This window comes from Falco rusticolus, chromosome 1 (assembly GCF_015220075.1).
Source record: "Falco rusticolus isolate bFalRus1 chromosome 1, bFalRus1.pri, whole genome shotgun sequence".
Taxonomy (NCBI): Eukaryota; Metazoa; Chordata; class Aves; order Falconiformes; family Falconidae; genus Falco; species Falco rusticolus.
Genome location: NC_051187.1, coordinates 98,298,393 through 98,370,481, shown reverse-complemented (window position 1 = coordinate 98,370,481; position 72,089 = coordinate 98,298,393).

Below are 72,089 nucleotides of genomic sequence, written 5' to 3'. Positions count from 1 at the left end.
AAAAACAGGGAAACAAAGCAGAGGGGGATATTTGCATGGAGAGAGGACTACTAGTTAGGAATTACTTAGCTGATATAGTAAACAAAATTCAGGAATCAGAGGAACTTGTGACTAGCTGAAGAAAGAAAAGACGATAAGGAATTTAAAACTTTCTGATAATGAAGCACCCAAGGCTGCTTAGTGATTTTCAGCAGTTGTTAACATACACTGTGCAATTTATTGTATTGTGTTACCTGCTCATGAAAGATATGGACTCTTGTTTTACATATACATGCTGTTGCATGTGGTGCCTTAGGGCAGAGAGACTGAACCAGCAGAAAAATCCATCTGTAAATGCATATTCGAGTGATCCGTTAGTAATGAACCTGTTCCACTCAATAATTTTAAGCAATAAATGTCTGTAATACTTTTTCTTTAATCATGACATATCTCATGGAGATGCCACAGGGTATTCTATTGTCTGAATATAGGCCAAGGTTCTAAGCCAGGCTTCACCAGTGTCTGTTAAAGATTCAGTTCATTAATGAATTAACAATACTTCAATACAAATATTAACAAGGGTTTCAACCATAGGAAATATATTTTCTGATTTTATAGCTTTCTACAATAACAAAGTCTAAACATCAGATAATTTTTTACATGTATACAATTAATACTGACATTTTTCACCAGACTTCGTAGTCCACTGAGTTTTATATTTTCTCAGACCTAAATGTTCTATTTTATAAAGGTCTTAACTTTCCAGATAGTTTCTTTAAGAGGTGCCTTTAACTCTTTGATGATATTTTTTTATCATTCCAAACCTTTGTTTAAGTTAAAATGCACCCATGCTTTTCAGAGGTAGGTAATAAAGACACTTTGTTTCACTAGTCATTCTACATCTTTAATTTCTAAACAATATTATTAGTAATAATAACTCATATTGCAGGGAATCATTTCCTGAGTTACTAAGTTATGTCTTTCCTTTTTCTACTTCTTTCATGACCACCACCAAATCCGTCCTACTGTTTTGTCCCAGGTATTGCACCATTTGTAACAGCAGGATGTAAACTGTTTAGGCTGGTTCCCTCTGCAGATTCTCATACAGGATTTTCTAAAGCACTCTGCATTGCCCTACATCTGTTTCTGTTAATATTAATAGTGAAAGTTTCATTGACTTTAGAGGAACAGTATTAGGTCAAAAACTTCTTAAATTCACAATGAATGCAAATTTAGCATTGACCTGGCACATTGTTTGGGATAGGTAAAACATTAATGATGAAAAATATATAGTGACTTTCAATTTACAGTTAATTCTTCTGCATATATAAAAGGATAATGCCTTCTCATATGCCTTGCCCTTAGTTCTAGAAATAGTGGGCCATCAATTTGTTCATTTGTACAACCTGAAGCTGTGTTTATTGCATCCTATAAATAGAAGACACAGAATACATGATACATGAAGTATACATACCCCAAACACAGGGCATCATTCTATGACCATCTGCACCGGTCAAAGCCACTCATCCTACCTGATCCACAATGCAGAACAGTGGCACTTGCCTGAAAGCAAAGGCTGCAGCTCCAGCTGGGGAATCTGCACCATCCAACCTTGGCAGTAGCTGCTGCCTCAACCCAGATGGACCTGCTGAAGGCAGAGGCTGCAGTGCAGACCTCAGGCTGCAGAAAGTGCCTAAACCTTTCTCCTGGGGCAGAGACAGGCAGCAGCCCTGCCTGCAGAAGGTGTGCCCAGGTGGAGGATGTCCTCCAACAGGTGGCTAAGCTGTATGAGGTGGTGGGTGAGAAAGCTGTGTAATATCAGGGAGGCTGAGAAGGAGTTACATGGCTGGTTCCAAGGGCAGCCCATTCTAATCCACCTATCTCCCATTTCCCTGCTTCAAAACACATGTTCAGGCAGCAAAGATGACTATTTTTCACTTTGAATAATTATCATAAGTACAAACAGAGAGGTGGTGTAACTAGATGAAGTATTTATTACAAACCTAAATAGATGAGACTCGTACCAACAACGACGAGTCTTACAAAATTTGATGCTTTTTAATCAGCTGCAGGGATTGATCAAAAATTCTTACAGTACTAAGGACTAATTATGTTGATAGTACTTACATTATCACTGACCACATCTTTTTGATGCATTCTGATAAAACTTACTATTGTGTTTCAACAAAGTTTACTAATGCCTATAAAATTTATTTTAACCTGTGTCCTGTATTGGTTATTTCTGTGATGAGGGAAATCTTAGTTTTTATTTTGCAATTAAAAAAAAAAATCTTTCCACATGGACAAAGTCAAATTAGCAGAATTGCAAGAGAAGATGGTAATATATGATGAATCTCATGGATGTAAAATAATACCCTGAGAACTGGATGCTGTACTGGCATTTATGACAGAGTTCTTGTATGATGCTTAGCAAATCACAGATGACAATAACTTCACAGGTTGGCATTAAATGTATATCCTCCTTTTTCTGAACACTGCAACTTGACAACCCGTGTGACTTGATTTGTAGAATTGTTGAGTACTTACTAATGGCTTTGCTGGGAGATAAGAGCTTACTTCACAGTAGTCTCATAAAGATAAATCAAGTAATATTTGCAAAACACTAATGTATTGGAAGAATAGCATAGAAAAGCCAAAATGACATAAATCATTCTCCAAACAGCTCAGGATTTTGATGGGAATGTAATTAGTAAAGCCCAAGATCACATGTGGAAAGACAAGAATAATAATAGAACCTCCCAGAGCATGTTTGGAGCACTAAGGCAGATGTTCTAAAGAGATCTAATAGAGGAAACAAAAACTGAATCAGAACACATATATTGAGGCACACTGTGGAAGAGTTGAATGAGATTTAAAAAATATGGAGATAATTTTGATCAGAGGTATTTTTTGTTATTCCTTACTGTTAATAAATTATTTTTTTTATGTTGCAAGTTTATCAATTGATTTACAGAACCCCACCTGCATAAAAATAAGCTCAGTTTTGCCCTTAGGCTATAAATAGTGTTCAGCAGTTATATTTCGGTTAAGAATGTAATATTTTAAATGTAGCCATTGCAAATGGTATTACAGAAATTATAAGAAATTTCCTGGCATTGCTGTGTTGAAAACTGTTCCTTTTTGAAGTAAACATGATTTTTTAAATAATGTGAGTAAAATCAGTACTGAAAAACTACATATTCAAGGTAAAATATTTAATAAAAATAATTCAGAATATTCTTGCCATCCTCATTCACTTCATAGATTATTTTTGTTCTAAAAGTACTTCTTTTGCTATAGTTCTTCTCAAAATTTTCTCAGTAACTTAGCAGTATCTTTCTCACTGGCCCTTTGCTGTCCACTGGAATATTTGCAGAATGTTCAATATGTTGTAAAAGTGAATTACTATAAAACAGGAAAGTGAAATTTATAATTTTTGGAATACTGAAGAAAAGTTTGGAAGCCTGGTTTCACTGTCAACTGGAGTACCTTAAAATATGAAGTGTCTGAATATCAATTTCATAGCTATATTTAGAATTACTTAATGTTGTGACACCTGGGGGAAAAAAAGAAACAATAAAAAAATCCAAATGGGTTACTTTAACTTGCTTTTAAACCTCAGGAGTTTAGATGTCATTCACAGAGGTGTCCAGGATATGCAGGATATATTTTGGGATATATATACATGTATCTCAAAGCAGGGTATTTTAGATACCCTTCTTATCGCAGCATTTGAGCTTTCAAACAGCATCGGCCACACTTTGAAAACAGTCAGGTCCAGGGCTTTCTCTATTTCTTAACAGCCCAATAATTGAAATATTTTCTAGATTAAGTGATACTAAGACTGAAATCTGTCTTCTGTTAAAGGCAAATTAAATTGTGTTTTGCATTCCTTGAGAATTTTACAGCTGTTGGACTATAGCCTGTTTTAAGGTGTGGTAATTTTGCTGTTCTGAAACTATGCAGAAAAAAGTCATGATTGTGAGAGAAGCCTGACTCTACTAACAAATGATTAGGTCACTCACTAGCAACTGATAAATTTTGTCTTCCCTGCTCCTCCCCCCCTCCCAAAAAAGTTATTTTGTACATTGTTTAACAGACAAGAACAGTTACAAGGGTGTATAATGTTCTAATCCCTTGGGCTGAACTTCAAAACTGAATTTGTATGTACCACATCCTGGAAGAATTAAAGCAATAGACACACACATAAACTAATATTTTTGGGGAAAAGTTTAGGGCAGAGCTGTGGCACTAGTATTATCATTATGTGTAGTTTGAAATAAGCAGTAGATGTTAGTCTGTTTTGCACAGAGGTCAGTTCAGGCTCTCAGGAGTATCAGATATGCGTGTATTTACTGGTACCCAGCAGTCCTTAGGAGTAAAAATAGCTAGTCAGCATAAAGTATCCTTTCAACCTTGTTATGACTGAAGCCTGCAACACATGCCACAGAATTTTATTTACCTAGAGTATTTTAAGATTAAAACATGAGAAACTTGCAATGTTTGGGCCTTTCCAGGTTTAAACATCAGCTGAAAGGACACTTTCAAGTTGTCAGTCTTACATTTCTGTGGTTGTCATATCTAACTTTATTCTTCTTACATGTATTAAATGTGCTACATCCTGTTATTTTCAAACATGTAAATACTATATAGTGGAATTATACATAGTGCTTTTCACAGTGAATTAATAGGTGGTCTCAATCTAAAGTGGAGCATTAATTTAGTGGCTGTTGAAATTATAAAAATATTAATGATCCTGCAATCTGCTGCCAGAGGCAGTTATCTCTCAATAGCCAGAGGATCAAACACAATTATGTGAAGTAGTGGTTGTGTGGTAGTCTGTTTTAAATCAGTTTTCAAGTTTCAATGCTCAAGATGTAACTGAAAACTAACATATTTCTAATATAATGACTGAATTCTGGTTCTCATTAATGAAAATCAGCTAAAACAATCTAGTTATAGATTTTCTTATGTGTTTGAACTTTTATGTTGATTTTAGAAGTGGTCTTAAACAGGTGTATCTCTGTTTTTCTCTGTCAATACTATCTGTGAAAAACAATGAAACTAATACCAAAAAATTGCTCAATTTTAAGAGAAAAAAGTAAAGCAGCAAATATCAGGTTGAAAATGACCGATAACCACAAATCAATCTGCCTTACCTACCACATATACAGAAATAGAAAATTAGTATAAAGATTATCCACACAACAAAGGTTGAAGACTTCAATTCTGTTTCCTCATACTATGAGCAATTTATAAAATTAGCTTGTATTACCTTTGATATTCTTCATTGTAATCAGATCTAGTAGAGCTACTAAGCCTTTTTAATGTGCCACTATACAGAAACAATTGTCAGTAGAACACCATATCCTGATAATTAAACTAATCTATTGTTGGTATCTGAATGTAACATTAAAATAAACATGCCATAGCACGTTTTAGCACTCTCTGAATGTTAATCAATTGTTATCATCACCCCTTCACCGATTGCTTGAATTGGTAAACCATTTTATTCCAAATATACACATCTGGATCAAAACAGACATGAGTAGGAATCAGGGTACATACCTTTTTTTTTTTTTTTTTTTTTTTTTCCTCAGGGTGAGATCACCGTAAACTCTCCACCTTATCAATATGAACATGAAAAGTATTAAGGTGAGTGGAGATAAATGGTGGCTGTCTTCTGAGTTCACAGCAGGTCTTGTTTTCTAGATGTGTGCTGTCACAGTAAGTATGATTGTGAAAAGAGAATAAATGATTTGTGAGTTATTTCACACATGGAACTTAAAGAAAAAAGCCCATGATACAACAAAGGCCATGGTGTGAAGAGCCTGAAAACTGATGGTGAGCAGTTGTACGTGTATTCATGAGTTGATATACCTTCCTTTCAACAAGAGCAATGTGACTAAATGTGTTGAGAACAGGTTCTTATGCCTCTTGAAGTGTAAGGGTTGCCTGGGCCCCGGATGCTGGGAGCTGTGGGGACACCCCAGCAGGGTGGCAGGTCAGGGGCTGGGGCCTGTCCTACCACCCCAGCCAGGAGCAGAGCCAGCAGAGGGCAGCCACAGCCTGGGCACCTTCCTGGGGATGGGAATGGGCTGGGGTTGGGCCATGGCTCAGCAGGCCCCATGCCTGAGCAGGGCAGGGTGGTGGGGAGCTGGAGACCAGCCCTGCCGCAGTGTCGCTGGAGCAGGGCCTGATAGACTGAAATGGGGTCCTGGGCCCTGGGCAGGGCAGCAGAGCCATGGTGGGAACCAGGCAGGGTATATGGGTGTCCTCAGAGCCCTCATAAAAAGAACCTTGAAAAAGGTGGATAAACATAATGAAACATGGTAATTCCTCACCAGCAAAGGACCGGGACACAATACAAAAGCACCTGTAGAGAAACTGTTCCTCTCTACACATTTCTTGCAATGATTGTACTATAGTCTGTTATCTTTTTCATTCTTAACATCTTTTTTCTAATCTGATTTTTTTTTTTTCCATGTCTTTAGACCAACAAAATGTATTTGATTCACCCAAGATTTATCAGGCTTTGGATTTATTTTGGTTTATTTATAACAAGGTTAGGTCCTCGTGGAGTAGAGCCAAACCTTTACAACAAAGATCAAGAAGGGTTCAGAACAAAGACAGGTCACCTTTGTTCTGGATTTGTTTCATTTTCCAGTCATTATATTTATTTTCCGAAGTGTCTTCTGGTTTTCCTACTATTATAGGATCATAATCTGTTGTATGGTCAAATGTCTTAGGTCTCACAGGTCTGATTAGATGATTCTATCTTGTGACAAATGTATTTTGCTACATGACCAAATTAAAACCATTATCATTGTTTTACAAGATGTAAAAGTGGTTGCAAGTACACTTCCCACCCATATACTGAGACCTGAGTTTGAGGCTGAGGAAGCAAACACTCAGGTCTGACATTTTCACAAGAGCTTTGTACCCCAAACTGCCATGTTAAAAAATGATTCATGCTACAGATCAGACATGGATAGGGTTTTTTTTGTTGTGGCAAAAATTGTTTGAGATGCCACGACAATTAGTGATTGCCATAGAATAATTGCAGCAATAAAAGTTTATGAAAGTAAATTTAGAGAAACTCAAGAATAAAATAATAATTAGCGCTCTAATAGGAAATTCTTTTTTAAATGGGTATTGGTACTTTGGGAACTATAAAATATTTTGTCACAATGGTGTTTTGGAAATTAGATACTTTTGTGTGTTGTGTACTTGACTATGTAAAGTCAGATAAAAATTAGTTTCAATACAACATAGACACTAAAAAAGATTCAAGAATGAATTTTATTCTCACATGTATTGTTCATAATGCCAGGAAAACTACTAGAGCATAAGCATCCATCAAAACACCCCTATACTGAATTCTGGTAGACATAGAGACAAACTGCATGGTAAATTAACTTCTGGTTGTGGGTATTCCAACTTTAAATGAAATTGTTTGGATTGCTTATATTGTATTCTGCCTTGAATTTTATTTAAGCATAGATTTCCACATTCAGCTATTGAAAAGAGCTTATTGTTCGTCTCTATATGATTAAGATTTCCCCAGAATATTATATTTCTGGAGTTCCAGCAAGAAGTGAGAACCTGAAAGTATATTGAGTTATTTTTTATTTAATACACAGTAAATATGTAGTGTTTTGTGTTTTAATAGTAATTCAGCCCTATAGTTTAGAATTTTTCATCACTAAAAGACAACCGATAAAAGTAATGTGTAATAAATGGAATTTCTGACTATCAATAGAAAACCTTTCATATTAAAAGAATACATAAAAAAACCCTACTGCCTTACCTAGCTCAGTTAGACATTCTAGTATAACCAAGGTATTTTTCTTCCTTAATTAACAGGCAATAGTCTGTCACTCAGTACAAAGACCTAGTGAAGAAATTGAGAAGAAATCTCCTTTCCTCCTTGGGCTTTGAGTCAAACCTTATATTCATATCTTGACAATGGAAAAAGTTGAAAACCTTGACTTACTAGCGATCAATCACCTAGTGAATATATCACACATTTCCAGATATTCTATGGAATAGAAAAACTTGTGTTTATAAACTAACATTTGTTTATCAAGTATGTTTATGATCCAGTCTGCAAGGTTTATTTGTAGTGTATTTTAAAAGCTGTTTTCGGAAAGATCCATAAGTTTCATGATTTTTTTCTCCATTTCTGAGATTCAGATGGTTACTGTGCTTTATTTGTGACATAATCTGTAGAGTCAAATCACATAAGGATGGCAATAATTGGATGGCTAAGAAAGAAAACCTTTTATATATAAATATACATACAGTGACAGAAATGTATTACGAGGTAACCATTTGTAATGCCTCAGTTGTTTCTGGAGTGTTAGCAGTTATATTTCATCTGACAGTGTAAACGTGAAACCCAAGTCTTAAAATCTGAATTATACATGCCTTTACTGTTTCTGTTTGTCTATTTATTAGTTTTCTGGGCTTATATAGAGTAATTGAAGGGAAAACTGAGCTGAGATAATATAATTTCTAATTCTTCCAATGTTTATCAATGTAACAGTGAAAGTACCTACAGGTTAGGTTTTATTGACTTTACTCAGTTTTAAAGGAATTCTTCTTTTTGTTTGTTTGAGAAGGGCATATCTCTCTTTTCAATTTATCTCAAAGCACTAATTTCTAGCATTGATACCTGAATTACAATGTTTTATCTTTATTCTGAATTCATTTCTTATCTGTTAGCCTTTTTTCCCCATTAGCTGATGAAAACTGAAGGATGTAGTATATCCTGGCATCACTGCTGTATTATTTTTGTGAATACAGCTGTACAAAATGGAGATGGGAATGCTGATAAAATTCCCTTAATAAAATGTTTTCACAGCTTATATGCAAATCTAATGTGACTACTCTAGCATCCCTAATTGTGTAGTAGAAAGTTGGGTTGAATGAGAACGTGTCCTGGTTTCACCAGGATAGCGTCAATTTTCTTCCTGGTAGCTGGTGCAGTGCTGTTCTTTGGATTTAGTATAGAACAATGTTGATAACATGCTGATGTTGTCGCTAAGTAGTGCTTACCACTAAGTCAAGGACTTCTCAGTTTCCCATGCTCTACCAGTGAGGAGGTACAAAAGAATCTGGAAAGGTGCATATCCGGGAAAGCTGACCTGAACTAGCTGAAGGGATGTTCCATGCTATAGAACATCACACTCAGTATATAAATGGAGGGGGGAGTTGGCTGGGGAATGCCAGTCGCTGCTTGGGGATGGTCAGCAGGTGGTGAGCAATTGCATTGTGCATCACTTGTTTTTCTTGAGTTTAATTTCTCTCTCTCTTTTTCCTTTTAAAAATAATAATAATTATTATTATTATTACTATTACTACTACTATTACTTTTACTAGTATTACTGTATTTGTCCTGGGTTCAGCTGGGGTAGAATTAATTTTCTTTTTGGTAGCTGGTGCAGTGCTGTGTTTTGGATTTCGTGCGAGAAAAATGTTGATAACATACTGATGGTTTTAGTTGTTACTAAGTAATGCTTACTCTAAAGCAAGGACTTTTCAGTGTCTTGGGCCCTGCCAGCAAGAAGGCTGGAGGGGCACGGGAAATTAGGAGGGGACACAGCCAGGACAGCTGGCCGAAAGTAGCCAAAGGGATATTCCATACCATATAAAGTTATGCTGAGTATATAAGCTGGAGAAGAAGAAAGGCGGGGAGGTTCAGAATTAGAGGATGTTTGTCTTCCCAAATAACTGTCACACACAATGAAGCCCTGCTCTCCTGGGGATGGCTGAGCACCTGCCTGCTGATGGGAAGCAGTGAATGAATTGCTTGTTTTGCTTTGCTTGTGTGCACAGCTTTTGCTTTACCTATTAAAATGTCTTCATCACAGCCCATGAATTTTCTCGCTTTTACTCTTCTGATACTCTCCTCCTTTCCCACATGAGGGGACTGAGCGAGTGGCTGAGTGGTATTTAGTTACCAACTGGGGTTAAACCACAAGATATTTTACTTTATTTCAGTTATTAAGTTATTGTTAGCTCAACCCATGAGTTTTCCAATTCTCCTCCCCATTCCACTGAGGGAGGTGGGGGGAGTGAGCGAGAGGCTGTGTGGTAATTCGTTGCTGGCTGGGGTTAAACCACAACATGATGGGAGGTCAAACTTAAAGAACTAACCTATGGTGATGAGAATAATAACATTGAAAATCACAAGACCAGTCTCTTTGGGAAACAAACATGACAGAGTTTTCAAGCACAAGATGCTTCAATCATTTATTTATTCATATACTTGAGTCTGAATTATTTTTGAGATTATTTTTTAATATTATTTTACTTAATGTTACTGCTGATATTTTTGAGTAATAAGGTTCTTCTCATTCTACCTCTGTACTAATAACAAACATCTTAACAAAGAAGTTCATGTTATGGAGCCTAGAAGCCATATATAGTTTCATTAGGTTGAGTAATATCAAACTTCTGCCTAAGCATTAGGAAACATTTTCTTCTGAAATAACATTTTTTATTTAGGAGTAATTATAAATTTGCACCTTGACATTCTTTCTAAACACAGTGACTGGGCCACTTCTGAAATTGAGAGACCTATACATACTCAAAGTTCAGAGTTACATATTAGATTACAGATCAAATATGTAATCTGATAAATTCTAAACTAAAAACCAACATGGAGAAGAAAATGCACAAAAAACACAGAAGGCGGAGTTCTGCAAGATGAGCATTAAAAACATTGAGGGTTTTTTCCTGGTTTTATTTTCTGTAGCTCCAAACCAAAATGTTCAGCCAATTTCAGACTGGGATTTCTATCTGTGTGGCTACTGTAGAAAAATATTTGTTTAATACTACCTGAACAGGAAAGGGCAGGTAGAGCAAGCTTTATCATGTTTTTGAATGTTTCGTGGTAAGATAAAGGCCTGAAAGAAATCTGCCTTTGTAAATGACAGCTTGTTCTTTGCTTAGCTGTTAGGGAAGTATCACATATACCATTCATTATACAGGGAAGATTTTGTTGCTGTAATGGTGCACATGATTGAATTTAATGTTCACTGAGGACATCATGCAGTTCACAGGACTGAGTCACACAAACTGTAGTCAACCCAGCCTTTTTCTGAGCAAACTAGATAAAAGGAAGAAAAAAATCTTTCTTCAGATACATGCTGGATCCTAGACTTACCTAAAGTGGAAGTCAGGGGAAAAAAACCCAAACCCTCTCAGAAAGGAACTTGGAACTGAAAGAACTACAGTCATACTCATGTATTAATGAGACGAGAACGTTTAGTTTCTTACCACTTGAGTTTTATAGTTGAGTACCACTCCTCATACTATCAACTGCCATGATTTGAAAAGTGTGCTGGGAAAGTACTGAACTCACTGGGATCCTTCCTTTCAAGATGACTTAGTTGTGGCTGATGACAGACACTGGTACAGCACCGTTAAAAATTTTCATTCTGAAGGACTAGCAAACTTCAGGGAAATTCAGTTTATGTGGCAGTCTTCTGGTCAGGTTTAATTCATGTGTCTGACAAGCTGTGTCTGCACATTATTGTCGTACCTCAGGCATTTTTCTAAATGCTTCAGGGATTTTTAGAAGGGGAGGGTAGGTAATCATGCAGTAAAGAAATAATCTTAAGCAATTGATCATCAGGCAGTATCACCTTCAGAATGTAATAAAAAACATTCTTTCCAGTATGCTTTTGCATATTCTCTTTTATTTTTACATGTGATAGAAATGCACAAAATGCAGTCCAATAAATACTCAATTAAGTACAAATAATTCTACCCAGAAAGAGTCAGGCATCACTGAATTGTCTAATATTAAATAACATTTTAAATTAAATATTATGCTTTCAAATGTAAAAACATAAATAAAGGGAAAATTTTAAAGTCCTCTGACACTCTGAGGTGAAAAATCCAGGACCTCTGGATACTGTTGCATTGATATCAGTAACTCTATCCATGTAAAAAGTAATATCCGATATAAAGCTGTGGCTGCAGTAACAGAGCTAGTGCAAAAATGCAGTGATGATGTTTGAGTTTCCTTTATCTTATTTTTTTCAGTTATTAAAGCGATTCCATGGAAAAAAGTCAGAGTCTTTCCCTCTGGTGCTACTTATATGTTGAGAGTGTAAAGTGCTATTTCCCTGCTATGTTGTTTTCTTAGTTTCACTGTGTCCAAATACAAACACAAGATTAAGTAATACTTTATTCAGTAATTTGTTTACATTAAAGTAGCCAATCAATGAAATACAAAAGTCAAGAAACAGAAGGGAACTCTGACTATTATTATTATAATAAATAATATATCCTGCTTTTCTCTTTTTCTTACCCTACGATTCTTTCTTTCTGCTAACTCATATCTCCTTAAGCAGTAAGTTCTGTCATAGCATGTTTTATATCAGTCCTATTGCAAATCTGTGGTTGCTATGTAGTCGCCTGTTGAGGAATCATGCATATAAAGCATAATTTTTTAAAAACATTGTTGTGTGAAAACAAGTCCTTAGATAATCTGCACCCTTGATAAATCATTTGGATTTTATTATGAATAGATGACTGTAGAGGGTGCAGATGTCGTTCCTATCTTCCCCAGCAACAAGCCTGATCTGATTCTCTAGGGTTCTTTCCCTGTTCCTCCAATGTTTTCTTAATGAAAAGCAGATATTTAAAGTCTGCAGAGCTGCTTCTGATTACTCTGTCATGGGTGTCGCATGTTCTTAATGAAATCATAATTAGACAGGTATTCCAAAATAACAACTAAATCTGGATTTCACCACTTTAGAAAGATAAGACATAGAAAGAAAACTTCCTGTTAGTATTGGGACTGTCAGCCTTTCCACTAAACAAAGGATGTAGAGTTGTGTCTTTTCAAAGTCAAAGGGTAGTAGGGCATCAATTATGAGCTGACATCTAGAACTGACCAGGTAGTTCCAAAAAGAATAGAAATAACAGCTTGTGAAATTATTAGCAAGAGTTGGAGCTGTTGAAATAATCAAAGAAACGTTTTGTTCAAAATATAAGCTGATTTTGTTGCAGGAGCTAGGTGATGAACATGTCAGAAAGTAGCCTGTGATGTGAGGTTTACTCTATATATACACAGTACTCTAGCCATTATACTAGTTGTTCTCTCTCTCTCTCCCCCTCCCTCCCACACCAACCAGTGAACCACCCTGTTCACTTAAAGTACTATGGAAACAAAAAAAAAGTTCCCATGACAAAACTTGGCTTTAACTGCCTTTATAGTAAATGAATAAATCTTTAAAAGCACACTAGCTGTGCTTCTGCAGAAATTCTCAGAACCAAAGAATGTGCTGCTCTCTCCCCGCTTTTTTTCCTTCAGGAAAATGTTTTAAGAAAATGTCTTTCTTCACTGAAGGAGACTGAAGCAGAAAGAACCAGAAAGGTGTAAAACATGCTCATTACTCCTAAAAATAGTCATAAAATCATACAAAAAAATAGGGGGCACACTCCTGGCACTGCAAGTAAATGTAAAAAGAGGAAAAGCTGTGATTGGTTTTAAAATAGTGCACATGTTCTCTATAGTCCATGTGGTTTCTTAGATGAAAGCTGCATCACTATCATAATGCAATATTAGTCCCCAGTATAGGATGCTTCATCAATTCTCTACTGTAAAAGGGGTAATATTATGGATGATAATTCTTCTATTCCCCTATTAAGCCTGAGCAAGGGCAAAATTTCATTTGATTTTCTGCTCTAAATCTATATCTAGGATGACTGCACAGGAAGTAATGTAACCCCCTTTTTTTAGCTTTATGTAAAATAACACCATTTTTCTAATTTTATGTTGTTTTCTTTCTGCAGAATTCATGTGGGCAAAGTCCCTATCAATATCAAAGGTGAATAAGGACACCAAGACTTAGATATTTCTTAATCTCACACATATGTGTGTGTGTCTGTATGTGGATATATCCAGCAGGTAAGGTAATGTCATGTTTTATTATTAGCAATAAAATTAAATATTTAATCATAATCTTCCAAAAGCTCCACAGTTAAAAGAAAAGATATGAAAGGTATCAGGGGTTCTTGTGGAAAAACACTATACTTATTACTGGGGAGTCTGGGAAAGCTGAATACCAAAATAATTCAGTAAACTAAACAGTACGATGCTGTAGCTAAACAAGTATGGTAAGAAAAGCCAGTTAAGGATGCCTGGCCTGTGATGCTCTCCTTTGGAAAAGACACGTATGAGATAACTTAATTTCTAACTTTAACTGAAATACTGTGAATAGTAATTCATCACCCATGTAAGTGAATTACCAAAAGTGAATCACAAATGAACTTGGCATTAGTTTTTTCGTTCTCATTCATTTCAGACACAGGTTATTAAGATGCTCAGGATCAAAGAAAGGAATTAGGTAAAGCATCAGACTATAATATTGGATATTCTAGACTTGTATTCTGTGATCCAGGTGCTGATTTTTTCACTTAAGTAACAAAAAAAAAATTTCCATTGAAAATTGGTTGGTCTCAAGATATAGAAAATGTAAGAAATTTTAAACTAATTTTTTCGAGCAATGCTTAAATTTCTGATATTTTTCCCTCTAAGTCAGCAACCTGAAAGGTATTACTATGGGTGGCACACCTGCTTGTCAATGGAGGTTCTAGTTCAATAAGTTAGGAAACTACACCCTGATTCACTGAATGGAATTGTGGTGGCCTTTCCCAAATATTTATAATTGCAGAGATCCAGTATGCCGCCACTGTGGTTTAACATTTCAGAAAGACAATATTATCCAATATTTTTTTCCTGAAAATTTAGTAAGGGATATATCTAAAGACTATATATAATTTTAACAATGAATTGTATAGTCCTACTTGAATGCCACAATACAATTTCAAGCACGTTTTTCTGCAAAGCTACTTAAATGAACTGATTGCTGTATTTTCCCTGGAGGAAGGCTAGAGTGATGCAGTGTATGGATGAGACACTGTTAATTATATGTTCAGATATAATGAAGCTTATTTCACTTATCTGTCTTGAATGACCGTTGCAACCTATGACCAACTGAAGTCATGATCAGAATGAACATTTAAATGGAGATGGCCCATAGACCAAGGAAATGTTGAAGGACAGGAAAAGGAGTGGGGGTGGCTGATGAAAATGTATTGAATAATGTAGGACCTCAGCATGAAGTAAATGTTATGGAATAAGGGCTGGACATTGTATTTGGTTTGGCTGAGAGGAAGTTAATTCTCTTCATAGAAGTCTTTATGGTGTGGTGTTTTAGACTGGTGACCAAACCAGTGTTGGTATCGCACCAATGTTTTGGCTATTCCTGAATAGTGCTTACACAGTGTCAAGACCTTCTCAGTTTCTTATTCTGTCCTCTGCCCCAGCCAGCAAGTAGTCTAGAGGTGGGCAAGAGATTGGGAAAGAACACAACCAGGATATTTGAACCTAACTGACCAAAGGGATTTTTCATACCATATGATGTCATGCTCAGCAATAAAACTGGGTCAGGAGTTTTTTCAAAGTAGCCACTGCTCATGGACTGGTTGAGCATTGGTCTGCTGGTGGTGAAGGATTGCTTTTGAACAACTTTTTTTTTTTTTTCTCTCTCTCCTTTATTTTTGTCCCCATCACTGCCTTTATCTCAACCCATGAGGTTTTGTTTTCCTTGCTTTTGCCCTTCCCATTCTCTCCTCTATCCCACTGGGTGGGGTCTTACCTGCCACTTGGGGACAACCAACCATATACAGGAAAAGGAAGTATAATAATGCAATTAGGATTGTTATAGCTGGTTTTTACCCCTTTTTCTTGTGTGCTCCCGCTTACTGTACTCTTCTGTATCTTAAGGTTGTTGGCTGGGGGAAGATGATGGGAAGAAGGGCATATTATAGAGAGATGTCAGCATCAGAAGTCATCTGCTGGGAGGAATACAATGCTCATGTTGATGGTTTCTTCTTCCTTGCTTTAGGATCCACTTGGAACAATATTTGCATGTTTGCTAACATGCTTTTCACACTTTTGCTCTTTCTTCATTAGTCTGCAGCTCCACATTACTCCAAATTTATAATATATGGAACCTTTTATGTCTTTTAAACAGTTTTGTCCAGATATGCAGTTATTTAATTGACTATGGGTGAGCTGTTTATAGCCCTGGGTTCTTTTGTGCCAGACCTACATCCCATTCCTTACCCCATGCCTGCACTCTTCTGAACCACCTCCTTTGTCTCCACTTCCAAAGGCATCTGCTACTATATCAGACCTGTATTTCTGTACACTGATTCTCATGTTAGCATTGTAAATATTTCATTCTGCATAGTGTAACTACTTGTTACTGCTACCTATATAAATCTTGTGTTGTATTACACAGATAAACAAAAGTAAATTAACCACAGACACCTGGTCCATTAGCAAAAATGCTATTGGAGCTACACCAAGTGAAAACAAAGTTACAGGAAGGTTGATAAAAGTTCAGAGCAAGCAAGCCTGACAAGGATCAGTTGTGACACCTCCAACTTCAGTATAAAGCTCATGACTCCTGACTAGTCAGTACTGTACTGTAGGGCTGCATGTTTACAATAGCACAAACAGAAAGAAGGTAAGAGTTATTCTTTCTGAAAATAAAAATTATACTTTTAGAGGAAAGCAACAATATTGATAAACTTTGCTTTTCACTAGAACTAAACAATATGAAGTGACAAGTTTCAAGGGTTGTCAAGTCCGTGAATGCAGAGTGGCAAGCGTTTGCTTCCATTTCTTACAGCAGACTAGATTCAAGAATTCACAGACTATTTTTGTATATAGGACTGCATTCACAAATATTCAAGGAAAATTCTCAATTAATTTAATCTGAATGTACAGTAATTTTTACATCTTATAACTGCAGATTATTCAGGTAGTCATGAAAATAAGTCTTTTGTATCTGTGTGCAGATAAATACACGACTACCTAGTAAAACCTTTAGCAAGTTACAGTTAGTCTTACTGAATGTAATAAAGATAGTATTGCTATAATATAGTCAAATACTTTAAAAAGTTAGTTAAATTTGACAAAAATTAAAAAAAAAAAAATGCTGAGTCTCATGAAGTAGAAATAACTGTGGATGGATTTTTGAAAAATAACAATGTTAATTTTGTGACCCAAAGTTAGGGGAGCTGTAACTGAGGACATCAGTATAGAGCAAGCTACTTCAGAGATCAACAGAATTCTATAAAGCCTTATTTGTTGCTTTAACTGCTGCTATTGAAATCAGTGAGACTGAACTGTGCTAAAACCCAAAGCTAAATTAATCTCAATAATTTTCAAAATACCCAGCAAATGCTAAAGTGCATTATATAACCAACTATTTAGTTTCCTAACTTAGGCATGCAGATTTCAAAATCTTGGCTTATTTGACCAAGAATATGAATCATATTGTAAAGGACTTATAAGATGCAATCTGCCAGTTCAATTTAAATTCTTTGCCTTTGATTCTTTTCTTTTTTACTTGAAGAGTATAGAATGTATCATAACTTCAAATGAAAAGAATTGGGTATAAACATGTTAAAAATAACGCACAAGTTCTTCTGAAAGCCATTATAGCATTTTTTTGGATACTTCAAGCTCAGTGTTTGGTAGGTAGAAAGAAGTGAGGATAAAGAGAAAATGTTTTAAAAGATAAAGCAAGAAGTTACAGAAGACTGCTAGGAAAAAACCCAGTTTGAGGAGCAGTGGCAAAACAAAGATTAAGAGGCTAATTAACCAAGCTAGGGTTAGAAAAAAGGTGACCTCATTTATTCCTTTTGGTGACAGAAGAGTTCTTCATTCATACCTCTGTTAGACAACTGACAGGTTAACAGCCTGAAAGGAAGTAAAAAACCCCATCAGTCACATACCATTGTCTCCAAGCTACAGATTCCCTCTTCCACCACAAAAGGATCCCCCTGACTGAGTAAATCCCTGTTGCTGGCAGATGATCATGACTGCTCATATGCCACTGACCTACGAATCTAGCTCTGTATGGTTGCATTGTCTTACTGGCATAGTATAAAGCAAGAGTTAGTGGGACTGATGCAGATTTACAGGAGGAAAAGACCTAATCATAACAGTACTAAATGTTCCTAGGAAAAAAGGGACAAGGAAAGCTCTCAAGTGATTCAACACGTCATACTTTGTTCTCAGGCCAAAGTAAATCTAGTAAAGGCCAAACAGACAATCTAGATTTATAGTTCAGAGTTTAATTTGATATGAATAATTCAATCTGAATAATGTTATTCAGCACCATGCTTGCAATTTTGTTACACTAGTATGATGTGGCATATTCTGTAAAGCACAATACCAGAACATTAGCAATTGTTTAAAAGCATCACTTAAAATCAATGATATTTCACAAAAATAAGGAACTGGAATGTAGATGAAAATAATTGAAAGGGTAATGTTTGTTTTTATACCTTTACAGGTAAAAGAAAGTGGGAGAAAACAGTAAGTGCTGTATATATTAGTAGTAAATATCAATAACATTGATATGGATTGATGTGCTGTTTGTAGTTACATGTAAATCTTTCTCTTCATGGTTAAACTTTAGAAAACACAGGTAAAACAGGACTTAGTTGATTACAAAAGAAGATTGTCAAAGACTGACAATATTATTGTATCCCCCAAAAATATTGAAAACTTAAAAGAAAAAAACAAACCAAACCAAAAAATACTAATAGGGATATTTTGTGCTGTATTAGGAAAAAAAAAAAAAAAAGCTTTCCTGTCTCCTATTTGTCTCACAACTAAATTTCATCATTTCAGAAACACAGGCTACACATGACAGCATCAGTTGACTATGACAATCAGGAAATATAAAAGCAACTCTTTTCTCTAGACAAGGTCTGAAGCTTTTTAAGTCACCACTATGCTTTTGTAAGTACCACTAGCTCCATCCATTTTTGATAGCTGAGAATTTAACTGTGTATATTAGTACCTGTATATTCCATTTTAAAGACTATTTTGGATATCTTGATTATTTGTTAACAATACAATAGCCATATTTGCAATTTTAAATTTTTATGATTTACATATATTAAATGCCTTTTTCACGTACAGTGTGTTGAGAATACTTTCAATCATCCTGCACAAAAGACAAAAAATAATCCTCTGGACCAATATAAAGGTAAATGAAAAAGTAAATATTGCACAATATGTATTTTCATTTGATTGCTATTTGTTAAGACAGCCAAGAAAAGACTAAGTCTACCCGAGATTGCTAGAGTATGATGTTGATGCTATTAAGGCATTTCCAGTAAGACCGGAAAATATTTGGGTTTTATTATGTTCATATGAACACATTGTTACTCTTCTGTCAGAGTCCAATACTCTCTGACTCGGTTCTTTTAGATATTCCACATGAAGGGTATAATGTTTAATATAAAAAGATAGTTATGTTACACAGATATTATGACTTAGCAGAATTATACAGAGTATATTGTATAACATAATACAAATGTAAGTTTTTAATGTAGGTGAGTCCCATTACTGGTCTCTATAATATACTCACTGCCATGGTGCTGGGCATCACCAAGAAGGAATACATGAGTTGAAGCCAGCCAAAGCCTGTTACTCCCTTCAAAAAACTTTGCTAGTTGTCTAGTTTTTATGCTCTGTGTTGGGGTGAGCCATGTATTCACTCCTCCTTCCTGCTCCCCATGCTCATCTGGCTAACTCACTCTTGCTAACTTGCACTCTTTTAATGAACTTGGGGAGAGACATTTACACCACCTGTTGATCCACTCTGGTGTCCTTTGTGTTGAGATAGTCAGCCTCTTTGCAACAGCTGTGGTCAGTCATAGTCTGTATTATTCCCTGAGCTTCATGGGCTCATCTGCCCTGCCTATATCCTCTCAGCATTCTTTCATTGTAGGGGTTTATGAGTAAGTCACATCTTGCTTCTGAAAATAATTTTTAACTCAGAGGCTGAAATTTTTATTAAGAGGGCAAGGTTAAAGAAATTATGTTTGTACTTGAAGTAAAAATTCATGAGATTTGAAGTAGCTGCTAACTCATGTTAATTCAGAATGATAGATGAGAAGAAACTGTAAACCAGCTTATTTTTATTAGTATTCACTTTCTGAGAAAAAACGGTATGGGAATATCAAATGCACCTTGAATTTAGATTTCTTAAACTGTCCTGATATCTGTTTGTATAAATGTTAACTGAAGAGTGCCTCTTGTGTGGTCAGCATTATTAGTGTCAGCATTTTTGGCAGGGTGTGATGGTAAGCACTGCTTGCCTACCCAAAGAAATTGAAGATGTTATGGCTAAAGAGAACTTTTAGACTTTGAAATATATTCCTTCTGAAGAGCAAGACATGTGTAGCATTAGTGGACTATGTTTTTCACGAGACTATACTCCCCACAAGTAAATCTCTGAGATGTGAAATGGTAAATGCTTCCAGCAAACTGACTATAAATATGCATATTCCACTTTTTTTTCCCCTAACTTGGAACATTGCAGACATTTCCATTTTGAAAGTATTTAGAAAGCATTTGGATGCTTGGGACTGACATGATTCATTGCATGTTTCTCTATTTCACTGGAAAGTTGTCTTTAAAATATTTCACTCTGCTTTTCTTCTCTAACCACCCAACTAACATCCACTGTGTACTGTTATTACTGTATTATTTACATTTGCAGTAATTTGACTTTCTATTGAAATGCCTGTGATGTACATACAGCATGTGTGTGCATAATTCCCCTTGTTTCATTTATGTGCTTGGCACTATAGAGATTACATACATAAATAAACAAGCAGAAAAAAACCTGGCTATTTTGTCATCATATTTTGTGGATACTTTATCTTGTGGGCTATTAAGAGTATTCCTTAGGTTCAGTTATTCACTGTAAACTAGGAGTTTTATTATTCCTACATTCTATGTTCTTTAAATAACCAAAACATTTCAACCAAAACCGGTAAGTAATAATTGCATATAGAAGTAGAATAGCAAAAGCAAAGCATGCAAAGCTACAATATGAAATTAATATACAAACCTGGAAAAGATTTAGACAACACAACACAGGAGATTCTATCTGAACATCAGGAAACACTTTTTTGTTACTGTGAGGATGACTAAGTACTGGTACAGGTTGCCCATAGAGGTTGTAGAGTAGTAGGTGGTAGAGTAGTAGAGGTTGTAGAGTATGGAGATCCTTGGGAGATACTCAAAAGCTGTTTGGACATGGTCCTGGGCAAACTATTGTATTTGACTCTGCCTGAACAGGGGGACTAGACCAGAGGACTGCCAGACACCCCTTCCAACATCAACCATTCTGTGATTCCATAAGTTTCCTTTCAGCTATAAATTCAAAGAGGAGAGGGAAGGCAATTAATTTGCCATTGTTAGCTAAGCTCTATTGAATCTAATAGGAAAAATTACAATTCAGGTTACAGTTTTCACTCTACAGAAGACAGTCAATTCTATTTGTTTATCCTCAGCTCTCTACTGTGATGTCTGGTCCCTTTTCCAGTGCCCAGCTGAGCCCCTTATTTGTGGAGAGAAATGAATTAAGGTTGAAGTAATGCAAGAAGGAATTTTACAGTCAGGAATTGTATACACAAAACTAGGTAGGTCGTTCAGTGGATATCATGACCCTCTTTGTTGGATCTCTCTGGCATCAAAAGTAACCATAGAGTGTGGTACATTTTTGCCTAGACAATAGTTTGTTGTTGAATCAAACCTATTAGCCAATTATCTGTGTCTCAATTAACTAAGTTATGTCTAGAGAAAACTCCAGAGTACTTCTCTAAGGGTTTTACACTGCAAGTAGGTACAAGCATGTGACACATGAAAAGCAAAATGCTGCTGTTGGCAGGAGTAGCTGGAGTTGAAGTAGTAGATATTTATTTGTGTTAGGAAGAGCTAGATTTACACAGAAAGAAAAACCTCTGATACTTATTTGTATATGACATGTCATGTTAGCTTTTTTAGAAGTATATGAAATGCTATCTTTTCTTCTTTTTCGTATTCAGAATCATGTCATTAAGGCAAGGAACCTATAATGTCCAAATTTCTAATAGAGCTTAGAGCATTGTATCTTTTCAGAAGATCTTAAAATATTTCATAATGAAATTATATAGAAGTTGTAATTTAATTTTTTGTTGTTGTAACTGTTAGCATTAAGCTAAGTCTCTACTACCTTTGATCTTGAATATGGAAATCACCTCTAGAATCTAAAACCCCTTTGCACTGACCATAAAAATTCAGAGGAATTATGACTCAAATATAAAACCACATCTGTGAGCAAAGAGCAATTCAAATGCTTTTGGTGTTCACAAACTTTTCAAGTGTTCTGAGGAAGACTAATCAATTTACCACTGCTGAAATGCAACAATTGTTCAACAAATTACATCAGTCCTGCCTTAGAGCAGTAGTAAAGATAAATAACATCTCCAGCTGAAGCTGCAGGAGGGATTTAAGAGTTCAAAAGGTACTGGCCCAACATGATTTTGGCCAGAAAACTAGAGTTAATAATCTATTTCTCAATATCCTAGTATCTTAAAACAGGTTTCTTGTTAATTTAAAAATATCACCACTAGCAAGAATTTCTCATATCAAAAATATCAGCAGAAATTTTGTGGAAAATAACCTACATGAAAAAAGAGAGGAAAAATAAAGATAGAACTCTCTAAAAGTATGAAAGACAAGTAGAAGAGAAAATAGCAGTTCACACTGTATTTGAAAGTGTCATTGAAAAAGAAATCACGTGGTAGGTACCGTTTATGTAACAGCAGGTTTTAACACAATTCTCAATGTTTTTTTAGTTAATACAGTCGAAAATACTAAATATGAAAATGTGATGCACTGGCTTATATCATCTGGGTTTACTCAACAGGATGATGGATTAGCTGCTTTTTCTCTTTCCCATACTTTTCCATAAAAAAGTACCATATTTTTCTGCTTAAACTCAATACCACTCTTTAAGATAGTTTGTATCAACCAGGTAGACTATTTAAACCATAATTTATTCTCAGTTTATAATACATTTTGACGATTGCTGTTTCTGTTTTAGTCTTGAAGAAGATCCCATAAGCCTGATGGCTGATGTCCACCCGTGTCCCCCCCGTCCCCGTGTCCCCCCCCCAATTATATCAGTTAACTTAGTAGAAGACATTACTTTTCCCAACGTGCTTTGCATATAAGACGGTCATTTTGACCTCAGTATACGAATAAATGAAAAAATTATCAAAAACTTTAAGCCTGGAAAAATAGCTGTTATATTTTTAGAAGTAGAGGTAGGTGATCAGATACTGTTTCTTTAATGAGGAAGAAGAGTGGGGGGAAAAAAGGAAAACCACACCTGCAACATTTTATAGAGTATTTTTAAAATCCCTTAAATAAAACTTCATAATATATTTTGAATTTATCAAGTAAGAAAAAGGTTAAAAATTGATAATGTTCTGACATCATAGACAGCCTCCTAAAGAAAAATGGGGAAAAGAAATAAAAACCTCATAGTGATCTGCTAGAGGAAAAAAAAACCACCAAAACCAACAAAAAAACCCAAAACCCAGCATGCATCCTTACATAACAGGGAAAAGAAATAAGAAATTGAATGTATTGCCTAAATTTTATAGTTTAGTAGCATGGCTAGAGAATGCTGGTAAATAATGTTAACCACATAGCAAAATTTTTCAATTGAATAATCCATATCATTACAAAAGAAGGCAAAACACAGGCCTAAATTTACTGGAACATGCTGTACTGTGAAACAAGGTATTTTATACAAACCTAACATCTGTTAGAAACAAAGATGTATTTACTAATAGGAAAAGTATCAGTAAAGAAAGCTAGACAGTTAACCCTGTTAGACATTGCTTTCTGCTCAAGCTAGTATGTGGATAATTAAAACTCCCACTGAGTTTGGATTTAGATGTGAAATCATTGCTTCCATTTATATTTAAAAATTAAAGAATGCACTGGCCTTTCACTATCTGAAAATCAGATTTTTGACATAGCATAACTTAATTGCAAGTAAAATATTTACCAAGAATTAGTGTTACACCATCATTGTCTACTGGTGATAAAAGTCAGTATTGCATCCCTAGATGCCAAAAAAGCAAGACCAGATACTGAAAAAAATGAAGCAAAAATATAATTGATTTGGGCATTGTGAGCTGCCTCTAGATCCAATGCATACCTATGACAGAACTTAATGCTGATTAAAAATATCTGCATCAGAGCCAAGGCAAAATTACCACAAAACAATTAAAATAGGATTAAATCATAATCAAAGTAAAGAACAAACTACAGTGGATCATGTCTAAAGTGCAGCTTTCCTCCTACTGCTATTCCTGACAGTAGGACATATATATCACAACTTGTGTGCCTTCTTAAGGATAAGAAAAGGATTTTTATGTATTTAGTCCTGGATTATTATCTTTCAATATATACTGCCTTACTCCTAGAACAATTAGTTGTCAAGTTTTTATTTTGTGCAAGTATTTCTGATACCTACTATCACAAATAGTTCCTCAGAATAGACCTCTACTTGCTCTGAGCTATTGACTGTTTCTTAATAACTAGATTTTGTAGTCCTGATCAAGTATAATGAAAACTCAGAACTGTAGGTGATCATAACAAAAACATAAGTATAACTTATTGATATGACCAAAATGGTAGAAAAGTAGCATTTGCTTTGTCAGCACAATGTTCAAATAAGACACTAAGATAACAATATAAGAAAACTCACCATCAGAAGAGAAAAAAATAATTCCTTCACATTATAGAAGTTGGAAAATAATTCTCTTGTTTAAGAATGGCTTCCTGAAACAAATAGTGGTTTGTTTTAAGATATTTCATATTTTAAGTTTATGTAATTGTATTTGAGCCCTTCCTTGGGGCTTGTGTTGAAAAATATGTATGAAGAGAGAGAAAGAAATTTTAAGAACAGAATGGCATTCACTGCTGTATGCATTGTAAACAGTCACAAACATAGTGTGTGTGTGGGAAGCATCAAACAATTACCTTTTTATTCCAGGTGTACAAATGAAATTGAGGCAAAGTTACATGTACCAAACTTTATTAGTGGGGTCTATAGCTGAGGGGGAGGGGGGCAGGGAGAGAGAAAGAGAAAAAGCCTCTCTACCCAATTTGTGTATACTTCTTGGATATATTGATAATCTGTTATATATTATCTACCAGGTCTTCAAGTTATGAACTAAAACATATGACAGGGTGGGCAAAGCGTTCTTAGAATGGAGTTACAGAATAGTAGCTACAAGACAAAAGTGAGAAGGCAGAGGGAGAAAAGTTTTTTTAAACATTAATGACAATCACTTTCTACAAGAAACCTAATGTAACAGACATAACTGTGTTTCAGAGTCTGCCAGTGCAAGGTCATCAGGATAGCAGCACTTTGACACACTTGGTAAAGTCACTGCCACAGCAGCTTCAGGTTGTGTAATGAAAGGTTGCAGGGGTGCAAGTGAACAGCAGGCTACAGAACTGAGAGAGGAAGGCCCTCAGTATTGCAAAGGTTAAAGCATCTAAACCACCATGCAATATGGTAAAAAGTCTACTGGGACAGAAATTTCTCTAAATTTGCTGATTCTGCCCATGTTCTATATTGCTTAGGTATCTCACTGGGTTGGTTGCTCCAAATTATCAGTAAATCTTCGGAGATTTTGGGCTCATGAGAGCTGTTTCAGATTTTGCAAAATACGCACAAAGTAGCTTAATCTGTCTTTGATAGACTGGACTAATTCTGTATTAAAATTGTCAGCCTATTCTGCATACAGAGTGCTTCTGGTGCATTAGCAGTAAGCAGGCTTATTTAGAACATAATAGAATTGCTGGGTATTTGACAGAGAAGAAAATGTGGGCAGAAATGTGGGATTCATGACCTTCATTAACTCATACTTTAATAATGTTTTTAAAAAGTCAATTAATATTAAACACTTGATTATTTTTTCCCCTTTAAAATGAAGGATATTTGTAGTATTTAAAGGCATACATGATAAATGTTGTGTGGCAATATCTTTAGTTCATAAAGAAAAGTTAAACATGAAATTTACCAGGAAGCATTATAATTGTAGTTGAGAAACTGTTTCAGCCATTGGAACTTTGGTGTCATAGCAGGAACTGTTGTCCTGGGTTTATATACAATTTTATTATTCTAATATTGCATAATGGTTATGTGACATCAGATAGTGTATGATGTTATGGAAGTTAATATTAGAATTATTTCAAAATAATAAAATAGGATGTGAAGAAGAACTGTACCTACACAGGCAAACAGTATTTTTGCTTTAATTGTTTTACAAAATTGCTTTAAATTGTTTCGGGGTGTGGATTTATTTTAAATACAGGATGACCACAACACACTGATTCTCCTCTTTTTTCCAAAAATAATATTTAGCATTGCTGCTTTTTTAAGATAATGATGTGACGTAGACCTGTTTTGGGTATAAATGACAAGGTTTTGGTAGTACCTCTCCATGCCAGAGCTGGCAACACCCCTGAAGGAACTGCAGAGTGTAGATGACCACACTGGAGCAGGTAGGCCCCCTAAGGGACTGCAGCCTATGGATAAGCCCACACCAGCAACGGAGAGCAAGGAAGCCAGTAAGAAGGCGTGGTGGCAGAAAAGAGTGACAAACAAGGACTGGCAGAAAGAAAACACTGCTCCACCCTGCAGGACTCCCAACGTCTGCACTGCCTGTCACCCTGTCAAAGGGACTGAGTAGACCCTGTGGGGATAGTAAAGGATGAGGAGACAAGGAAGGGGAGAGAGGTGTCCGTAGTGAAGTTGAGCCTGGGAAAAGGGGAAGAAAGGCATTTTCCTTAAGTGTTTGAATGTTTTCATCTTTGCTTCCCAAAATGTGAATAAGTAATTAAATGCTTTAAATTAAGCTACATTTCCCAAGTCACATTTTTTTTACCTGACAGTAATTGACGATTGCTCTTGCTCTTGTTCTTCTTGCTTTGTTCCTGTCCCACTGGAGGGGTAGGTGGGGAGTGAGCAAGTGGCTGTGTGTGGGTGCTTAGCTGCTAGCCGGGTACAACCTACATCAGGAAAACTTGTGTGTTACTAGCTAGTCATTGTGTATTGTAATCTAAAGCATTTAAGTTTGGTAATTTGTATTTATTTTTAATTTGTTGTGGTTTTTTTCTCCAGGTATTTTACATATTTCTTTTTAATTTTCCTTTTTTATTTCCGTGAGCATCCAATGTTACCTTCAATAAACAGGTAGAAATATCTAGCAAACCCCTGTAAATCCACATTTAGAAACTTTTTCTTTTCTTTGCTGGTGTGATTTTCTTTAAAATCTTTCTCTTTCAATACAGATGCATTCTTTACAGCTTTTTATAGATACTTTGCTCTTACGGCTATGACAGTGCATTGCTTTCTGCTGAGAAAGGAGAATATACAAAGCAGAGCTGCTTACTTTTTTAAAATGGAGAATAGCTCCCATTTTCTACATCATAAAATGTGTATAATCAAACAATTATGAATCAAATAACCAAAATGGTAAAAGCTGTTGAAATAAATATTCCTGTGATACTTTCAGCAAGTTCCCATCCCATGCCCTGATTTACTAATCAGGCTAAATAAATACTAGGTGAATTTACTGCCAGTCACTATCTCACAGCTCCCATGGCTCAACACTGGATACACATAATGCATGCTGAGAATGATAATTTAGTGGAAATAAGCTGATCAACTAGGACAAGTACACAGGTCATAGTAGGGATGTACAAGGAGTTAATCAAATATACTGGATATCAATATTTTACATAGAAATAAACTTAGTGAGTTAACAGTATTTTTTTTCCTAATAAACAATTATTTTAACTTGGAACTCTTAAAGCACATGAGACTTGCACTGAATGCTTTTCCTTTTGGCTAACAGATCTGATGGGCTTCTATCAGTATGGAGGTCCCAGAGCTATCAGGCTGCTTGATCCTCATGATCAATGTCTTGCTGACCATGCTGAGACATCAAAGATTCCTAGGTATGATACCAGAGAAGTAGGAGATTCCTGAAGTAAGATGGAAAACAGTTCTCGTCAGACTTTTTTCCCTTTTTTTGTTTTCTCCCTGTGAATGTATCTGAATGGAGATATTAACCTCCATTTATGAAAAAAAACTTACTTCTTCCTCTTGTTCTTACCCCTGCCATCTCTACTGCTTTCTCTGAAAAGCCAAGTATTTTTATGGGAGACAAAATGTATTTCCCGCAAGACCTAAAATAAATGCACCATCTAGCTTTATTCCAGACACAAAACTCTCTCTCTCTCTCTGATCTCTGCTGATCCTTACTTTTCTCCCGTGTTCCTAATAGACTAGCAAAATGCCTCCATTTTATTTTCCTTAACTTAGTTGGCCTGTTTCAAATCCAGACCTGAAAGTCAGAAACTTTGGTACAGTCTCATTGACTGTAATGGAATGATTCAGACACGTAATGTAGCTTCTATTACTGGAAAGACTGGATGCTTAACTAAGGAATGATTGTACACTGAGAAATGCAAAAGGTTCCTTCACTAGGTGACTATTATTAGTCTTATCACAATCTGGTGACCAAACCACACCACTGAAAGCATAAGTATCTGTTTAAGAAAATAAGATTGGAAGACAGATTAAAAAGAAAAAAGTAAAAAACCAAAGCAAACCCTAAAATTTTGAAAGGTGTAGCAGTTCTTGTCACCCATAGTTCAGTTTGACAGTAACAAAGAATGATGAATTCAGATCATCACATTTATAGTACTAAGCAACCATATTCTTTTTAAGTACCGACAAAGGTACAGTCAGCATAGTGCATAGCATGCTTCTGGGTATAGCATTTATTGCAAAGTAAATGTATCCACCAAAGCACACAAAACCAAATAAACCCAATATCTAATAGCTACACTGCAATCAGAATGCAGAAATCATGGTGAAAAAAGTGCAATTTAAAATGATAGTAAACTGACAAAAAAGGACAGAAATGTTTTTCTAGCCCAAGACATTATACTGTTTTCTATAAGCAGAGGAAGATGGAAGCCTACATTTCTGTCCAATTCTTCTACTCCCCCATGGATATTTAAACCTCTTGTTAATAATTGAAATTCCATATTTTGCTGATAGAGGATTTATTTAGGCTCAGAAAATCTAGTTTGAAAATATTTAATCTTTTTGAGCAGGTTCAGTATGTGCCGTCTGATGAAATTTATATTTATTAGTCATTTTAAAAGGAGACTATTTTCATATATTTAAATCCAATGGGTTATTTAGATTACCAGATTACCATTTACTGTTCAAAAACAGAAGAGAAAAAGCACAGCCAGACACAAATAGAAAAGAGCATTATATGCTTGTACCATATAAAGAATATGAAAAAATCCAATAAATAATGGTATGTTATTTCATGCATCATATTTAAAAGGCATTCTCAAGTTGCACAGAAGTCCCAACACGATGACCTTATCATTCATGACATAGTACAGGACTTTTGCCATGTTTCTACATTCTGTGTTCTTTTTAAATACAGGTAAATTTGCTAAAACCCCCAGCTTAAAAAATATTACAGAGTCTTAGCAAAGAGATATTGAAAGGTTGCAAAGCCAAAAACTTAGAAGTTGGGAAAAACTATGATTAATATCATACAGGCACATTAATAAGCTCCCTTTATGTGCACACCTTCTGTTACTGTTTTACTTGCTTATGACACGTCATTTATACAATGGATTCCCTGATCCATTAAGTTTACACAAAATACCGTTCTAAAGAATAAATCACAGTGGTTGGACAAAAATATTTCATGCTGGATTTGACAGCCTGAGAGAGGCAAGGTAGCTAGAACTTCTTGCCCCTGTGTCCAGCCTTTAGCGAGGCTGAAAATATCTTCCTAGTAGACACACATACAGAGAACACATATATGCCACATATATATGCTTATATGCAGGGCTGGCCACACAGATCACAGACACACACACAGAACATTCACACAACCACATACAGTACCAACGGCCTCATCTTTTTGCCCTTTCTGGTTAAGCAGGACAGATGTTTGTTAGTGGAAATAAATAAAACATATGTACAATGTTGAACCTTGCACCAGCTGGGCTGAGACACCCAGCAGCTGTTCCTGGACCCTAGTCTCTCTGGTTGGGCACAGACCATTTCACTCACACATACAGAGGTGGCCAGGAGTTTCCTGGTCCCATAGCCAGCCCTGCTGTGCTCTCACCCTTAGAGACACACAGATGCTCTCACACTCGGAGTAGGTCCTTAGAGGCCCCCTTGCTCCCAGGACACTTCACCTGTTCACTGGCTAATCTGTCTTGATCTCACTTGCACTCCCACACTCACTCCAGTTCCTGTACTGCAGATCCTCATACACACACATGCACAGAGTAGAGAGACCTTACGAGAACATAGCTGGAAGTGGAGTTTAATAAGGATCCAGGACAGACCATGGGGATTCAGGTGCAGGGAATAGCCAGACAAGCATGCTGACCAACCCCTTATCCTTCTATTTCCCAGACTTATTCCTCCTCCAACCACCAAAATCTCTCCCTTTGCCCACCTTTGGTTCCTCCTCTAAACATCTCATTAAACCCCTTGTGTAATCCCAAAATACTCTTCCCCTCCATCCCATAATGCTTCCTACATCCTTAGGCAGCAAATCTCCTTAGTCTGAAAGGTAATCTGGAGAGCTGGTCCTATTTACTTAGTCTTGAGGGGTTTCATGCCTAGAGAATGGGGCTGATGACAGTGTCTGGACAGGATGTCCCTTCTTCAAATCTTTAATGTGGGTTTCTGCCTGTCATTGTGTCCCTGTGCTCCTCTGATCTGTGTAAATGGGCCTTTGGTGGGTTGATGGCTCTTCTGTGATGTGACTGGGAGCTGCCAGGCAGGCTGTTATTTGTCCAATCCCCCATGCACCCTTCTATTGCCTCTATGTGTTCCCTTGTGTGTCTATAGATAAGCTTTTCCCACATAACCTAAAAACACTAATAAAAGGGAGACTGTGCTCTGCAGGACTAGTACTTCAATTGCGTTACAAAGATTGGAAGACATTAAGTAAATGAGGTAAAGGACTGCAGGAAGAAAAAGGACAGAGTCATAGAGAAGGAAACTGAGAAATGTCCAGGGAAATGATCTGGATCCAGGTCTCTGCTTCACCATTACTATGTAATTCTGGAGCAGTCACTTAAAGTACATTTTCACAGGTGAACAATGATTGTGTATTCTTCATTTTATGGGTGACTGACTTTATTCCCTGTAGTCTAATTTGTAAAACAACTGAGTACTCATAACTACACCAAAAGCTAGTTAGAGCTGTGCTTTGAATACATCAAGTGTAATATATCGTTATGTTCTCCAAAAATCAGGTCCAGGTTATGTGAAATTTGGCACATAAAATTAGTGGCTCTTTTTGACCTTATTATCTCTGTGTGTTGGTTCTCAACCTGTGTTTTATTAATGATAATAGAACATAAATAATAATGATGTTCTTCATTACATGATGGTGCTAAAAAAATCAGTTTGTGTTTGGGAAGCTGCCAGTTACGATTTCTGTTGATGGATGATACTATTTTAAGTCTCCTATGTCACTGATATCAAACCAAAACATTTTACAATACAGTCAAATACTATAGGGATATAATAAGAGCATTCTTCGTGTATCATTCCTTCGTTACCTTACGTTGGATAATACAACAGATATTACTTATCCTACCTTTAACTTGCATTTGTGGGATTTGCCTTTCTAAAGATCCCAGGAAACTGAGTTTCTCCCCACAACACCCTGACCTTGCTCCTACAGCTGTTTGGGTATATGGCCTGTCATACATATGTGCCAGCTCTACTCTACTCTACTGAGGCTCTTTGCTAAGAAGATGGAGGCATGTTATTTCCTTTTAACTACACTTTTTACCACATGGCAGATATGAATGTCTATGTGCAGTGACAAGAAAGAGAGAGGAAACTGGGAAACAGTAGAGAAAACCCGAGTCATACTGACCATTTCTATACTGTCAGAACACAGCATAAAACTAGCAATAGGTACGGTGATAATCACTGTGTTAAAATTTGGCATCACAATGCTGTCATGTTGCTACACCACATTTCAGCAAATGTTACAAAGAATACCTCATGAAAGTTGGTGAACAATAGTTTGGTACTCAGAGAAGGTTTAGAATACTGTAGAAATACATTGATAGAGGAAACAAAATACAAACTAAGCTATCTACTCACTAAGTACCATGTATTCCATGCACTCTACAAAATATTTATTTCTACTGTGATTCTAATGTGATTCTAATGTAATACAGAAGACTATGTTTTAATGCATATGCATAACAATATTAATCATCTTATATTATTTCTTTTGATTATTCAGCTTTGCAAACTTAATACTTTCAATAAAGTTTTCCTAGTGTTTAATAGATAAAGGTGCATAAGATTTGTATTAAGATGGGATTAAACATATCTTAATCTGCTGTTGAAAAGACGTCAGCTTTTAGTGAAAGAGACAAATGCCACGAAAATTGTCTATGCTAGGTTAAGGCTAACGATGTGAATAAAGTGAACAAATATTCAGTTGAATTTTATGCATTTGAGACATGATAACAATGAAAAAGAATAAGTCATATGTAATAAGAAAAATAAGGATACAGGGCAACACAATAATTTAAAATTGAAAATGGGCTTTTATAATTTGGTTTAAGCAGAGATTCATTTGTATATAATCTATGTAGAACGTGATTTTATTATTTTCTTGGAGCTATATTATTAAATAATCTAGTTCAGATTGAAATAATTTACCATGATTATTACTGAAAGATGGAAGCATTATGTCCATTTTTAAACTTAAAGAAATTATTTTATTTGCATTCTATCCATTTTTTCAGATCTATCAAAAAATACTTTTATTTTCTTTCATTCATACTGTGTTTCCCAGGAATAAGAAATACAAAACTTTGGTCAGATATGATCCTCATTTGTTTGACCAAGTAATAGGAGAAAAATACCCAACCAAACCCAAAGCAAACATTACCCCCCCCACACACCATCTAACATACAATGAATGACAGTTGTCAGGTATAGTGTAGAGGTATTGGTGCCATAAAATGTACAGTGCTGAGTGATCATTTAGCACTGTAGCGATAAGTGAGAGAACCCAAAGACCAAAGTGACGTCTCTTGGTACGGTAGCTTAACAGGCATTTGCATAATGATTTATAAAAGGCTTTTGAATTCTTACTCATTTGAATACATCTATAGATCTGTTTGATTGCACAGATGAGATTAAAAGTATAGGGATAAGTCCATAAATGGCAATTAGCAGTGGCAAAAAAAATAACATGTACTGTCTCTCCAGTTTCATGCCTTCTTTTTTTTTCCTTTTATCATTTTGATGATGCAGGGCATGCTCCAAGGTGTGTTTATGACTATTGTGACTTATTTTTGCTGTCCTTTTCTATATATTTATGAGGTATATTTGAACATATGAAGTAACATTTGGTAGCAGCAAATACTGAAAACTTCTTTAGAAAACATTATCTTTTTCAGAGTAGTACTCAGTGCTTTGTGATGAATTTATGAACAATCTTTCTTTAGGCATGTCAATTCCAATTCTTTTCAACATAATTTCATGCGAGTCATTCATAACAACACCCTGTGTTCAACTTCTCAATGCGTCACTATATCATCTCTCATAGTTCTTGCTTTACTTCATCCAGCTCTATTAGTCCCACCCCAGATCTCTTTTAGAAATTGATTACCCATTGCATTTTGTAAGTCCTACATACTTCAGCAAAAATTTTTGTTCTGTGGCTTTGCTATTTAACTTATAGTCTCCTGATGAATAACAAGTAATAGGTAAATAGTGTTAATAAACAGGGGTTTCAGCATTTGTTGTGCCTGCAATAAAATCAGTGAAACTACATCGATTCATTACAAAAACATCTGACCTGTCACCTTTTACTTAGTTAAGTCATGTTCTCTAGAAAACAGGGATGATCTTCTCAGGAAAGAAGAAAGTCTTATGTTTATGAGGATTTCAGTAGTCCATCAGTATTTTTTATCAATAAAAGGGACTAATTTTAGTGTCTACAGCATGCATTAACACAGATTAAACTCCTAAACTCAATTTGCATGAGATACAAACACATAAGGTTTTAATGATTTACAACTCATTTGATAGTGGTTGTTTTATATTCTATTATGAGAAGTAGAACTTTTTTGTCTACTTTACACAGATTTCTGCCCACAAACACCAGTAATAGTTGGATTTTCTTCTTCTGTTTCACAAAGTTTTTATATTCCCTTAAAGTATGTCTGTACAGAGATTGTCAGTGAGTTCTGCAACTTATAAGCTACCCTTGTAGACAGTGAACTTGGAAGCCTTGGTTCTGATGTAACTGAAGATTACATGCTACTTGATGAGTGAAGTGGGCAGGTCGTGGAGCATGCAAAGTTATGCACCAGTCACAAAATTCTGTGTAAATACAGTATTTTCATATTACTAAAATTTCCAGAAAACAGTCTTTGTTCCCCAAATCTTTCCCTTTTAGCTGAGTGAAAAAAAGATGTAAAAACAGAGATGATGCAAAAGAAAGATGCCATGGTCAAAGACTATCCTGTCATTTCCCTAACTGTTCTTCAGCAGACTGCCCGGTGAATACTTCTGATTAATCTTGTGTTAATAACCTTCTCTACTTTGACCTAAATTAGTCTAGTACAAGCACTAAGAGTGCTGAAACTTGCTTTGAATTTATCCCTAGGTGTTTGCTACAATAAAAGTTCTGTTATGTGTGGCTAGAAAAACTGAATAATGGCTCAAAGATACCATCAATCTAGGTATGCTAGCTGCAGTTAGGATGAGCAGAAATGCCTGACTAACACTTAGCTCAAGGAACATAGTTAACTACCAACCTTCCCTCTGTCCCACTCTGTGAGCCATCTCTAACTTTGAAACGTCACACGTCACCTCTGCAGAGGAAAGCCCAGAACACAAAACAAGAACTGAAATGTTAAAAGGACAAATCTAAAACTTTTTATTGAATACAATTCTCAAGAAAGCCAGCACATTAAAAGAGTTTTGGTTGCTATGCTTTTAGCATTAACAACTGATGGGGAAAACAAGTTTCTTCAGGGACAGAGTACCAAGTGAAAATAAATTAATAGTAGAATTAGATTTAGATTTATCTGTGAAAATGTAGAAGGATGAAAACTTCAGAATATTTTTGTTCTGTCCTAAGGAAAGACTTAAATATGTAATGTTTGAAATGTCACCCTTTTTTTGTTTTAATCATAAGTTAATGCAAATGAGCAAAATGGTGCTATACCTTCCAGTCACAGAACTATGAATTTAGATGAATCATTATTGGAAGTAATCCATGCTAAATAAGTGAACTACAGTGAGATTTCTATGAATGTAGAGGTGCTACATAAATTGGATTCCAAATAAGCAAGGCTAACAGTACACTATTCCTAGTATAATTGTAGCTTACTTTTTATGTAGGTATATTCTCACCCAGCATTCTGATGTTTTATGTCTGTAACTTGGTATCATTTGGGGACAAAAACTGTTTATGTGATATTCTCTTTCATGTTTTTGTTTCCTTTGGAAAAGCAAGTGTACAATTTTCACCATCTGAAATAACAAATATGGGAATAGAAGGAACTGAAAGAAGGGGAAATGGATTTATCAACACTTCCTTTCCCTAAGGTACCTTGAAACAGAAAAAAGGAACAAAACAGTAGGCACATATTTCATTTCAGTGTGAGCTCTCTTAGGTTTCGTAGCTTGGGAATGCCGATCATAGTTTGGTCACAAGATTTATGTGACGTCTCCATCCTGCAGGAAACTGAGATCAACTCCATCACAGGTAATCCCATAGCTCTGTGAAACTGCTGGCCAAGAGCACAAACTTGGCTATGGTCTTTCTTTGACCATTATGAAGGTTCATTTGAGGAAGTAGTAAGGAGAAGTTGTAGAAAATTTACTCTAGTTCTGAAAAAGAAATTAATACAGACATGGTCCCTTGCTTTCTGGAATGAAGTATTTCTCAGCTTCTCTTCATAGTACTGAACAGCACCCGAATAATCTACAGTATGAACACTGGATAGAGATTAGATTGAACAATGTGACAAAAGGTGTATGAACAGGCATAATGAGATGTTTGATCTGACATTATCTAAACCAGATTATTTCCATTATATACATTCTTGTTTCTTTAATATATTATCTTTGTAAGTAATTTTAGACCACTGCATTTACCTTTGTTTCTATGTTCCTATAACACCATCTCTACCTTGACTGCTGTTGTGGGTTAGCCCCAGTACACAGCTCAGCCCTACACACTCTCGCTCACGCCCCTTCAGTGGGATGGGAAGGGAATCAGGAGAGCAAAAATGAGAAAACTCGTGTGTTGAGATGAAGACACTTTAACAGGTAAAGCAAAGGCTGCATGTGCAAGCAAAGCAAAATAAGGAATTAGTTCATTACTTCCCATTGCCAGGCAGATGCTCAGCCTTTTCCAGGAAAGCAGGGCTTTATCATGGCTAAAAGTTACTTGTGAAAATTGACACCATAACAGTGAATGTCCCCTTGCTTCCTTCTTCTTTCCCCAGGTGAGCATGACATCATATGGTATGGAATATCCTTTTGCTCAGTTGGGGTCACTTGTCCCGGCTGTGTCCCCTCCCAACTTCTTATGCATGCCCAGGCTGTTCATTGGCAGTGAAGTGTGAGAAGGAAAGAAGGCTTTGACGCTGTGTAAGCACTGCTCAGCAATAGCATCACTGTGTTATCAACACTCTTTTCAGCAAAAATCGAGAAAATATCCCAGTACAAGCTACTATGAAGAAATTTAACTCTATCTCAGCCAAAACAAAAAAAAAAATCAGTTCAGGTTTCTTTTCCAATACACTTTTATTACATGTAATGACTTGTGAAAACCAGGTGTATGTATATATGTGTGTGGGTATTTATACATACAATATATACACATGTATGTGGACATACAGCAAATATTTAAATATTCAAAAAATTGTATGTTCATTAAAATATCAGCATTACTGGTTTGTTTGACAAAGTATACCCAAACTGCATATTACTGATCAATATGGTTGTTGTTCAGTCTCTTGCAGTTCATTTTTCTATTCCATTTTCCTTTCCTCTAACTTTACCCATCTAATTTTCCTTTTCCTGTCTACCTGTCTAGATACATATACTGCTCCATACATTTTGTCTTCTCCAAACTTTTCTCTCCTTTTATGCCTCCTCTTACATCTTTTCATTTGTCTTACTACTTGTCAGAGGCATGTTTCTTAGCTATTCATATAAATTAATGCTTTCATTAAGGCTGGGTCTCTTTGTTGCTGGTAAGGAATTTCAAGTTATGTCATACAAATACTGTGTGATAAGATTTACTTCAGTTAAAACATGGCAACCACTATTGTTTGCCTTTGAAAATGATGTTTTATGTTTCTGGTTTCATCATTCTGAACCTTCAGTTCAGGCAGGCACTTCAAATTCATTGTTTTTGAACAAAACCAAAAATAATATATATGTACTAATGATTGATAGTTCAGTAAGCTGGCCTTAAAAGGATTGTTTCAGGGTGACCTCTGATTTTTCACACACAATTAGCTAGCAAACAGAAAATGTAATGAAAGAACTTACAGGAATACTTAACTTGTAAGGCCATTGTTGGTTTTTTCTGCAGTCATAAGAACATTATTATTTGCAAAACAATGTGTATTAGGAAATAGGTTGGTACTTTTTTGATCATAAACATTATTAATGTATTTGATTAATTTCTCTCTTCAACATATTTAGATGAAAACAGTTATTTATACTGTAAATATATTAAATATATTATAAAGTAATATATTACTTTATAAAGTAATATTTTTCCAAAGAAAATCTCTAGCTAATAAGTAGAGAAAACCCATTGTAACTGAGTAATTATGCTAAACAGTACAAGGAATTTTTATACTAATGGTAGTCCATTCATAAGGAAGACTTATCTCAGGCAATTATACACTTCAAATTAATAGAAATAATTAATCAAAGACTTGCTTATATATTTAAACTTTATCTTTTGTCTTAAACTACTTCCTTAATTGTGCAGCTATTTTGGAACTTAAGAAATACAGCCTTAACGTTTTACTCCATTAACTTTTATAGAGCTATACTCATTAACTCTGAGGATTGTCTCCTATGTATTTTTGTCTCACAAATTGTGCTTAAAACTGCAATAAACAGGCAAGTAAAATTTGTCCCGGTGTGGTAGGGTTTGAAATTGTAAGTGCAAACACCCCCCTATCAATACAATGTACTTTATTAATGTTACTTCTATATCTCGAACATTTATTTTGTTGTTAAAGGAAGCCTCAACAGGGGCTTAAAGGAAACTTTTATTTTACCTACATGTGACTAGAGTCATTAAGTTTTATCTCAATAAACCTCAAGTTCTACTAGTGTTTTCATTGACTTAGCATAGAAGAAGTATTTTTGCATGAAAGAAAGTTTGCTTTTCATGTCAGTATATTGTCATTTAGGGAATAAATTAAAAAACCAACAATGAGTATCTTGTATATCTGGTTGATGGTGGTACGGTAGCCTGAAAAGTCTTCTCTGTAGTGTGCATGATATATTCCAACTTAACGTCAGCCTAGCAATGTAGGGAAAATAAACACATTAAAAATCTGGTTATTTACTTATTTTAAAATTGACCCAGAAGTTATATAAATATCCATAATAAGGGAGGGAGATTAAAATATTGAGGAACAACTTGTTAAAGGTATTAATATTAATTAATTATAAATAACAAATATTAAGAAGAATTTCAAAACCACCACAAAATAAGTGTCTCCCAGAGAACTGGCAATGGGAGAGAGATAATTGCAGTCTCTTTGCATGTCAAAGTAATACTGAAAAAAGACAAGATGACAGCAGAAAAATTAATTTAATTCTTTTTATTGATGTATACTATAGAGAAGCTAAGGGAGATTCCAACATCAAAACGTTCATAAGAAATCAGTCTGAAGAAGTGATAAGATAAAAGCTTTAGAATAATTTGATAGAATAAGCAATAATAAACTGGTAGTATTCAGATATGAAACTCCTGAACGAGTTGTGTGTGAAATATGTTGTCTGAATCAGCCTCCACACCAGAAACAAATGCCAACAGTGACAGCAAAATAAAAAGGAACACTGAAGCAAGTCAGATAAATGTATATTGAGCCTCACAGATCTCTTCTTCAGAGGAATTAGTGCGCTGATATGGGTATCGAGGTAACCAGTCCTTCTTTAAAGGACTCTAGTTAATTTATTTAAGCTGCTATAGGGTAAGAAGGAAAGATATCTTTGCAGATTACTAAGTCAGTGAAACGTAGTTAATGAAGGGTACTAATAGGGGTCAGTTTTCACAGTGGCTGATGGTCACCAATGGAACCTCTTGTGAATCCATCATGGAATTAGGATTGCTCTAGGAATTCATAAACTACTTATAATAGGTGTGAATAGTAAACTTTGCTGCCAATATAAATTATTCGGGGCTCTCAAAGGTAAAATAAACAAAGGAGATTTAAGCAGGAACTCACATGTAAGTAATTGTTTAATGAAACAGTATATTAAATTCAATATTCTAAAGTAAAGCACAAAAGAGAGAAATAGTCCTTGCTGTGTGTGTACAGCAGGTGGCATGGAACTAGGTATTTCTTCTCAAGCAAAATATCATTAAGTCATTATTGAAAACCTCACTTCAATGTCCAGGTGCAAACACAAGTAGAATTTAGAAAATTAACAGGAAAATATTACAGAAGGAATCAGGTGACATAATCTTGTCATTATATAAATCCAAAATTAATAAAAAAATAATAAAGGTATTTATTCTTTATATTTTTTTAAAAATAATTTCCTTTCTTTTAGGCTGAATCACCCCTACCATTTCAAGCCAATAGGTTTACCCTAAAGGAAAGTTGTCAATGTAAAGAGTTAAGTATTCCAGTTAAGAATTCTGGTTGCTTTTCAGAAGTACTTAACCTCCTGTATTACAGAAAGCAAAAGGGTCTGACTTAATTTATTCTAATTTATTTATTCTTCTAAAAAATTATTCTGGTTGGTTCAGATACCGAATGCCTATTATATTGAGTTAATAATAACCCTGTCAAATCATAGCATCCAAAGCCAAAAGTCTATCTAATCTGGAGAAAGTGCTCTCAAAATGTGTTAATAAATATCCAATTTACTGATTTCCATATACAACTGCCTTATACAGTTGTTCAGGACCACACAAAGATCCTTCTTCAACTTCTAATTTAAAAAAGGTCAGATTAAACAAATAAGAAACTTTTGGGGGTTTTATAGTTGTGCTTTTTGTGGGGTAGAGGACAGGTGAGGAAATAGGTGAATTCCTTCAAGATCTTTTTAAAACTTTCCTTGGTTAGGAAATCTCTTACGTAAGTTTTTTTTTTCTTTTTCTGCAGGGAGTCGTGGGGAGGTGGTAGGTTCCCAAGTACCCCCACAGAAGTTATCCTCTCTTAATGCATACCTAAGGCAAAAAAGTGCATTTTGAATCCTCTTACACTTCAGCATTATTTTCATATATGTAATGGATTACATCATTATTGTCCCTCTTACATAACATTACATATGCATCAGATATCACATTGTATTTCATGTTCAATCCTCAATCCACAGGGAAATAAAAAAATAATAATAATAATAAAAAAAATTGGTTCCATTTCAAAATTGCTAAAATTCCCAAACTTTGTCAATCCACCCAATTCACATCCATATAATTTCACCTACTAAAAAATAGTAAAATATTGCAACATTTGCAACTCAGTCTCTGATACTGGTCTTATTTTACAGGCTTTTAAGATAAAGGCATCTTCTTTAGTGTGTTTCTAAACTGTATCACATAATATAATCCTCAGATTCCGTTGTAGGTCTTAGGACACTACTGCACTATGAGAATAACTATCTGAAGTGTGTATCTAAAGCTCACAGATATGAAGCATAAGGTAGCTTTTAAAGAAATGGTTAACCACACCAGTTGCATATAATGGGGTATCTATTATCTCTTTAGGATGTGTGGGATATCTAAGAATGACAGCAAAGACAGAAGCCCAATGTTGAAATAAACACTATTTACTCTAGTGTACAATCTTGAAAAAACAATTGTAACCCAGTCTCAAAAACTTCACAAATTTTTGTGGGATATCTACAATATTAGATTCACTGTAACAACCACTCTTTCATTATTTCTTTTATTTTCTTAGGGGGGAAAAATGTGGAAATTTTGCTAGAAAAGTGATCAATATAAGATAAAATGGGTAAGGAAATTAAAGTTATGATTGACCTAGCACAAACCCCTAATCTTTTCAATTTTTTTTTCAAATAAACTTGTGATAACCATAAACTTTTGGATTCTTATCTAAACTGACCAATCACTGCTTTGTAGTTTTCCAATGCTAGTCTCAAAAAGCCCACTGTATCATTAAAGTAAGGCACATCTATTTCCTTCCTGTTTGCAACTCAGATAGATCTTTACTGAAGATCAAAATGATCTATAAGTGTATCAAATAGTTCTTCTAGACAAGCTATTATAGGTATTGAAGTCCTGTAATTAGTTCTGATTATAAAAAGTCTGTACAGAGCTGGGAGTGTGCATAGACAGAATCCAATGTGATTGCAAGATTGTACTGTTTTAATCAGAACATGTGGTTTAATATATCAGTACTTCCAAGCCAAGAATTCATGCTGTCAGCAAGAAATACACCATATGTGGTACTCAATTGTTCAAGCTTTTATCTCATTGAGCCTAAATGGTTCTTGCAGAACATAGCAAGAAAATACCCTGAATTAGCTGGGGGGGGGGGGGGGGGGGCGGGGCGCGGATCATAAAGATCTTTAAAATGTTAAGTATATTTTAAGACTTTTTTACTTTTGTTGGCTGTCCTATCAGTAGTCGTCTTTCTTTTTTGATGGTTTTGTTTTATATTTTTTAATTAATAACCTTCTCCATATCTTGATTTTACCAAAATACAAGTTTAGTTGTTATCCATGACCTCACAGCTTATAAATACATACAAAACACACCCATGTGAAATAATGAAAAAAGTAAAGCATATTACTCCTCCATGGGAAACAAAACCACAAATGATAAGGGACAAAGTACAATTATACAAACTTCTACTGTCCAAGTTCAAAACTATAACACAAAATCCAGTATTGCTTTATATCTGTCTGTTTCTGGTACTTCCATTTGAGAAATTTCATCATCTTGTTTTTCTGGACATGACAGTCGCTGGCAGATCAGCTGGGCAATACGTTCTTTTGGGATTCAGAAAACATTGAATAGAATCTCTCTATTCCTAGGTAGCATAAAATAGTGAAAAGTACTACATTCTCCACCAGCATTCAAAGTTAAATGTGTCTTGAGCTGTAAAATGAGCAGCAGTACCATCCCGTCATTTTACCAGGTTATGAGATGAATAACTCATAGTCATGTACCATACATTGATGATCTGTACAGTTAAAATTTGTTTCATGGTTTAGTGTCCTAGAAATCATTCAAAAGTAAACTGGAGGTACTTCTGTTATCATATGAAAGGAATTAACTGGTTAATATTTAATTATTTTCACATTTCAAGATACACAATATATTTAGGTTTACTGATCTCAAAAGTCTGTTGAATTATTTTCTATTTCCTTTTTTTCTTTTTAGGTTGGAAGGATAGAGAAGAAGTGAAAAAATCTATTTGATATTTAATATTAGGTGGGTGTGAATGAACAGAAGATTAGTTGCTAGTGGTCAAACTGGGCACAAATTAAATTGCTGGCTTTCAAGCGTGAACAAGTTAGAAATATTGCTCTCAACCCTTTATGTGGCCTTTGGGATTCATCGTCATTTCATATTGTCATTAAGCTAGGTGATCATCCACTCTGATATATTCTGAACCGAGGAAAAATATTTTTTTTAATATACTTGTGGTATCACTTTTACAGACAGATTAAAATAATTTTGGACATATGTGTAAAAAGAGTCCAAATTGAGGGTAAATCCCCTCTGAATGTCATTGGAAATTTGCCCATATCCTTGTTTGGATACTCTATACCAAGGGTGTTTCTAATTGTTATTAAGCAATAAATTCTTCATATAAAAAAGGATACAAAGTGGCACATTTTCAAGTGTAACAGGAAGACCATAACCAGCACGTCATACTGAAGTATGAAAAGGAAATAACTAAACCCAGCAAGTACAATCTGATCTGAAGCTTGTGAGCAGCTTAATAAAATGACTTATTTGCTTAATAAAAATATGAAGCATGGAGAAAAAAACCCGAGTCAACTGATAATATATTACGAAAGAGTGAGTGTAGTGAAGTAAAATGCTTTATCTCCATTTTGATTGTTTTAATCCTTGCATGCACACAGGGAATTTTGGAATTTAAACCATACTTTTTTTTTTTTTTTATCAAAGCTTTTAACAGCTTATGTGTCTCAACAGCTTGGCAAAAACCAGGCAGCCCCAGCAAACTGTCCTGTCAGATAATCAAGCCTGAGGCAAGTACATACAGCTATACACTTTCACCAGCTTAAAACCATAAAATAAATAAATATCAGAAGCACTTTGAAATCTATTCCATTTTCTTCCACATTCATTATTGACCTAATACAGTTCAGAAGAAAATGTCTTTCCAGAGGGCACTTAGCAAAGTGCCTTGGCAGTACAAAAGATCTCGCGTGCTCCTTTGCTTTCCATTTTGTAAACCAGTGTAATGTATTGCTGTTATTTGTGGTGGAGTTTTGTTTATTTCTTGACTCTAGGGTAACATACTGAGTGTGCATTACCCTTATCCTGTTTTTCTGCTGTTTGTAAAAGGCCAGCTGCTGTAAGTAACTATTACAGATGCTATCTGAGTTGCATTGAGCATTGCTAATGAAAACTGTTGAGTTACAATGTTTTTAAAATTTATGGCAGACCACATAGAACAAAAGCTGCTTTTAATTAACTAATCAAAATATCTAAACATTTTTCTTTAAACTTACGTAATGACTTCCTTTTTTTTTTTTTTTTTTTTTTAGGTGTTAAACAATGAGTGTAATATATGAGTTTCCCAGTCTTTACACATAAAATATTCTTTTTTGCAAGTTTTTAAAATCCCCCCCATTGAGATAGTTTTAATTTGTGGGTTCTATTCATTGATGTAAATAAGCTGATGGAAAGTCCGTTAAGTTATGGATAATGGACTAAACTTTTCCTACAGATGGATTATATGACATCTCTATTTTGTAGATGTGGCTCACAAAGTCTAGCATATACCTACTACAATATTATTTTGGTTTAGACAGTATATTTATCTGACTTGTTATTGTTCTAGCATTCATGCAGCAGCCACAGTGTGTAAAAGCTGGGAAACTATGGCCAGAGGTTCCAGCATTGTCACTGGTTTGATGATGGTATTTTGACAGCTCTGACACTTATCTGGTGAATAAGTTATGCTAGTAAAAAGATAATGTAGAACCTATTACAATAACTATAAATGAAAACATAACCTAATGTCTGCAAAGACAAAAAATTCATAATATTAAAGACAGGGAAGTTTGGAATAGGGATAAATTAGTACGGGATTTACTATGCAGTGTTTGCTGTGAAAAGTAAACTTTTAGATCTGTAGAGCTGAGTGTAAGGGACAAGCTTAGGGGCATAAAATTATTTAACCTACTGTGACAAAGCAGGAAGAGAACTTCTTAGGCAGCAAAAGCCCAGGCCACAGGTTTGCCATTTGGGGATAAACAGCAAATTATAACATTTGCCACTTCAGAACTTTGCCCTTTAGATTCTTAAGAGCACTTTTTTTTGTCTCACTGACAGTAAAGCAAGTTTAGCACAAGCAAAGGTGAGATGTTGCCATTTTCCAGTGTTAATATAGACACACATCTATAGTTCTGACTAGAAATTTGGCAAAGATTCATTTCATAGAGTCATAGATTCATAGAAACATAGAATCATTTAGAGCTTTGAGATCATCAATTCCAACCATCATGTCAACACAGGACTGCCAAGTCTACCACTAAACCATGTCCCTAAGCACCTCATCAACACTGTTTTTTAAATACCTCCAGGGATGGTGATTCCACCACCTCCCTGGGCAGCCTGTTCCAAAGCTTCAACACCCTTTCAGTGAAGAAAGTTTTTCCTAATATCCAATATAAATCTCCCCTGGTGTAACTGGAGGCCATTTCTTCTTGTCCTATCACTTGCTATGTGGGAGAAGAGACGCACCCACACCTGCCTACAGCCTCCTTTCAGGGAGTTGTAGAGAGCAATAAGGTTCCCTGTTGATCCTCCTCCTCTCCAGACTAAACAAGCCCAGTTCCCTCAGCCGGTCCTCATTAAGACTTGTTCTCCAGACCCTTCACCAGCTTCCTTGCCCTTCTCTGGACACACTCCAGCACCTCTACGTCCCTCTTGAGGTGAGGGGTCCAAACCTGAACACAGGATTCCAGGTGTGGCCTCACCAGTGCCGAGTGCAGGGGGACAATCACTTCCCTAGTCCTGCTGGCCACACTGTTGCAGATGCTATTGGCACCCTTAGCCACTTGGGCACACTGCTGGCTCATCTTCAGCCAGCTATCAACCAGCATCCCCACGTCCTTTTCCACCAGGCAGCTTTCCAGCCACTCTTCCCCAAACCTGTATCATTGCATGGGGTTGCTGTGACCCAAGCGCAGGGCTCAGAACTTCTCCCTGTTGAACTTCATACACTCAGCCTCAGCTCATCAGTCCAGCCTGTCCAGATCGCTCTGCAGAGCCTTCCTACCCTCAAGCAGATCAGCACTCTCCTGAAACGAGCGTGCACTCAATCCCCTCATCCAGATCGTCAATAAAGATATTAAACAGGACTGGCCCCAATAGTGAGCCCTGGAGAACACCACTTGTGACTGGCTGTTAGCCAGATGTAACTCCATTTACTACCACTCTTTGGGTTTGGCTCTCCAGCCAGATTTTAACCCAGAGCAAAGCACACCTATCCAAGCCATGAGCAACCATTTTCTCCAGGACAATGCTGTGGGAGATAGTGTCAGAGGTTTTATTAGCTTTACTAGTCCCAGGTAGACAACACCCACAGCCTTTCCCTTATCCACTAGGTGGGGGTCATCTTGTTGTAGATGGAGGTCATGTTTGTCAAGCAGGACCTGCCTTTCATAAATCCATGCTGGCTGGGCCTGAACCTAAGTTCTCCTGCACATGCTGAGAGATGGTGCTCAGGATGATCTGCTCCATAACCTTCCCCAGCACTGAGGTCAGGCTGACAGGCCATTAATTCCCCAGATCCTCCTTTCCTGCCCATCTTGTAGATGGGCATCACAGTGGCTAACTTCCACTTGTCTGGGACCTCTCCAGTTTGCCAGGACCATTGATAAATGATGGACAGTGGCTTGGTAAGCTCTTCCACCAGCTCCCTCAGTACCCTTGGGTGGATCCCATCTAGGCCCATAGACTTATGTTAGTCCAAGTGGAGCAGCAGATCACTAACAGTTTCCTCCCAGACTGTGGCGACTTCCTCCTGCTCCTCCTTGTCCCTGTCTTCCAGCTCAGGATGCTGAGTACCCAGAGGGAAGGTGGTCTTGCTATTGAAGACTGAGGCAAAGAAAGAATGAAGTACCTCAACCTTTTCCTTGTCCTTTTCGGCAAAGTTTGCCATCACATCCAATAAAGGATGAAGATTATCCTTAGCCCTCCTTTGGTTTCTAATATATTTGTAAAAGAGAATTTTTTGTCATCTTTTATGCCAGTGGCCAGCCTGAGTTCTAGCTGGGCTTTTGCCTCTCTAATCTGTGCCCTGCGCCCTGCATAACCTTGTGACATCCAGAGTTGCCTGCCCCTTCTTCCAAAGGTGGTAAACTCTCCTTTATTTCCTGAATTCCAGCTGGCTTGGGTTTTGGCACGTAGGGATGGCCTGCTCCCTGTGCCTTTAAGACTACTTTCTTGAACGTCCAGCCTTCCTGAACCACTTGGTCCTTTAGAACTATCTCCCCAAGGACTCTGTCAACCAGGCTTTTAAACAGGCCAAAGTCAGCCCTCTGAAAGTCCAAGGTAGCAGTTTTGCTGACTTCTCCTTACTTTTCTGAGAATCGAAAACTCTGTCATCTTGTGATCACTATGCCCAAGATGTTCTCCAACCACCACATCACCCACCAGTCCTTTCCTGTTTGTAAAGAGCGGGTACAGCAGGGCATCTCCACTGGCTGGCTTTGTTGTGGTTTAACCCCAGCCAGTAATTGTGACATGCAGCCACTCGCTCACTCCCCCCTCACCCAGAGAGATGGGAAAGAGAATTGGAAAAGATTGTAAAACTTAAGGGTTGAGATAAGAACAATTTAATAATTGAAATAGAATAAAAATAAAATAATAATAATAACAACAACAACATTAAAAATTACAATTAAAAAAAAGAGAGAGAGGAAGAGGAATAAATCCAAAGGGAAGGGAGAAAAGAAGGGAGAAAAGTTTATTTACCAAGCATGATGTCCCATGATATGGAATATCTCTTTGGCTGGTTTGGGTCAGCTGTCTTCACTGCGTCCCCTCCCAATTTCTTGTGCCCCTCCAGTCTTTTCACTGACAGGGCCTGAGAAACTGAAAAGTCCATGAATTGGTATAAACATCACCCAGCAACAACTGAAAACATCAGTGTGCTGTCAACATTGTCCTCACACCAAAGGCAAAACACAGCACTGCACCAGCTACTAAGAAGAAAATTAAGTTTATGCCAGGTGAAACCAGGACAGTTTTGCTGACCAGCTGTGTCAGGAAGCTGTCTTCCACCCACTCCCGGGTCCTCCTAGGCTGTTTCCTCTCTGCTGTGTGGTATTTCCAGCAGACATCCAGTAGGTTGAAGTCCCCCACAAGAACAAGGGCCAGAGATCTTGAGACTTCTCCCAGTTGCTTGTAGAATGTTTCATTTGTTTCTTCATCCTGCTTGGGTGGTCTGTAACAGACTCGCACCAGGATATCTGCCTTGTTGACCCTCCCCCCCGATTCTTACCCATAAACACTCAACTCTACTGTCACCAGCATTCAGCTCTAGGCAGTCGAAACACTCCCTGACACACAGGCCTACCCCACCACCTCTCCTTCCTTGCCTATCCCTTCTGAAGAGTTTGTAGCCATCCATTGCAGCATTCCAGTTACCTGAGTTATCCATGATGGGAATTATGTCATAGTCTTCTTGCTGCAGTACAACCTGCTGGTGTAGTCTTCCTGCTGTTTCGGTACAAATCTTTTCAAAGCTCAGCTTAGAATTATTTAGTCTCTTTATTGCTACCTAAACAAGTGCTTCTGACCCAATGAGAATCTCTTACATACTTGAAAATTAACAGAGGTTTCCTCTTCCACCTTTACCCTCAACACTGCATTAGCAACATTCTATTTATTTAAAGATCCCTTTATTAATTCCTGTCTCTGTGCTTCTGTGTAATGCTTAATCAGTACAGACAATACTATATGAAAATGTAGCATTCACATTTTCAAAGAGAATATAATGGGAAATTGAAACCACTGTCCTTACAGTCTTATAGATATGGAAATAACCTTACAGTCTTATAGGTTGCCCTGGTTTCAGCTGGGATAGAGTTAGTTTTCTTCTTAGTAGCTAGTACAGTGCTGTGTTTTGGCTCTGATGTGAGAATGATGTTGATAGCACACTGATGGTTTTGGTTGTTGCTGGGTAATGTTTATATTAAGTCAAGGGCTTTCGGGTTTCTTGGGCCCTGCCAGTGAGAGGGCTGGAGTGGCATGGTCAGGTCAGGACATAGCCAGGACAGGTGACCCAAGGTAGCTAAAGGGATATTCCATACCATATGATGTTATGCTGAGTATATAAACTGGGGGAAGAAGAAGGAAGGGGGGGACATCCAGCATGATGGTGTTTGTCTGCCCGAGTAACCATTATGTGTGATGGAGCCCTTCTCTCCTGGGGATGGCTGAACACCTGTCTGCTGGTGGGAAGCAGTGAATGAATTCCTTGCTTTTCTTTGCTTGGGTATGCGGCTTTTGCTTTACCTATTAAATTGTTCTTATCTCAACCCCTGAGTTTTACATTCTTTTCCGATTCTTCTCCCCATCCCTCTGGGTGAGGGAGAGTGAGTGAGCTGCTGCGTGGGGCTTGGTTGCCAGCTGGGGTTAAACCACAACATAGGTATAGAAAGGCAGCTGTGATAGAGATCTAAATTTCCTACAGGCTTTTTTGTGGTCTTACATTTTGTCTAAGTACACCATGGAATAAAAAGCAACAACAAAAAACCTTGCTTAAAGCTGTGTTCTCTCCAGCAGGATCATTCACACCAAGAAAAAATCTTGATGTTTTTAAAAACATACTGTCTCTTGCTGTTTAAAGTCTTTGTCGACTCACTTGTTGTATTTTCAGACTTCATGTCTACATTTCTTTCCTTCATGTTTTCCTAGCAGGCATATGCCCACACCCCCACCTCTCTCACAAGGAGCTGGCTTGTGTCTGGTGTATTCAAGCATTTGTGGCGAGCTTTGGGAATAGCTCTGGTGGAAACAGTTATCATAAATAGGACTTCTTGTGGATTTTATGCAGTTCCACACACCATCTCCTTTCTTGACCTATTTTAACATACAAGAAATCTCTCCTTTTCACAATGTTCTATCGATTATTCAATATTTGTGGAATGTGCTTAATAATTGAATATATATACAGAGTGTTCTCTATCATTTTAATCATGAGTCTATCGTTGTGCTTGTTCATTTTTTAATTGAAGAAATTGGATGCAAAAATACAGAATTTCAGGAGTGTTTTTCCATACAGATAAGAAAAAAAAAAAAAAAGAAAGTGTGTTCCTACATACTTAGGGAGATGTGTATAATTACATTAAGAATATCAGTTTAATGAAGTCAACAACAAACCATGTATTCACAGATTGTGTTGGTTTTGTCATTTGTTTCTGAAATGCTCAATATTATTTAGCATAATTTTACCACTTGATAACAGCTGTTATGAAAAATTATGTCTGAAGCTATTGCTAAAATAGAAATACTTTTATCTGTCATTTATATCCTTGAAAAATAACAGCCAAAAATCCACTATCATGGCATTATACTTAGTTCTTCTATTTACCCTATATGTGGTTCTGTCATTTTGTGAAAAGCGTTCAGCGGACTTGGCATCTGCAAGCATTCCTACTGTTTCCATTAGAAAACTTGAGCAGGTATTTGTCATTGAATCACCTGTCTTTCTGCTCCAGGCCCTGCTAACTGCTAATGCAAATAATTCCAGAATTAGAATAAATATTATATCAGGATTTCAGAAATGGCGAAAAGTAAAACAAGTCATGTCATTCTAATTAAATGTCCATTAATAACTTACATGCAGGTTTGTACATTGGTTGCTGTTTATCAAGAAAAGAAAGGTTGGTCTGTGTTTGATTCATGATTATTTATATAGTGTTCACAGTGATACATGCAGTTTGGGAGTTTCACACAGGCATTTCTGAAATAAAACAAGATACTTGTTAAATAAATATTAGTGAGACACAAAGGGTTGATGGAGTATATTAGGCAGAATGGGCACAGGCTTTGGTCACAAGATTTATTGTTATACACAGATACATAGGGAATGTTTGATTGGAATGGACTTAAACCAAATGGAGTCATCTGTAGTCCTTCAGGGAAAAAAAAAAACCCCAAACCAACCCAAACTCATTTATATACATATTAAATACTGTGTTGTAAAAATTCCCACAGGTATTGTTAGAACCTTCAATCTATGATTTTGGCCAGTGGAAAACTATTCAAATAATATGATATTTTAATATCTTGCCATGCAGTACTAGGGTTGGATATGAATAGCATTTTGGAACTCAATGCAAATCTTTCCACTGGACCACTGGTAATGTGACTGAACATCGTATTATCACATGGTAACATTTCTTCCCTTTCTTTCTTTCTTGACAGAGATTCAGAATGCAAAATCCCATGCTAAGGAAAGACATGTGAAAAAACACTTCCAATCACAGTATTTTTTTAAAATGTCTTTATAAATGAAAAGAAAAAACAAAACCAATATTTTAACAAAATGGCATTTCTATAAATTTTTTTCCATAGTTTTAGGGGGTTTATCCTGTGAGGTTTTTGTTTGGTTGGTTGGTTGGTTTGGTTTGGTTTGGTTTGGGGTTTTTTGGTTTTTTTCCTTTTTTCCTGGCTGTACAGGTAAATTTGTTAATGTTTTTGGGGAGGGGAGTGTGTGGGGTGGTGGTTTACTTCCTTTTTTTTTCCTTTCCTGTTGAATTTATGTTCTCAGACTTTTGAACTTTCAAAATGGATGTGTCCTATGGGTTTATTATGGTTCTCATTTTAGCAAAGAATCTCTCATATATTCATTCTATTTATTTTTCAGTCCTAAAGAAAGCTTCACCAGTGATCTTCTACATGTCATTCTCTCATCAGACTGAATCTCTTGTTCAGTGCAGGTTTTCTTCTCTAATTTGGAATACTTTGTTGCTAGTGTTCTGTTTTGCTGTAAAATTGTTCATCCAAACAAGCTTCCCGTGAAGCCAGAAAAGAGGTATTTTGGGTTTTTTTTTCACAGAAAGTTAAAATAAATAAGCTTATTAGTAGTACAGATATATTTATACTGCTTCCATTTTTGATTTTTGAAACTGTTTAGTGTACTTAGTGGACAATATATTAAAATTACATGTCTGGAAAGAAACTACCAGATTTAAGTTAAATTTATACTATTTTATCAAAATATGTAATTTTAACTATTAGCTTGCTAGCCTGCCTAAATTATTTTTTTTATGCTAACTTGAAAGGAAGTGGCAGTTGACAAATATAATGAAAAGGCAAAGTAATGCACAAGTGGAGAATATTAGATCTGTAGATCATATGTAGCTAACTTCAGAAAGGTAAAGAGAATTCAGTTATGTTTCTGTCATATTTAAGAGCACTTCTGTAAAAACATTTGTGACTATCATTTGCAGTGTTCTTTTAGCAGTACCCTTACCTTGATACAGTCAAGAAGAAAAAGAAAAGGGGGGGGGGGGTGCGGGGGGGAAGAGAAGGAGAAAAAGGTATTTTGCAAGCAGAATGTGAATAAATCCATCTTCATTATGTTCTTACTCTTTGGGATACAAATTCAATGTCATTTCCATGTTTCAAAATAGTCAGAAGTTCTGGTATGTTATAGTAAAATATGGTTTGAATCATAAGCTGGAGGAGAAAATGCAACCTTTTTTTAAATTACAGTTGGAGGGCATTTAAAAAAAAACCCACAACCCTGTATATTCAAATGCAGTAGTGGATGGCTATTGACAGGGGAAGATATTATAAAGATAAAAATCACAGGGGAAAATGGTTTGCAAATGTTACAGTAAATTGGGTCAAGCTTTACTTTTAAGGTGTGTTTTTTTAGTACACTCTAGCAAGTAGAATTTTTTCAGTTGTATTGCCTTTGACTTGCTACAAAACCATGAGCAAATACAAATATGAATTTGAACACTGGCATATATCTGTATAGTTTTGCATACTGATTTACATCCATTTAGGACATCAGTCTGTAGCACAGCTATCCCCCCAAAAACCTGAAAATTGTTGTCATAATGATGTGTTCGATCATCAAGGGTAAATATGGCCTCTGAAAAAGTAGTGTTATTTCCTCCTATTTTAAAAGAGCATCTGATAGTAAGTTGTATAAAACGATAGATTTTTCTCATACTACTGGAAAATGCTTACTTAGATGACTACAATCCATAGATAAATTAAGCTGACTAATTTAATCAATTGTTTGTGACACCCTGCTGAAAATTTAGAGGAATAACATGTTATAAAAGAAGAAACGTGGCTGATTTAGTAGAAGTTTAAAATCCTCAAATTACTACCAATGAATGTGGCTTGCAACTATGAAGTATAACAGATTTGTATCTTTACTTCATAACTGAATATTAATAGTAAAACCCCTAATATGATCCATTTGATTACTAATTTGATTGAAGCTTAAATTGATAACTACCCAGCAGCATCTCACAGCTGAGACAATTTCTGAATTTGGTGGTATCAAGAAATTACTAAAACCATTTACTATCTATAAATTTATCCTACCGCAAAAAAAAAAGGGTGCTTTGTAGTGACCTCACAGTCAACACAGTGGCAACAACACAGTGTTGAGTTATTTTGATACCTGGTGAGAGACCACAGTTTCAGTTACTCATTGCTTGTCTACCTGGGAACGAGCATGTCTTGTAACTATAAATCCTTTTCTCAGTTGAGCCTAAGTACACCAAGACTGCATATATGGAAGTGAAGAAGGGATTCAAACCTTCCGTTTAATTTTTTCAAGTAAGCAGTTCTGTCTATACTGTTATATCTGAAAATGCAAATACAACTATCTTTAACTCATTACTTTGCCAGTCTTTCTACCTAATTTACCAAATACTGAGAACAACATTTCATTTGTTGTTAGCAAGGGTACAGACTGTCAGTGTCCAAGACTGCTATACTGCACCTATCAGAGGTGCTGAACTTCCACTGAACAGATATAATCTACAAGCTCATTTTCACTCTCATTAGCACATCACTACACAGAACTCTTGTTCTATCCCAACATCTTAAGTAGATATCTGACTTGAAAAATATTTCATTTGCATTTGAATATACATATGGTTTAACTGTGAATAAAAATGGGCCTTCTGTTTTTCTGTTAACATTATGCATAATGACAGTAGGAAAAGAGGCAACCTTGTGAGTTCAAATAAAGACTCTTCTCACTAAAACACATAACTCATAAATATGAATAACTGAGTTAAATATAATACAGACAGGTGCGTATCCTAAATCTAAGGTATGAACAATTAATAGAATAATGGTAAAAGTTTAAAGGCAGTATCATTATGCAAACTGTTCCAGGGTGAATTTATCTGAAACTTTTTTAAGACAAGAGTTATTGACCTGATTCCTCAATACCCCATAGACTCTTCTCTAAAGCTTAGTTTCTATATTACCTTTTGAAGTTGTTGCAGGATAGGTGAGCAGTTAGCATTACCAACAGCCTAATTAGGAAGAATAATGTCTCTTGGGGCAACAAAACCTTCTTAATATTCAATCATCTGGTCCAAAAATATATAGGGTGGGGTAATGAATCTTAAAACTGCCAATTTAGTGGGTTTCTAATCACAGCTACTTCATCAGCTGACAAAAGAAAAACCTCAGTAGGTGTAACACTTCAAAATCTGGGACAATTTACATGTAATTTCAGGAATCAGCAGGGATACACAGCTGGATAAAAATAAAAAGCTTGCTGTAATTGAAAATTGCCTTGCAGCTTGTTTGTGATTAAAATGAAGTTCAATTCCTTGAAATCTTGTTTAGCAATTAAATCTGCTTTACTTAGGCAATGAAATACTGTCTATTGTCCTTGAATGATAAAACCAGTATAGATATGCTTTAACATTTTATGTTAATTGAGCATGTGTACATATAAAAATTTGGCAAAATCCATAATCAACAACTTGCAGGTTTTCATCTAAGCATAGTCAAGAATTTTCCTCTCCCTCTAGAACAGACTGTGTTCATCTATATTACTTATAAAGAAACTTGGTGATAGCTTGTGTTTTGCACACAAAAGACCCTGTGTTTGCACCTCTTTACATCTAATCAGAGCAATTCTGTCCAAAGGCCAGTGTGATAACTTTACCTAGAACCTGACTAAGTTTAAAGTTTGAATGAAATTTAAAGTTAACCTCTAAAAGAGTTCTTGTTTATTTTGCTTTTCAATTTTTGTATCTGTTTCTTTGGTGTGTTGAATAGGTTGAGAAGTGCAAGAGTGATTCCCTTACAATAAAACAGAGATTAGAGACTTCACATCTTTTGTTTTGTTTGATTGCTTTCTTAAAGTACATTATTCATTTTTTAGTAAAAAATATTAAGAAAGTTGCAAATAAAACTTGAAAACTTACAATTCTTAGAATAATTTTCACTGTAACATTTCATCTGTTTTGTTTGGGTTTTTTGCATTAAAATGTAATGATTTCCCAGCCCTCATTGGAATCATAGAAATACAGAATCATTTAGGTTGGAAAAGACATTTGAGATCAAGTCCAACCATTACGTCAATGCAGGACTGCTAAGTCTACCACTAAACTGGATCACTAAGCACCACATCTATGTGTTTTTTAAATACCTCCAGGGATGGTGATTCCACCACCTCCCTGGGCAGCCTGTTCCAAAGCTTCAACACCCTTTCAGTGAAGAAAGTTTTTCTAATTTAAACTTCCCATTGTGCAACCTGAGGCTGTTGCCTCTTGTCCTGTTTCTTTTTATCTGGGAGAAGAGACCTACCCACACCTGCCTACAGCCTCCTTTCAGGGAGCTGTAGAGAGCAATAAGGTTCCCTGTTGATCCTCCTCCTCTCCAGACTAAACAACCCCAGTTCCCTCAGCTGCTCCTCGCAGGACTTGTTCTCCAGCTTTCTTGCACATCTCTGGACATGCTCCAGCATCTCAGTGTCCCTCCTGACCTGAAAGGTCCAAACCTGAACACAGGATTCCAGGTGCGGCCTCACCAGTGCAGGGGGACAACAATTTCCCTTGTCCTGCTGGTCACACAGTTTCAGACACTAGGTTTACCTAGGAGAGATAATACTTGAATTACTATGGTAAAAAAATAAATAACAGTTAGAATTATTGAATCAGAAAAATAAGGTTTGTAGTATTAAATAACCAAAATGTCCCAAACACAAAACCCAAACCAAAAGCCACAGGGAAATCAATAACGTAACTAATAACTCTCAGCAGACAGATCTCCTTTCTTATGCTTACCCTTTCTGAAAACCTGCTTGTAGATATGCTCATACACTAACACTCAAACAATTCCTTTTCTTATGTGCATTTCTTCAGTATATACTTCCATAATTATGACTTCACTAAGAATATTATATTTTTAATAAAGTATATATTCCGAAGATAGAAATAATATTGGCATAAAGTATTTAAATCTGTAATTGAATAAGTAATTATAAAGATTTTTCTTTCAATCTTTTGTTTGAATCTGTTTCTAGCACTTATTCAGTTCCAGGTAATGAATGTATTATTCTAATAATTCTTCAGAGTAGATGAATCAAAAAGACCAAATGACAAAGGAGAGTTTCCTGGTAAAGAACAAATGACCTGCAATATCTGGACTGCTATTGCTGCACTGACTGAACTAGTCAAAATGGCCTGAGAGGATAAGGCAGCATGTTTGTAGCTTAAAGACAGCCAATCCTGGCTCCAAAATAACTTGAAATTAGAAAAAAAAAATAATGTCAAATTATGTGTGGAAACCTTATTCCAAACACCTTGATCAAAATGTACTCTAAGAGGTGCTGAAAGGTCGCTGGAAAGACTCAGGTGAAAAACAAGGGAGTTAAGGGATACTAAATTAGAAAGCAGAAAACCACTCAGTCTATCAAAACTGGGATGAGGAAAAAATAGATTTTTAAATTAACAGAAAAGTAAGAATCAGAAAAGAAAAAAAACCTTTTCAAAAAATTATATACACATCCTATAAGGAATTTGGGAGAAAAGGCTCACTAGCTATATAAATAAAGGACTCACTGACACCATATTTTAAAACTGGGAAGGGAAATCTGGAAGTAATTTTACACTTACAAATAACTGAAGCTCTACAGCAGTGCCATTTCATTATTGTTGCTACTGTTAGCTTTATTTTTAATCAACAAAATATTTCTGTGTGTATCAGTGTTACATAAATTTCAAAAGGAGGAAGCACATCAATTGCTAGCTACCATACCTTTAATCAGTAAGTTTGGTGTTCTTTTCAGCAAATAACATCAAGATACTCTAAATGACAGAATATATTCCACAAGAAAAAACATATTTTTAATCTAGAACTCTCTTTTTTGGGGGATTGGTGGAAAAATATTTGCATTCCTAGGTCTAGTGAATAACACTGAACTTACAGATTAGTGTGTATTCCTTGCACTATTCTAATGTACTCTGTAGTTACTGTGACTTGTACTTACCTTATGAACACATTATAAAGCTAGCATGCAAACAAATAAAATGTGGCAGTTTGGGAGCTAACATTTTAGCTAATACTTACTTTCTTTACAGTTGTTCTTTCTTAAATTTGAAAGAAACTGTTTTTCAGCAATGATCTTTTGGAAATAATCACAAATATAATCAGTGGTTCTAGGAACCATACAAAGCAAAAAACCCCAGAAACATAAAGTCTGAAGATTTTAATCTGGATCTAGTAAATAATAATTAAGGCTACTGAGGGACTCTCAGCTCATATTTGGATAAAGTATGGGGCATTTTAATCTTATATGCATTTCACTGTAAAAAATGTAATGTTTCATATTTTCTCAATTTTTTTAAAAACATTTTTTTCATAATAACATGGAGCTGTTTGTAGATGTACCAGAGAGACACTGCTTGAGGAAATAGCTCTCTGGTTTTTTTTTTTGTTTTTGTTATAGAATCTGCTGGGATCAAAACTAATCCCTTGATGTGAGGTAGCACGTTTTTTTTGCAGCTGCAGTGGAGCAGGGAATCTCAGCTTTCAATGTCATGGTTCAAATCTTCAAAATACGCTTAAAATATTTTGTAGTTCTCCAAGAATTTGAGCAGCTGTATCCAGAACATATTATCTTTGGTGTTTTGCAGCAGTGATTGTCTGTTTAAATTTCAACCGTTTTTTACTCTGCTCATGTCAGCCGCCTGTTATTTCCGCAGCCACTAAAAACATGCAATACTATTTCCTGAATATGACTGATTATATGTGTCATTTTACATTTAATATTTATTACTTACAGATGCAGATTTTTACATACTGCATTTATTCAGAGCTGAAGGAAAGATCAAATAATAACTTTTGTTTTTTTCCTCCACAATGTATGCAAAAGAAGGATAGAAGGGTGTGTTTATGTGTGTTTATGAGAATGGAGGGTGGGGGTGGGGAAAGCACTTCTTTTTTCATGCCATGGCATGGGAGGAAGCAGTTTACAGCAAAGCCAGAATTCACAGGTTAAGTGAGACATGACCACAATATCACAGATAGTGTGAGAAGCTCCCTGCTGTGTCCTGACTTATTTGAAGGTGGGGAGCAGACTTGTATTTGACTTCCTAATTTATCTGACACCTGGAGAGATGAGAAGCTTTTTGAATAGGCTGTAAAACAGGAGCAAAGCACATGGTAGTTTTGAAACAGCTTATTGGAAGCCCAGAAGTGCTGTTTGTAAGAAAATATTAACCATGAATCAAAGTAAACACCACAGGATGAACTATTCTAGCTCAGCTGTTGCAATCACCTCTTCCAGTATTGTAGCACTCTGTCCAAATGTAAGGATGGATCCCACCATCTAGCCCTTGGGCTGCAGGGAGAGCTTGGTACTCCTTGTTGGAGATGAATATGGTAAGGGTGCCTCACGCTCAGGAAGATGTAATTCCTTAGATATGGTGAGGGAGATGCAAGAGAAAAAAGAAACAGGCTTCTTTGCATTAGGAATTATAAACAAGGAAACAAAAGGACATTCACAAAGGCTTTGCAGTGGAAAGAGCCTAAGACCACAGGCATGTGAAGTTTGGTACGACTTTAAACAAGAACAGCAGATGACATGAACTACTAGGCATATGCAAGCTAGAAACTTGTGATTTCTGGCAGTAGAAGCAAGGCTTCATCTCCCCCTGTAGGTGTTTAACTCCATGGTCTTGAAAAGAAGGCACAAGAAATAAATTCAGACAGAAGGATTCCAGGCCAGACTTCAAATTAAGATCAGTCCAACAAAAGGTGTTAGTGTTGGCTGACTACCTCTTGTCTGGGGAAAAGGCATTCATTTGCCAGATACATCTGATGTCTAGCACCACTTGAAGTGGCAACGTATCTACACCAGGATCTGTAGCATGGCATAAAGCTCACTGAGCTTCATGTGCTTCCTAACTACTATATCTTGCTACTCAACCATGATGGCACCAATAATATGGCCAGAGAAAATCCTGAGCTGACCACAGTTCTGTTAGGGACTTTGTGGGTGAGAGTAGGAGTATGGAGGCCCCAACAGTGTTTTCATCAGGCCTTCTGGTCAAGGTAAAACAAAAGGCAGATGCATCCAACAGACTAGTGCTTTGCTGTGCAGAAAATGTCACAAGTAATTTATTTTTCCCCCCTCCATGATGGCACCTTGTTTAGAATGAATAACTATAGGGAAGAAATTAAATTCAGATAAAACAGAACAGCTATGCAACCAAGCTCCGTTGCATGGAGAGAAGGTCTTTAACTATGCTTATTGGAGGACAGGACTAAAACCCAATGGTGAGTGAGGTTGCAAGCTGCTGCGAATGAAGAGACCGGACCTAGCTTGATGCAAGCAAGATGTCGATTTATTGTACACAATCACGAGTTTATATGTTTTCAGAAGCTGCGCGTTTTAAACAGATTCGTTCTTGAAGCTAAGCATTGCATACTAGGCAATCCCTGATTGGTGGTTAACTACCATCAATTAACAGCAAGGTGTTACCTTTCCTTGGCGCCATCCTTGGCGCCATCTGTCCCCCACTCCTCTATGCTCTCTCAATTGTTGTCTAGACAAGCACATTCCCCTCAGCTAACTGATTGCCACACATGGTCCTAGTTTCCAGCCCGCTCCTGCAGCAAGCAGAGGAAGTATGTGAGGGAGAACATTACAAGGGGAACACTCACACTCATGCTTAGAAGAAAGGACATTCAGAAGCTTTTGTTAGGTATCTGTATACCAATGTCCAGATCCTGGGCAACAAACAAAAATACTCACAGGCATAAGCATGATTGTGGGGTAAGATGTGATTGATACCATGGAGACCTGGAGGGACAGCTATTTAAACAGGAAAGAAAAAGAGGGGGGATCTAGGCGCTGCTTCACTGTGCAGAATTATAATGTGAAGCCAGAGATACAGTCTCTTCAATATCTCTAAGTCATAATCAGAAGGGACTGTAAAAATGGCCATAAATGGCTGTTCAAGCTACAACAATTGCAAGGTGACTGAGTTCAAGATCCACAAGAAGGCTGGGAAGCGAAACTTGGAGTCAGGACTCTTGGCTTGTGGAGGACAGACTTTAGCCTGTTCAGGGAATTGCTAGGCAGAATCCCCTGGCAAGTGTCCATGCTGATGAAGGAAGTCTAGGAGAGCTGACTGAAGTTTTAGGACAACTTATTGACAGATCAGCTCTTTGTTCAGGAAGATCAAGAAGTTTGGAAAAGAAAATTATTTTGTCTAAGCAAAGAGCTCCTGATGAACTAAAATGCAAAAAATGAAAGACTTCTATAAGGACAGGAAAAAAGAGTAGGCAAGAAAATGTAGTATGAAAACTGCTCAAGCACTGAGTGACAAAATCAGAAAGGTCAGAGCCGAATTCTAGCTAAACCCAGCAAAGGATATTAAGAATAATTATTTATGCTTTGCACTTTTTTTCTGGAAAAATATAATTGCAGAAACTTCCATTGTTATAAAACTTAGTTAATTATATATTACTCACAGTATACCAGGTTCCTAGGCATCTTAAATGGGGACTAAGTTTTATTTCCTGTCATAAATAATTGCAAAATTACATTTCTAGATAGATTATTGAATACAAGAAGAAAAGCAATGTGAGAAAATGGGGTTATAGTAACAATTAAGCAGTCTCAATTAATTCCTGTAAAGAATTAATGAGCCTGTCCATGAGTCTTATCCTATTTGATATTGAGCAAAACTAATCTTATGGATAGATGATCCCATGGACCACATTCCTACTTTTTCTCATTATCTGTTAAGCAAAGCTGAGAAAAAAGGCTCAGCACTAAGAACAATTGCTGTTATGTCTGAATGATTGGTCTGGCCTTATTAAAGAAAATATGAGTTTTATCCCATCTACAGTGAGTTTTAGGACTTTCTTAGGCACTCAACAAATCTTGAGTGCTAGTTTTGAGCTAAAAATAATGTGATGTGAAAGTTTAAAGCTGAAGATTTAAGTTCTCAGAAAAGCTAGCTGAAAAATTAAGTTTCTGTAAAACAGGTCTTTTTGTGACAGAAAACTGCTGTTCTCAATTGTAAAATGGAGTGTTTGGATAAAGCCAAAAATAGAGCATTTCTCCTTGTAATATTAGTACACTGTCTGGAAATTCAAACCCTGATCATTCCAGATTCAGTTCATGAGCTTTATTTTCTGGCCTTCTCTGTTTGGGGAGCTATTGACTCTATTGTAGAACAGTCCTCCCAGAATCTTCTTTGGTTCCACTTTGCATTAATTTCTAAACTGCTACTAATGCAGTCTGCTAAAAAGGCAAACTAAAAGCAAAACTTACGTCACGATAGCATGGGTGACTACAAATCTTCCAAGGTACTGTGAACAGAAGTACCACTACAGAAACTAAGTTAGACAAAGGAAGAATGTATCCTTTACTGAAGTGAGTTTCTGGCTTTAAGGGCAAACTGTGTACTCTGGTGGAATTAAAAATTCTTGTAGACTAACAAGATTATAAACTTTTCAGTGTTTACTAGTTTCAGTGAGGAAAATAATAGTGGTGATTATTTCAGAAGATTTATTTCCCTAGAGAAATATTTTCTGTGCATCTTACCTTCAAGTAATTTGAGGTATACTGAGGACAGACAGACGCATGAGTGCTGCTTTTCAAATAATATGTTGAAGTCTAAATGTATTTGGGATGTGGACATTTGATATGGCATAAAAGAACATAAAGAAATAAATCAAAGGAGAGAAATTGTATTGTTTGTAAAATATTGACCTCTTTTAGGATGTATGTGTGTTTTCTAATAAAATTGCAAACTATAGCAAAGACAAACCACTCATTATTTGCAACATTATATATAGTAAATGTAAATGCAAATATAATTCTAAAATGCAACTGCCAAGAGGAAACACTGTACAATGTTGTAACATGACCTGATAAAAACAAAGAAATTTTTATATGAATAAGGACATTTTCATCACTCTTCTGTGTCTGTTTGAGATATCTTATTTTTTCCTTTGACAATTTACTGTCATAGAAGCAGAACTGATGAAATTACATTTTAAAAATAACAATTAAAGTATACACTTTCCTTTAATTAAATAAAGAGCAGAGCCATTTTGAAGTCTTTTTTCCTGGAAATAATTTCACAGCTGATCCAAGGTCTTCTTTCCCTTTGAAGTGGAAGCAAAGTCAGTTTGTTCATGAAGAGCTTGGGGTTGCTCTGAAGCTGTTCATGAATCCTACATACTACTCAATTTTATTGTGGTGTTTTCTATGTGATTACATAATTCTGAAGTAACAGAAAATGTAAAGACTCACTTTAAGGCACATGTAGACTTTCCTTATTTCTGGATTCATGTATCACACAAAGGATGCCTTGTGGGAGGTCTGACCCATTGCTTCCTCTTTACACTTCTTAAAAGAAACCTATGCAGGTGACCCAACATTCTGCTCCTCCTCTGCATTAGAGTGATTAGTTGCTCTCCTTTGCTTTCATTAATGCATTTTTTTAAAACTCTGTTTATGCTGATTAGTATGAATAGTTTAAATCAGATGAACCAGATGTGTGTGCTGGCCTTCAGCTAGAATGACCTGTTTAGCATAAATCAGTATGAGTCATAAAACAAGTTATTAATGTTAATTTATATTTCTGTAGTTGAGAAGAGCTGGCACTTGTTTTTTTCTGAGTAACTTTCGATCACAGCTTTTTAAAAAGCAATTCCAAGACTGATTCTGTAGTGTATTCATTCTCTTAAGTAGAAGGGTTTTTTGTGTATGGTTTATAATTATAATATTCCATTACATTACATTATTTTCTGATTTTAATCTTGGTTCAGATTTTATTTCTATCCAAACAAAATGACAGTTGTGCTTTTCCTTAAGATCTAGAAACTCTTGATGTGTAATTACCTACTGCTTCATTACCTACTATATAAAAAATATTGTGGACAATATGACTTTTGTGGCTACACTTACCTAATTAGATGATCATGAAATTTATGTTTTGGGAATAACTGTTAGATGTTATTTTTTCCACAAGTGAATATTAAAGTTTTAAACCATTTTGGAATTATCCAGGGAATTGATTTTTGTATATGTACACACTTATTTTAAATCTTAGGAATAAAATTTTGTCACATTCTTTTGTAAGTTTACTGGGGAACAGCCACTACCCTGACAGTACTCTTAGATAATGAGAGATGCCTCTGGAGAACAGCACAACTCACATAACAATTGGAGCATGTTGTCTGTCCTAATGACTCATGTGTATGCTGCTACCTGTTGAATTTCCCCAAGAGTTTCAGTGCATTTTCTGTTCAGTGCTGTGTGAGCCCCAGAGAATGTGGTGAGAAAAGGAATAGCACAACTTCTTTTTTTGTTAGTGAACTATAGTAACAGCTTCATTTATGTTAGCAGTCTTTTAGGAAGTTTTTCAATGACAATGCATTAGAAACAGTCAGAATAAGTTGGACAACTGAACTGAAGAGTTAAATAAGAAAATTATTCTTAGTTTACATCATAGTTTATGTCAATGATACTTCCTTGACCAGCTTAGGAGAGTGGACAGAAAAAAGGCTAACATGGACTATTTAGAATACAATGTTTCTTTCTTTTTTTTTTTTTAATTTAATTTTTGTGCTTTCAAATCTGTTTTTTTTTTAGTGATTGATTATTATATTTTTTTCTAACACTGGTCTTTCTCAGTTTGAATGAAAACTTTTGCATTTCCTTTTGTGGGAAGAAAATAAAATACGAACGGGAAAGATCCAAGAGTCCACAAAAGCAGACAGAAAGAAAAAAAATGTCTACTGCATTCCAGATGTGTTTGTGTCCATCTGACAAATTTTTTTTCTCATCTATTCTGATTTAATAGTTAGTTATTCATATCAGATATAAAATCTTGGGCAAGCTTGAGAAACCAAGTGCTCATGGTAATCATCCTTAATGTGGTTCAGGTTTCTGCTCTGAATTAGAACATTCATTTTGGAGACAAATTCTTCAATCATGATCTACATGCTCTTCCAGGATTTCAATTTTCTTTTCTAAATAGAATTTCTTTTATAGACTTTGGAGGATGATACATTTTCATTTCAGTTAAGAGGAAGGTAATCATCTGATCCTGAAAGCTTTGCCAAATAGTGTTAAATTGCTTAGGACAAGTGTGATTTTGGCTCTTTTACTAGAGGAGTTTTCTAAATTTCCTGAAAGAGATAATAAAGAAGCATCAGCAAAACATGAGAATTTGATGGAGGCTACACCCACTGTCACTTGTGCAGGCTAGATTAATTAGCCACATTCACAATCAAAACATTATTATGTGGACAGGCTGAGGTGAGGATTAGTGGTAGTGGTCAAACACATAAGTGGAGTTTGTTGAATCAGAGGTATAATATTTTTAAGAGGCTATTTAAAAAAAAATCTTGCTGAAAGATGAATGGCAGAAATTATAGTAGTAACTTACGTTAAAAGCTGTGATTAATAGGTAATGCTAAGACAGTTAATACTGAACAGAGGTCCTTTTTATATGTAGGTATTTTGAAAATCATTGTATTGAGATAGAAATCACCAGCCTTTTTAGTATGAATTAATTTTCTGTAGAATATTATTCCAAGGGAAATTTAGTAACTCTGGTGGTGTTGGCTGAGAATGGAAATGAGGAAGGAAGAGAGGAAAATGAGAAGGGCCCTAACTGTAATTCTTAAAAGTAGTACATGATATTGACAATGTCCAAAAACCCTTACACAAGTTGTATTCCTATGAAAAATTAAGAATATGGAAACAGAAATAATTTTTCAAGATGCAGATGCAAAATGCATTTGGTGGTATAGTCTGCTTTGCTCTAGAGAGGCCTGATATGATCTCATATTTTAGTTTGTATAGCTATTGAGGTTTTCAGAAGACTGTAAATTATTTCTCTCAGTGTAAAATTTCTATGGAATGTCTAAAATCAAAGGTGATTCTCTGAAGACACATAGTAAACAACTACATTTTTTTTGTGAAAAGCTGTGTACCTCACTAATGGAGATTAAATAACATGCTTGAGTCTATCAAACTGTGTATGCTTAGCATTTAAATATGACAGAAAATAACCCCCAAAATTTTGAAAACTTAAATTTCAGTACATAGGTGTATCAGTAAGAATTTTATTTTTTTAGGAAACCTCACCTTCTCCCTGAAGTGAATCAGAAGTCAAATATTAGCTAACCATTTTTTCTTTTTAATCTGAATGACATGGGATTTTACTTTATTTTTTCTACTTTTCAGTGAAATAAGCAACAGTATAAAGCATTTATCTTCTTTTTTTAACCCATTTTAGTGTGCAAAGGAAAAAGGGACATAGATGCAAGTAGAGTCATTTGTAATTATCTCAGCTTTGTTCTTTTAGCACCTTTTTGGTTGTGGTTTAACCCGGCCAGCAACCAAGCACCACACAGCCACTCGCACACTCTCCCTTAGCCAGAGGGATGGGGAAGAGAATTAGAAAGGAATGTAAAACTCAAGGGTTGAGATAAGAACAATTTAATAGGTAAAGCAAAAGACACGCACGCAAGCAAAGCAAAGCAAGGAATTATTCACCACTTCCCACCAGCAGGCAGGTGTTCAGCCATCCCCAGGAGAGCAGGGCTTCATCATGTGTAACAGTTACTCAGGAAGACAAACACCATAATGCCAAATGTCACCCCCTTCCTTCTTCAGCATAACATCATATGGTATGGAATACCTCTTTGGCTAGTTGAGGCCAGCTGTCCTGGCTGTGTTCCCTCCCAGTTTCCTGTGCCCCTCCAGCCTTCTTGCTGGCAGGGCCCAAGAAACCCGAAAGTGCTCGACTTAACATAAACATCACCCAGCAACAACCAAACCATCAGTGTGCTATCAATATTGTTCTCACATCAGAGCCAAAACACAGCACTGTACTAGCTACTAAGAAGAAAACTAAATCTATCCCAGCTGAAACCATGACAAACCAAATATTGAGAAAAAAGATGCCTTTAGCTGCCCCTTAATGGATAGTTAGTATGTTTGATCAATTCTAGAAATATTTTGCTTAAAAAACCCATTTGTACAGTAGAAGAAAACAGCCTTCAGTATCTTTTTTGAAATATTTCATGACATTCAGCCTAAAAACAGTCAATAAAAAGTTTTAGACAGCACAATAATTGCAGCAATACTAAGGTCTGAATGTAGAGACTGCAAAATAGCAGTGCATTGTTTCTTATGTCTTTTTTGTGTTTTTAATACTGATTATGTAGATATGTTCTCAGTTTAGCAGTATACTGCTTTGGTAGCATCCGACTACCATAGAAGGATTTATTCTATGATTGATACAATGGGATGGGAAGAGGCAGCTAAAGGTACTGTTCCTAGCCCTTAGACTTTATTATGTTATCTTGTTCAGGACAACATAATTACAGTCTTAGTAAGCCTAGATAGGCTTATAGTATTTCATAGAATCATAGAACCACAGAATTGTATAGATTGGAAAAGATCTCTAAGATCATCAAGTCCAACTGTTAACCCGGAACTGCCAAGTCTACCACTAAACCATGTCCCTAAGCACCTCATCAACACGTTTTTTTAAATACCTCCAGGGATGGTGATTCCACCACCTCCCTGCACAGCCTGTTCCAAAGCTTCAACACCCTTTCAGTGAAGAAAGTTTTTCCTAATATCCAATATAAATCTCCCCTGGTATAACTGGAGGCCATTTCTTCTTGTCCCATCACTTGCTGTGTGGGAGAAGAGACCTACTCACACCTGCCTACAGCCTCCTTTCAGGGAGTTGTAGAGAGCAATAAGGTTCCCTGTTGATCCTCCTCCTCTCCAGACTAAACAAGCCCAGTTCCCTCAGCCGGTCCTCATTAAGACTTGTTCTCCAGACCCTTCACCAGCTTCCTTGCCCTTCTCTGGACACACTCCAGCGCCTCTACGTCCCTCTTGAGGTGAGGGGTCCAAACCTGAACACAGGATTCCAGGTGTGGCCTCACCAGTGCCGAGTGCAGGGGGACAATCACTTCCCTAGTCCTGCTGGCCACACTGTTGCAGATACAAGCCAAGGATGCTGTTGGCCCCCTTGGCCACCTGGGCACACTGCTGGCTCATGTTCAGGTGGCTGTCAGCTAACATCCCCTATGTCCTTTTCCTCTAGGCAGCTTTCCAGCCACTCTTCCCCAAGCTGGTAGCATTGCATGGGGTTGCTGTGACCCAAGTGCAGGGCCCAGCACTGAGCCTGAACTTCATAAAACTGACCTCGGCTCATCAGTCCAGCCTATCCAGATCCCTCTGCAGAGCCTTCCTATACTCAGGCAGTTCAGCATTCCCCCCCCCCAACTTGGTGTCGTCTGCAAACTTACTGAGGGTGCACTCAATCTCCATGTCTGGATCATCAATAAAGGTATTAAACAGGACTGGCCCCAATACTGAGCCCTGGGGGACACCGTTTGTGACCAGTTGTCATCTGGATAAAACTCCATTTACTACCACTCTTTGGGCTTGGCGCTCCAGCCAGCTTTTTTACCCAGCTTAGAGTACACGCATCTGAGCCATGAGCAGCCATTTGCTTCAAAGGTGACGTGTCTTCTTATGCTGGTATTAGGATGCTCACCTCATCATCACACGAGTTCTTTTATAGAATATCACCACAAGAAAACATATAATTTTGGGTTCTAGTGAGCAACAAAATAATTCTCTGAATCATATGGCAACTTTTTTATAGATGAAAATGTCTTCTTTTACCTGAATTTTTTCAGATCTTATGAAATCTATAGAACCATTAACTGTTCAAAAAATGTATCCTAGAATATTTATTTTTTTTTGAAAGAAAGTTTACAAGCTCAATGACCTTTGCCACTTTCCAACTCGTTTGTTGCCCAGAACTCTGACATAATAATACCTTACCATGGTGACAACTACTTGGCTAGTTATATTTTTTCCAATATTAATAATACTTTCAGAATTTGAAATTATTTATATTTGTAACATTAAAAAAAAGGGGTTAGGAAAGTTTTTAATTGATTGAATTGACCTGAATTTCCTCCCAACTGAGTTAACAGCAAATCTGACAAGATTTTTAAAGGAAACTATGCCACAACAGGCATTAGTAATATTCTACTTCTTCAACAGGTACATTGGACTTTCAAACCTGATTATGGTCTGGTTTGAAACTATATGGTCTGGAAGTTCATTGACAGCTGCCATTGCTGTGACATTCCCAACCACTACAAACCCAAATCTTTCTGAATGCATGAATTATGCTAGGTAGAGTTCTCTGAAATCTGTTTATACAAATTTTTTAAAGATTCAGTTCAGATACCATTTACATTTCTTCTTGCCAATGCAAATATTTTGAACATTGCTAAAAAAATCTCTAAAGATCTAGTTTAGGGCAAATTCAAAAAAGAAAATAATATTTAGTTTATCCTTTTCAAACTCAATATCAGAATTACTTGAAAGTTTTATCCCTATTTAAATCCACCATAAATTATTCCATTGATCCTTGCATTTCTTTAATATAAATAACATCAGAATGTCAGAGAAGCACAGCAAGACAAAATGTTAATTCAAATTAGTTAAAGAAATGGATATACTTAAATTCATGTAGCTGTAAGCGTCTCTCTGGGATTTTTCCTTTGCCATTAATAGTATCTTAAACTGACACTTCAGAGAAACCAGAGACTCAGCAGTTATCAGAATTAAAGTAACTTACTAATGGACACTTCATGTACTGCAAGGATCCAGTGACTAGAAAGTTGCTTGTTACACCTGTGATAATTTCTGCTGTTTAATTGAAATTATCAAGCACAAATTTAATTTCTTAAGAATTTAATAAATATTGAATTTTCAAAGCAATACATTAATTTAAGATGATTTAACTTGTAAATTTTGTCACATGCTTACAGAACAATACTTTAAAATTAATTTTATGCTTAATTTATTTTTCAGTATATTGAATAGGTAGCCATTTTCAAAAATTACTATTGAGTTATATTTTGTACATCTTAATAACCTTTTATTTTTCTCTCACTTGACATTCATAAAGAAAATATTATTCCAGCTCTCCAGTTCCCTTTGAGAAACAAACACTTAGGCTGCTCTTGTGAGTTTTAAATACATTTTTGATAAAGGGGGCTTAGCAAATATTTACAACACTTCAGATGAAGTACCCTAAAAGGCATTTAATTAACAAATTAAAGAGATATTGCAATTCAGCTGTAATGATTATCAGTAACTGCATCACAGAATGTAATGTTATATAATTGATACGAATGGGGAACTATTTAAAAAAAAAAAAAAGAAAAAAAAGCCACTATGTTTTTTTACTAGATTTTAATCTGGGTGCCAAAATGACTGAATTTTGTCAAAACAGATACTAATATATTTAGCTATAGGTTCTTCTGTAAGTCTGCTATAATTCATTCAGACTCATAACCATGTGAACAATTAGACTGATGAATGAAGACTAATGAAGACTAATTCTATTAGAAATGTATAAAATATTCATAATTTTTGCATAATCATCACATAATGGACACATGAATTAATGACAGGAATTTCCTTTATGAGATGGAAAGCAAAATGTTCACATTGCTACAGTTAAATACCTGATGTGGAATATAGGGTGAAATATTACTGGTATTAATTTATATTAATGTAGTGCTACTGGTTTCAGTAATTTATTGAATAAATGAAGGTATGAGATACTTTTTATGTGTGCATGTATGTGTTTGTATGTATACAAAAATATTTTGCAAAGAGCAAAGAGCTTCTGAGTCAGACATGGCCATGCAAAATATTCATTCCTTATATCAAAAAAAAAAAGACTGTAGAAAAATAAAACATAACATCTCACAGCATGTCCTTTTAAACAAAATTATTGAAAATTTCATATTTCAGTTGCTGTTGTCATAATTCACTAAAAGCTACTCCAGAAGTTTACAAAATCGAGGATTTAAAATTAGTACAGCACTTGTTTAGATCTTTTCGCTGAATAGAATTGTATATTTGATAGAAAGAACTGTTCCTATTATAAATGCAAAATGACACTTTTTAGAAAGGGAATATGAGGTCTCATTATTTCTACAGTAATTAGCATTGATATAATCTCACTTCTAATAGAATGGAATTACAATAAATTTAATCATAATCCCACAACTAGTTTGGGTTTCAGTTTCTCTGGATATTTTTTTTCTTTTTAATTTTTAATATGGAATAAGTTTTCAGCCCTTTTGCAGTTATCTGATGTCATTCACAGAAACATGGGATTCCAGGATAATTCATCTAAGAAGGGACCTCAGAAGGACTCGACTCCTACCTCCTGCTCTAACCAGGGTCAGCTGTGAGATCAGACCAGGTTGCTTAGGGTTTTATTCAATTAGGTCTCAAAAACTCCCAACGATGGAGACTGCACAGCCTTTCTGACGTAGCCTGTCCTTGTGCCTGACTGTCTTCAAGAAGAAAAATGTTTTACTTATATCCAGAAGAGATGTCCCTTGTTTAAAATTATGGTTGGTGTCTCTCACCCTCCTGCCATGCACCACTGTGATGAGATGACTTCACCTTTTCTTCAGCAAGGTGGGCTGCTGTTAAGTTCTCTCAAATTCATGTCTTCTTCAGGGTGAATGAGCTCCAGCCCTGCCACCAGCTTGGTAGCTCCCTGCTGAACACACTCCAGTTAATCAATATCTTTGCTCTGTGTAGGGTTCCAAAACTGACAGCCTAATGACTGATGAAGACAGGGGGATAATCATTCCTCTGCATCTCCTGGACATGTTAGTATAGTCCTGGTTGCTCTAGGCCTTCTTTGCTGCCAAGGCACACTACAGGCTCATGCCAGCTTGCTAGCCACCAGCACCCCCACAGGTCCTTCTCAGCAGAGTTGTTCTCCATCCAGTACGGTCCCAGTCCATGTAATTCCTGAGGGGTCTTTCTTCCCAGGAGCAAGACTTGGCATTTGTTCTTGCTGAATTTCATGAGGTTCCTGGCAGCCTATTCCTCCATCCTGTCCAGGTCCCTCTGGATGGCAGCTGTAACACAGAAAATATCAAGTGTTCTGTGTAATTTTGTGTTATCTGCAAATTTGATGAAAGTTAATGTTACCTTTTGTCCTGGTTTCAGATGGGATAGAGTTAATTTTCTTCTTAGTAGCTGGTACAGTTCTGAATTTTGGGTTGTAGTGTGAGAATAATGTTGACAACACACTGATGTTTTAGTTGTTGCTGAGCAGTGCTTACCGTTAAGTTAAGGACTTTTCTGTTCCCCATGCTCTGCCAACAAGGAGGTGCACAAGAAGCCAGAAGGGGGAAAAACCAGGACAGCTGACCCGAACTAGCCAAAGGGGTATTCCATGCCATAGGAAGTCATGCTCCATATATAAACTGGCAGGAGTTGGCCAGGGACTGCCAATTGCTGCTTGGGAACTGGCTGGGCATTGGTTAGTGGGTGGTGAGCAATTGTATTGTGCATCACTTTTTTGGGGGTGGGGTGGCGGTGGTGTTCTTCTCTCCCCCTCTCCTCTTCATTACAACTGTTATTGTTATTATTGTTGTTGTTGGTTTATTATAATAATAATAAATAATAATAATAATAATAATAATAATAATAATAATAATAATAATAATAATAATAATACTTCTTTATTTCAATTTTTAAACTGTTCTTATCCTAACTCACGGGTTTTACCTTTTTCCAGTTCTCCTCCCCATCCCACAGAGTTGGGGGTGGGAAGTGAGTGAGCAGCTGCGCAGCACTCAGTTGCCTGCTAGGGTTAAACCATGACACCTTTTCAATTTATGCTATTTATTTAACTACTATTCAGAGGAAAAAGCTTATTATTTGAAAGAATAGAAGCTAAGATTATATCTGATTATTGTCCTCACATATGTGTGTGTATGGGGAATTTATATTTTTGATGGGCCCGGGGAATTTTCTTTTAACTACTTTGGAAAATACTGTAAGAAAGCTGGCTGTATACTGAGTTTGAGATTGTTATACTTTATTTTGTTCTACAATATTTAATATATGGTTTTATATTTAACAGAATAGTCTTCTAAGTATTAATCAGGAAACTATGGAAAAATACTGTCTCTAAGGGAAAAATGTCTTTGTGACTTGATGACTCAATATTTAGGTTTATGTATTAAATTTTTAATGGTTTATTTCAGCAACT